The following is a 51,247-nucleotide window of genomic DNA, read 5'->3' as shown; positions in this document are numbered from 1 at the left end:
TTAGAATCAGCCATTTCATCACGCAGCCCATTTCTTCTTATTGGAGAACCATACTAGAAATAAAGATCTGGGCTCTAGGCGTGCTTGTTACTATTGGGATGTCATTTCTTTTAGGTTCTCTTAGCTAACAGAGGAAAACATACATCTGTCTACTAATTCATGTGTCTTAGTTGAGCTATTCTAACAAGACACTATATAGTGGGTAACTTAAACAGAAAATATTTATTTCTCACAATTCTGGAGGCTGGACATCTGAGATCCAGATGCCAGCATGCTCGGTTTTCCCCCCTGGCTTCCAGATAGCCATTTTCTCATTGTATCCTCACATAGTAGAGAGCAAAGAGAGGAAGTAAGTTCCCTCATGTTGTTTCTTATAAGGTACTAATTCCATCACGACAGATCCACCCTCGCTACTTCATTCCCTCCCAAAGGCCCCATCTCCAAATACCATCATATTGAGGGCTAGAGTTTCAACATACGAATTTGGGAAGGGGAGACACAGACAGTCCACTGCACCATGTTTATACACGTATCTGTAAGTATTTCTATCCTTAGCCATCTATTATATGATGTATCACATCTGGCTTTGAAAAAAAAATCACAAGAAGTGCCCCCCAAAAGCAAAAGAAACCCCATATTTCTACCTGTTTTAAAAACTTTCCTGTGGCTCACGGACTGTTTTGAAATATGTTGTTTGATTTCCAAAAATTTTGAATTTTCCACCTATCACAATTCTGCTATTGTCTGACAACTGTATAATTCATATTGTTTTAAATTTGTTGAGCTGTGTTGCCTAACACATGAAGTGACCAATATTGGCAAATATTCCACGCACATTGGAGAAAAATGTATGTTCTGTTGTTGTTGGATGGAGAGGTCTATAAATGTCAATTAGGTCAACTTGATTGATACTGCTGCTCCGGTCATCTATATCCTTTCTGCTTCTCTACCTGGGTGATATATCAGCTGTCAAAGAGGGGTTGAGGTCTCCAAATATAATAGGATATTTGTCGATTTCTCCTTTTAGTTTTATCAGCCCTTTCCCTCATATATTTTGGACTAGCTACAAGTGGCCATTGAACGCTTGTAACATGGATAGTGACACTAAGAAAATGGGCTTTGAATCTTTTTTTCATTTTAAAGAACTTAAATTTTAATTGCCATATGTGTGTAGTAGCTATGATACTGTATAGAACAGGAATGGAATTGTTGGATCTCATGGACACACTATTAATTTTACTAGACTTTGAAACATTCTGGTTGTATATTCTAGGGGAATGGGTAACACTTTGATTGTCAGTGAGCCAACGAAGCAACACAAGCTTTTACATATAAGCTTACATATGTAAAATATCATCACAAAAGCCTAATGTACTCTGAATGATGCAATATAATTAATTAACCTAACACTAGACCAATGAAATACTATAATCTACAGTATTTTGTATGATTAAAAGTATTTTTTGTGTATATTTACTCTTTTCCTTGATGTATATCCCAATCGGAACTGAGTAAGCACAAGTGAGGCCATTTGAAAGATAAGGAAACTGATGTTTAGTCAGGAAAGAAACACATCCAAAGTCACAGAGTGTAAAAATGACGGACCAAAGACTTCATGCAAAGTGTTCACGACTGGTCCAGAAAAGTCTCCATTGAATTCACTGTGCTTCATCAAAGAAAGGTTAAACTTCAGAGCTTTAAGAAAGGAATGGAGCTTTATGTTCATACATTTGAGAGTTGGAGGAATTGAGATTTTTTTCTAACATGTAGTAATGAATGAATAAGGAAAATGAATTGTGATCTCAGAAAATAGATCATGGCTGATGAAGAACACTGGGGTGGAGATAATATTATTCACTGATATTTTCTGTCCCTCTACATTTCCTGTCTCCCACATAGCACTGGGAAGGTCACCATTTAATGAGCTGTGGCCAGAATGACACATGCTTCTCGACCAAAGTATCTCATTGCCACAGGTCCAACTTCTAACTTTTTTTTCCCTACCTCGGCAAAATAAAAAAAACTTTTTGAGATATTATTCTATTTTGCAGAACCCATATCAGTGTGGGTCTAAACAGCCAACTAACAATGAACATGTAAAGTATGCAGTAAATGAACTTCTGATGTGTTAAGCCACCAATATTTCAAAGTAAAGTTTTGTTACAGAGCATACACCTAGCCTGTGATAACATCCAACCAAAAGAATAGTGACAACCAAATTCTTGATGCTATAGATGCTAGTTGCTGTCTTTATGACTTTGAACCACACAGTTGTATTCTCACGCGTGTATATTTATGCCTCAGTGGTCACAGTATGATCTTCTTGCTATCACTGTGGATCCAAAATACAGAAGTATAGCTTCATATTTGTTTACTAGTATCTGTGGGATAACATGAAGGTGTTTCTTCTTTACATTCAAGTTCTTGATAGATTGAAGTTTGAGGCAACAAGTCTTGATAAGGACTTTCAGAAGGTGATTTCCAGCAAAAAAATACAGAAATCTGTAAAGAAGTCAAAGAATAATCCATAAAATAATCTGTGAAGTCTGTAAAATAAGCCATAAAGAATAATATAATCTAAGTCCTCAATGACTTATCTCCAAATATATGCTCTCTTACTCTAGAGATTAATTGTGTGGATTTGGGGCCAGAGGAACTTAATGGCTGCTCTCCAAAAAAGGTAGAGGGTGAGTTCAGTTTCAATCATGACTAAAACTACCCAATGATTCAACAAATGGTGTTGGGAAAACTGGACATCAACATGCAGAAGAATGAACCTGGACCACTTTCGTACACCACACACAAAAATAAATTCAAAATGGATAAAAGACCTAAATATGAGGCATGAAACCATAAAAATCCTGGAGGAGAACACAGGCAGTAACCTCTTTGACATCGTCTGTAGCAATTTGTTTCTAAATATTTCTCCTGAGGCGAGAGAAACAAAAGCAAAAAGAAACTATTGGGACTTTACTAAAATAAAAAGCTTCTGAGTGAAGGAAACAATCAACAAAACTAAAAAGCAATCTATGGAATGGGAGAAGATATTTGCAAACGACATATCTGATAAAGGGTTAGTATCCAAAATCTATAAAGAATTTATCAAACTCAACACTAGAAAAATAAATAATCCAATTAAAAAATGGGAAGAAGTCTTGAATAGGCATTTTTCCAAAGAAGATATCCAGATGGCCAACAGACACATGAAAAGATGCTCAACATCACTGATCATCAGGGAAATGCAAATCAAAACTACAATGAGATATCACCTTACCCCAGTCAGAATGACTAAAATCAACAACACAAGAAACAACAGGTGTTGATGAGGATGGGGAGAAAGAGGAACTCTCCTGCACTGTTGGTGGAAATGCAAACTGGTGCAGTAACTCTGCAAAACAGTATGGAGTTTCCTCAAAAAGTTAAAAATAGAACTACCTTACAATCCAGCAGTTGCACTAGTAGGTATTTACTCACAGGATACAAAAATACGAATTCAAAGGGACACATGCATTCCAATGTTTATAACAGCACTATCTGCAATAGCTAAATTGTGGAAACAGCTCAAGTGTCCACCCACTGATGAATGCATAAAGGAGGTATGGTATATATACCCAATGGAATATTACTCAGCCATAAAAAAGAATGGAATCTTGCCATTTGCAAAAACATGGATGGAGCTGGAGAGTATTTTGCTAAGTGAAATAAGTTAGTCTGAGAAAGACAAATACCATATGATTTCACTCACATGTGGAATTTAAGAAACAAAATGAGCAAGGGAAAAAGAGAGAGAGGCAAACCAAGGAACAGACTCTTAACTATAGAGAACAAACTGAGGGTTACTAGAGGGAAGGTCGAAGGAGGATGGGTGGAATAGTTGATGGGGATTAAGGAATGTACTTGTCATGATGATCACTGAGTGTTGTATGTTAGCAATGAATCACTGTATATTTTAACCTGAAGCTGATATTACACTGTATGTTAATGAACTATAATTTAAATGAAACTTGAAACAAAACCTACCCAATGGTTAATTTTTTCCAGATATTAAGCCAGGTGAGTATCAATCTACTTGGGTTACTAGTATTTAGTTTTGAGGGAGACAAAGGAAACTATAAACATATCCATTAAAATCATTCTTGAACAACAGAAATAGGGAGAGATAGTAGGGCCTTCTTTAATCATTTTGGTATGAAGAATGCCAACCCAGCTAATATTGGGACATTACATGTGATGCATTGCTGATGGGCTGGAAAATAATGAGTTGCTAATAGAACATAAGTTTTTGAGAGTCTGAACATGTTTTGTGTGATTACGCATAGAAACTTTTAAGTATTTTTGTATTTTGTATTTGTGATTTGATGTCTGTCTCTTATCATGAATGATTATTTGATGAGAGAAAATAATATAAGGTTTTATAAATAAAGGATGGTTATTGTGTTTTCATAATTTTTAAATAATGCTTAACCCATAGAGCTGTTGCTGACATTTCCCTTCTTCTCTTAACAATATAACCTGTTTCTAAACTGGAAAATGGAGATAAAATTGGGACTATATTTCCTCGGCTCTCTTGCGGCTAAGTGTGGGAAAATATTTACGTACTAGCCGACAAAATGTGAGAATAAGTAGTAAATCTCACTTTGGAGTCACACACTTAAGAAGAAGGGTATGTATTCTCATTTCCCTTTTCCTTTCTGCTGATTGGGATGTGGATGTCATAGCAGGAGGTCCTTCGTGGATGCAGCGGTGAAAGCCACATTTTGACAATAAAGAATCTACCTTTCCATCCCTGTTTTTGGTGCAACTGTGTTGTCATAGAAGGCAAAAACCTGACTTACAGTAGCCAGAGAATATTTGACATATAAAAGCCATGTATACTAGTAGAGAGTAGATGCAAATACTGAGAAATATCTAAAAGTACCTAAAAAGAGCATACTCTCCAATGTCTACTCTAGCGACGGCCATGAAAATTAGCATACAAAGAGCCAGAGAGGAAAATGGGTAAGTTAATACCTCCCCGAGAAGGGAACTATGACATAACTTAAGCATTTTATGGCTTTTGGGGGACAGGGTGTCTCCATAATTCCTGCCTTAGGACATATTGTAATTGCCATGGATCAGTGATTTCACATTTCTCTTTTTTTAAGTTTTTTTTTTTTCAACGTTTATTTATTTTTGGGACAGAGAGAGACAGAGCATGAACGGGAGAGGGTCAGAGAGAGAGGGAGACTCAGAATCGGAAACAGGCTCCAGGCTCTGAGCCATCAGCCCAGAGCCTGACGCGGGGCTCGAACTCCCGGACCGCAAGATCATGACCTGGCTGAAGTCGGACGCTTAACGACTGCGCCACCCAGGCGCCCCCCACATTTCTCTTTTTATCTCCCGGTTGAAGTTTTATCATTATTTTTGGTCAAGTCCACATTTATATAATGTAAGTAGAAATAGGGCAAATAATTTGTCTTTCAGCCCTCACTGCAACGAACTACTTCTGTTTTTGTTGTAGAGAACTACAAAGATACAGTGACTCCAGAGCAACAAATGGTTTGGATTATTGTCCTGCGTGAGCTGGTGAGTTGTATTTTAGGTGTGGGGAAGAAGGTAGATGTGTCTATTTGGTGCCTATAGAGAAGAATGTGATTGAGAATGTTCCTCATCTTCCTTTAAGAATAGAAATTCTGTATATTTGAGCTAGATTTGAGCCTAAGGGAACTCTGTGGCCTCCATTACAGCTCAGTGTGGTCATGCAACACATGTTGTCCAGTGTAATGTGAGAGAAGAGCCGCATTTTCCTTCAGATCCATGGCTTTACAAGAATAAATATGTCTTCCCCTTCTCTGTGTCTTTTCTCATTGGGTGCTGCACAAGTATTCTATGGTGGGAAGAATATTATGGTGTCATTGCCGTGATTGTGTTATATCCTATGGCAGAAAAAGAAAACAAAACAAAACGTTATCCAGATGAGCCTAATCTAAGTATAGGAGTCTTTCCAAGGCAGAGTGTTCTCTGGATGGTAGAAAAGGAAGTCAGAGTGATTCAAAGCATGAGAACTGTTTGACAAAGAGGAAGCTCTCTGTTACTGAAATGGAGGGAACATCTTGAACAGATCCAAGAGCAGCTTCTAGGAGCTGAGCATGAATGACTCCTGGCCAACAATCCCAGTTCCATAACACAGGCCACTGGATTCTGCCAACAACAGCAGAGAACTATCAGACCATCCCCAGACTTTCCAGGAGTCCAGGCATCCAGTACATGGACTTCAGCCTTATGAGATGACTGGATTCTGAGTAAAGAATCCACTCAGGTCCTCTGGGACTTCTGATCTACCTTTGCCATGCCCGTGGGTCCATCCCATCCATGGCCTTCCTTTCCTGACTGCCTGCCCTGAGGAATTCAGACTTGCTTACCAGCCCTTAGACTCATGTAATCCAGTTGCTTGTGATAATGTTATACGCTTGAAATGAGGGGGATTTCAATACCAGAAACCTTTCCATTTTCTGTCTGAATTAACCCTAATTGACACACAGTTGTGGCAATAATTTCAACACACAAAAAAGAAACAGGTAATGAGGTTGAGAAAAGTATGCTACTAGCTCTGTTACCTATGTCTGTTACCTGTAATAATAAAACATAAAATTCTAACTATATCTGTGTTTCCAGTCAGCTGTGTTGTCAACTTTATATACCTGCAATAATATATTTCATCTCTTTCAGGCTTTTAAATTAGTTATACCTTGATTTTATTATTTTTGGATGATATATACGTTGCGCATTCATCACACTAAAGAGTGTACTTCATATAGTAAATTAATAGATGGATGGATGGATGGATGGATGGACAGATGTTTGAAGTCATGGATAGATACCCATGGGTGAGAGTTTCTGTATGGAATAGAGAATTGCACACTGTGTATTCCAAGTGTGCTCAACACACAGCTAGTAGCTTCCAGGTTGTCCACAGAATCACTTCTAGTTTATGCTTTTGTTCATTTTACCAACGGTGAAAAGAGTCATCGACCACATTGTTTAACGAAATAGTTGAAATCATCCTCTTTCTTCTAAGAATTGTACATACCCAGTGAATATTCCTGTCATCCACATTATAGACGAGCATGGAGAGAGGGAGTGAAATTAAAATTTGCAGACAAGTTAGGATCATCAGGACAATCACAAGTCCCTGTTAAAAGAAAATAAAATGTCATGCATTACCTTCCACTTTGATGATAGTTTAGAAAGTTTTGTCAGAGCCCCACATCAGGCCGTCAAAAGGGGACACATCAGGCCGTCGAAAGGGGACACACGTCAAAATGGTGCAATGAAGTTGGGTCTGAACCCAGAAATCTATGTGCTGTTACAGAAAAGCAAGAGTTAGAGATGATATTAAACATTCTTGAACATACTAATACAAGATGGGAAGTAAAACTTGATGACATTACAGAATTCACAATAACTACTCCACTTTTGATTTTTATTAAAATTATTATTATTATTATTGGTGGTGGTAGGGTGAGTTATTAGTAATATTACTATTGAAGTTATTGTTACTCAGTCATGGAGATCAGAAATGTTGCCAACGCTTGCAAAGCTGACTTTTCTCAATAAACAGGGCAGAAATGGTAAGGGTTCAGATCTCCCCAGTGAAATACTGAAATTTCCCAGTTTTCCACTGGACTCAATTCTAATTAAAACCAGAATGTCTCTGGGGTGCCTGGGTGGCTCAGTTGGTTAGGTGACTGACTTTGGCTCAGGTCATGATCTCACAGTTTGTGAGTTCGAGCCCTGCGTTGGGCTCCGTGCTGACAGCTCAGAGCCTGGAGCCTACTTCGGATTCTGTGTCTCCCCCTCTCTCTACCCCTCCCCTGCTCATGCTTTGTGTCTCTCTGTCTCTCAACAAGAAATAAACATTAAAAAAAATTTTTTTAAAAACCCAGAATGTCTCCTAAATTTGGAACACGCTTTAGGGTAAAAATTAAATAACAGTTGTGAAAATTTTTGTCATTGTCCTCATAAGTAAAATGTGTCTTCCCACACTCCAATGTTCCTGGTTTCTTTTACTGGTTTCTTCCTGATTTCTTTCTCTCCTCTATTTCAGACCATTTGTCTGCATTTCTTTCACATGGCTTTATTGCAAAAAAAAAAAAAAAAAAAAAAAGGATTACGCTCAAATAGTGGCAAGTCAGAATAAACATTCATTCTCCAGGTAGCTTTGGGTAATAACTTATTTTTACAATCCTAGCAGTGATGAATATTATAATAGGAAATAATTTTTAAAAATAAAGGATAAAGTAAAAATTTGCCCAATCTTTGACTCAGATTTTAATATCATTCTAGTTTTTCCAGAAAAGATAAAATTTAGACCACAGAATTGGGGCTCTCTGCCATTGAAAAGAAATAGTTCTTTTCTCTTTCTAATTGTTGCACCTGTAGAGAGGCATTTGGAAGGACTCTGGAAGCAAGATTTTTGTCATGTTCTTGAAATATACCAATGATCAGGTCTCATCTTCATCATGCTCAGATAAGCATTCAGTCTTCTCCGAATTCAGGGGGATAATACTTACAATTGCAATTGATTTGATGGCCAAGCAGAGAGTTTCCTTCTTGCAATCATAGCGGAAATTTTTTGTTAAATTATATGACAGAATACAGATCCCAACAATCGAGACCAATGTGCTAAGAGTGTTAGCACCTATATTCTTCCTCAGCTGGAAAAAAAAAAAAAAGACGTAACTAGCTTATAAGTTAAGGACCAGGGGTTTCTAGACCCTACATGCTGGGGAGAGAATTCTGATTTCATTGACTTATCCATGAGATCTACAGGCATTCATCATCCTTATAGTGCCAATTTGGTTCAATGATAAATCACAATTGCGAGAAGAAGAGTTAGAGAAGATTGATCTTTCATGAACACATACCATGGATAGGATAAAAATATTATGTACATTTTTGTCAGCGTCTCTTATTTTCTCCTCCTATTAGCTCCTCCCTCCTCCTTAGGCTTATGCTCAAGCCTAAGCCACGTTTTTCTCTTTATTTAACGTCACCCCACCCCATTACCATAACGAGGCTTGAATAGCTACATAAATCTTTACTCACTCTTCTTATGGTGACGAGATATGGGGATCAGAATTCTAAAATCCAGGGAGATCCAGCCTGTGTCTAGACATAGGATGGTCACATGATTCATTGGGCCAAAGGGACAGTTACACGATGAAACGTACTACAAAATAATGAATCCCCGGGGTGACTGGGCTTCACGTGGGAAACTCAGAGTGTTATAAGTGCTCATTTTCTCCCTGAATGACGAAGGGGAAGGTTGTTAGCTTACCAGTGACTTTGTTTGGTTCTTGGCAGACACAACAGTCAGAGATCCAGACATGATAAACTGTTTAGAAGACAAGAAAGGTATCTACAGAGCAGTGGCTTCTTCCAAGTCACCTTTCCACCCTGTTGCCAGATGCATATCTTTCTTCATATCTAGTACATCCCCCCTCTACCCCCCACCTGCCAGGGCCATCCCTTCAGAACTCAGAGGAAAGCAGATGATTAAAGTGGGTGCACCACACAATTAAAGTACCATAGTTATAATTTATTCTTCTGACCAGTAAAATTCCCTTAGCTAAATCAGAGAAGTGGACATAAAAACCACAGGGCGAAACGACTTATTCAATGTGGAGAGAACAAAATAAATAAATATAATTCAAAGACACACTTTGGGGTGCAGAAAAGGGAACATGTGAACTCAAATTACATGGCACTTTTCTCAATGTATTTGGCCAAGAAGGGTGATGACTTAAGAAGAGTAACACCTGCTTACCCTTCCCACCCAGCAAATTCTCTAATCCAAATATTATTACATTTCAGAGATACTTCTCCCATGTGTCAAACCCAGGATTTTCTTCTCAGCAAAATGGCAAGATCGTTACTGAATAGCTTCAGGCTGGACAGCAATGAATAGAACTTAAGGGTATTATTATATTAGAATATATATTAAAGTTCAGGTTGGGAGGGGTGCCTGGGTGGCTCAGTCAGTTAAGCATCGGGCTTCAGCTCTGGTCATGATCTCACAGTCAGGTCTTCAAGTTGGAGCCCCCCCCCACGCCCCCATCAGGCTCTGTGCTGACAGCTCAGAGCCTGCAGCCTGCTTCAGATTCTGTGTCTCCTTCTCTCTCTGCCCTTCCCCTGCTCACACACTTTATTTCTCTCTCTCTCTCTCTCTCAAAAATAAAAAAATGTAAAATAAAGTTCAGGTTGAAAGTTAAATCTTAACTAAGTGTCATTGCAAGTACTCTAGAATTGGCAAGATGTCACAAAAATTGTGTGTTGAGTTGATGAATGAATGAATAACGGATTAAATAATAATAATTTGAGATATAAGTGAGATACTCACAGACAATGCCCCCCATAAAGGGAAGCCTGTGTAAATTGAGAAGAAAACAGTTGGGTACATTTCAGAATCAAAAGCAAAAAATCCAATTATCCCATAAAAGATGCATTTCACACCAATCATAATCTGAGCCACCTGGGTAAGAGACAAAACAAACCAAATTACCAACCATTCAAATTAACAAAACAAAAACAATGTCTTAAAGACAATGGTGAGCATTTCTCAGGAGAGAGAGAAGCACTCGGTCCAAACATCATGGTCATCCATTTTCAAGGTTTGAATCCCTTGAATATTATGAAAAGATCTACTAAGAAGAGTCAGTTCCTGGAGAGTCTGCTATTTCTTTTTTCCCAGAGGTCTGCCCATGGGGGTCAACCTTGCTCCAATAAGACATAGTCACTATTAGGCTCATCTAAGAGCTTAGGACTTCTACGGTCTCCTCTTAATGCATCCCTCCCATCCTACTACAAATGTGGTCCTTTGCTTTTAATTGAAGTGTCTTTCTTCCACACCACAGAATGGTTGCACAGATAATAACCTGATGCCTCTATGTCAGGATAATTCGCCAGAATAACCCTCTACCCTCAGGATATGCCCCAGCTTCTGGTTCAAAATTCTTTATAGTGTTTACTTACTTACCCCCAGAGCTTTTAGATTCCCCTTCAGGAATTTCTGCAGCTTGTCGAGTAAATGTTTCAGGGTACCAGGCTTTTCACTCTTTCCTAATGGGGTACTTTGGTTTGGGTTTGGAGGAATGTCCACAGTCTTCCCATCAGAATCCGAAGTTTTGCTCATTCTGTAATAGATGGCATCAGATATGCACTGTCATATGCCCCATACTGTTAATCTTATTATAATGGAAGTAGATACTGGGCTTCTTTTATCTGAAGTCTTTATCGTATGAAGGGAAGGCATTGGCCAAGTGATGCTTATGTGTCCATGCTGCTGACTCTGATATCACTGATGTGGTCAGCCTGGAGAGACATGACAGAGGTTGAGAAATACCAAATCCTATGTAACTGTAAGATAGCCTCCAAGATTTTTTTTTTCTTTTTAACATTGCATGTGGCCACAGACTTGTATAAAAGAACCCCCAATGGGAATGGTGATATATCTATTTAGCCTTATCCCTGGTGGAGTAAAAATCACCTGAGATTTAAACGCAAAGAGTTTTGAATGAAAGACATTTCCCTTTAATTGAATTAAATATATCATGTAACTTATCCAATCCAAGATAATCTTAGGAATGAAAGAGAATAGGAGTGGTATCCATAATTATAGGAGAGACCTGGGGATACACTATGTAAAAGCCACCTTAACTTTGATCACTGTGTGGCAATGAGAGGTGTATTTAGTTGAAACCCTAGGTCTGTCAACATAAAATATAATCATGCTTATGCTTCATAGGTGTGACACTGGAAATGATGTATCCAATTTTCTTAGTATCATCAGAGATGTAACGTTGCATAAATTCTAGTATTATCTTCTCAAGAAGTTAGGGTGTGCTTTGGTACTCGTCAAAAACAATGATGGATTTCCATTGTAGAGCAAACCCAAGAGGGGTTTCCTTCATAAACTAACTCATTTTGAACCTTTTTTTTTTTTTTACCAAATATTCGCTTTTTATTGCTATATCATCATTTACTCTATCAATTTTAGGACTATTTTGTACCATTAGATTAAGTTGGGGAAATAGGGGCAGACTTTGTTCCTTATTACGTTGGTATTTGTGATTCTATCACTCTCCCTATTAGGTTTCAGTTTAGCTTTGCTTACAATTTGTACAATTCCTTCTTATGTTTTCTCCTCCTATTATGCTAATGATATGGAATTAGACCCTTTATATAGTTATTTATGTTTAGATTTCCTGAATCAAAGTGGAAACATAGTTTCTGGCTCTTGAGATCCATGCTCAATGTCTTTAAAAAAAAAAAAAAAAAGAGTTAGTGTATATCAGTTCCAACACTCTTTGAGTGTGTAAATTTCTTTGCAGTATCCATGAAAAGATTAAGATATCATGACATGGAACTCCTATGGGACACTTAAGATTAATCATAAGTATTCGATGTTTCTATTCCCAGTAGTTGCTTTTCATTAAAGAGCTGAAACAGGGAATTTATTTTGTCTGATCACACTGGAAGTGCAAACGAGAGAGATTTTTTTTTTCTATTTCTTTGGTGGATGAATCTCATTCATCAATATTTCATAAATAGGATCTCATCAATCAGTTATTCTATGTTTTTAAAATGTGACCCTTATATCTAAAGATGGTGAATAACTTGCCCAAATTCACAGACATATTTATAGATGTGGGACCAAAGAGCTATGGGTCTGATAAGTAAAAATCTGCTCTTTAGGCGAAGCCTGCCTCAAACTAACACATCCTTTTTTTAGCCTCCCGAAGCCCACACGTAACAGGTTTGAGTGTTTGAGGGAGCCATTGCTCCCAACGTAACTTTTTTGGGGGGGGGGGGGAAACACACTATTGACCCCCCAAAATATCCCCTATCACTCCTCACTGCAAATGTCACTATGTATTCATCCATTCACTCAACAAGTATGTATTTTTTAGATTAAAAATGCTGACCATAATACCGGGCACATTTTTATTCACTAATGCCTTTAATTATATTTTATTGCAGCTATGTGATTATCATCTGTAATATTATATCAAATTGTAAGCCTGTAGTTGAACCTGTTAGTGCTCCTTGAAGCTACCATCCAAACGGTCAGTATTTTGAGTAGGACTTTCACATTTACAGCCGTCCTCTTTCTTTTTTTTTTTTTTTTAATTTTTTTTCAACATTTATTTATTTTTGGGACAGAGAGAGACAGAGCATGAACAGGGGAGGGGCAGAGAGAGAGGGAGACACAGAATTGGAAACAGGCTCCAGGCTCTGAGCCATCAGCCCAGAGCCCGACGCGGGGCTCGAACTCACGGAGCGCGAGATCGTGACCTGGCTGAAGTCGGACGCTTAACCGACTGCGCCACCCAGGCGCCCCAGCCGTCCTCTTTCTAACGAATGCTGCTCTCCACCTCTGTTGCCTACTTAGAGAATGACGTTGCAGTATTTCTTGGTTACTCAACAATACAAAAATTAGCCTTGTTTACCACGATGTCCTCACCTTAAGTATTGACTTCAAAGCCCAATGACCCTTTATGAGTTAATATAGCTTCAGACCTACCTAATCCTCCTCGTTGTGTCTCTACCAGATTAGTTATAAAACTCTCATGATTCTAAGAATATTATTATGAACTTAGCTGACTCACCCATGTCCATTCTTGATGTTCTGAATTTCATTTGCAGATCGTAGACAGAAAAGTTTCTGCGTCACAATTTTAACCAAATTATTCCCCTGTATCTTACATTGGGTCTTCTAGAAAATAGGGCTGGAGACAAACTTCCTTGGTAAGCTAAGGCTTACTATCTACCCGCTGGTGGGTAAAGTTGTTTGCATAATCAGAAAGTCAGAAAGCAGGAATGTAGACAAGATCAGATGTGTCTACGTCACTGAAACTTTCTGCATTATCTTTAAAAATTTCCTAAAATATATGATGTTGAATATCTACCAGTGGAAAGAAAGGAAAAACTGTCTCTGCCTTGAGCCCACATTCTGTTCAGTCTCTGTCAGGTTCCACGGCTTTCCCTCTCAGAACATAGACAAAAGTACTTTCTGGTGCTCTGGATAATGGGGGGAAAAAAAGTTCTACCTACCTAGTGTTGTTCCACCACACAAATGTGGGAGCCTGTCGTCTTCTTAAGCTTATGTGTCTTGTATGTCTATCAAAGACTGTGCCAACATGTAGGGGAGAGAAATCTATGCTCAGATCTCTGTGTTTCCTCATTTGCTATATTTCCACACCTAGAACTCTAGATAAGCAGTTTTGATGTACATCGATAAAATCGATATAAATCATGTTTTGTTGCTCAAAATTAGAAGCATTATCACCGTGGGGTGCCTGGTCAATTAAGTGTCTGACTTTGGCTCTGGTCATGATCTCACAGTTCATGGGTTTGAGCCCCATGTTGGGCTCTGTGCTGACAGCTCAGAGCCTGGAGCCTGCTTCAGATTCTGTGTCTCCCTCTCTCTCCTTCCCTCCCCTCCTCGTGTTCTGTCTCTCTCTCAAAAATAAATAATTTTTTTTACAAGCATTAGCACCGTAATCCTCAATACCAATTTATAGGTTTTTTTTTGCGCTCACTTTCTTCGCATTTCTTTCCATTAATCTGACAAAGACTATATTTGTTCTTTTAACTTACTAAATAAAATTCTTTCCTTTGGAGCAATTTCTAGGAAATTCGTATTTTCAACAAACTTTTCTTGGTCTTTGTGTTAGCACCTTATTAACTCTAACTTCACTAAAATAAAATAAACATAAACATGAGCAAAAACAAAAAATAATTATATTTCCAATGACACTTAAATTTATATCTAGCTAGCTATATCTATCTATCTATCTATCTATCTACCTATCTATCTACCTATCTATCATCTATTTCAATGGCCAGGCTCAAGTATACCAAGCAAAGTATTAATATATAACTGTATTACAGTAACATTACAGTAAAAATCAATAAAAATTATTAAACTTTCTTCAGCTTGACCAAGGGAAAAAGAGAGAAGACAAAAAATATCAATGTAAGGAATAAAAGAAGGGACATCACTGCAGAATCCAGAGATATTCAAAGGATAATAAAGAAATACTGTGAATAAATTTAGGAAGTAAATTTGACATCTTGAAGGAAATGGAATAATTACTTGAAAGACACAAATTATGAACATTGACTCAGTAATCGATGATTTCCTTAGTTTAATATCTATTAAACAATTGAGTGTATAGACAAAAACCATTACAACAACAACAATAACAAAACCAACTCCATCATATATCGCTAATTCTACCAAATATTTAAGGGAAAAAAAGTTGGACGTAATCCCTTCTATGTTACGAGGTCAACATTGCTTCAAAACCATAACAAGACAAAGATATAAGAACTATGTGGCAATAACTCTCAACATAGGTCCAGAAATCCACAGCAAAATGTTATCACATCAAATCCAAAAGTATATCAAAAGATACCACACCACAGCCAACAGGGTTTATTTCAGGAAGGCAACAGGGGTTTAACAAAAAAATCAATGCGTACAATTCATCATATTAACAGAATAAATACAAAAACCCACATGATCTTCTCAATATACAGGAAACGTGTCTGATGAAATTTATTCATGATAAAGAAAAAACTCTCAAAAAACTAGGAAAATATGTGGATTCCCATTATCTGGAAAAAGTCATATACAAAAACCTACAGTTACAACATACCCAGCAGTGAGATCCTGACTACTTATTCCCCAATACTAGTGTATATGTGCTCACCACTCCTGTTCATCATCTACTGGAAGTCATAGCCAGGGTCATATGGCAAGAAAAGAAAGACCTAAAGTTCGGAAAGTAAGAAATGTAAATGTCCCTATTGAAGACATCGTTGTTTATGTAGAAAATCCTACAGAATCTTTTAAAAAATCTAGAACTAGTAAATGAGTATAGCAGACTTTCCTTTCTGTGAAAAAGCATTAAAAGAAGAGATAAGGTTTGCTGTGGATGTTTTTTCTACATTTCTTTTGTTTGTTTCCATAGACTTAGCCTAGTGTTTAAGACAGTGTTAAGTGCCAGTAATATATTGTAGTTGACGAAATGCTATCAGACTGTGGCAACAGCTACGCCAGAATCACACAGTGAGTTGCCAGTTTCTGATCTTATTATAGGCGGTACAGGCAGAATTGCATTAAGCCATCTGCTAGCACTTCCTTAAATTGTGATTAGCCATATATTAAGAGAGGCCACATGTGTCTTTTGACTATAGATTACAAACTGATAGTGTTCCAGGCCTTTCCAAAAAGTCGAAATGTGATGATCACTATTCCCTTGCCACACAGTGTGTGGGTTACTTCAGGCTGAGTCAGGATCCACGACGCAAAGGAGAATAAGGACCTGCAGGGGCTCAATCACTGAAAAAGCAGAACCTGTGTGCAGAAAGTGTGTGTATTTCCCTATTTTCAAACATCAGTCACACTTTACTCATTGGGTTGCTTTTACAGGACCCTGAATTGAAAAGGCCATCACTGACTTCATGATGTATAATCGGAATGGGACAGAGAACACCAAAATGGAAAATAAAGGAAAATTATGGCTACTTCAAGGTTAAAGGATAAAAGCAGGGTTTATTTTAATTCATTTATGTCATAGAAAATTGTACATTTTAGGGAAAGTGTCAGGAAGCACATGATCTACCTAGCTGGCCTAGTGCACAGCTCCCAGTATAGCATTAGCATTATAGTCCAAAGTGAAGGGCTTCTCAGAAATTGTGGGGATCAGCTGTTCTGACACACATCCTCCAAGGCCAGACCAGAATCCCCAAATACCTACAACCTTTCTGGTGTGTTCCTTTTCTTCCTACCGCCAACGGTATGAGACGATGCCAGTGCCAAGGGATCACATACTTCATTGATCATGTCCAAATGGAATCATAATTGAGGATAGAGTAGGGGGTCCCAGCAGAGTCAACATCAGCAAATCTATGACCTTGGATCCCCGCCCCCCAGACACTTAAGGCTCTATTTACTACCTGATTACTGATTTACTTTATTTACTTTTAATGATACAATTAGAGGAAGTCCAGGAATGGTTCAAAAGTTGGTATCTCCAACAACTAAGCATGTTGGAAAGCCACGTCATCATAATAATGATAAAGAGAGGCTACGGCAACTCCACAGTCATTGGAGGATAAGTCGACAACCACCTGTGGAGGAAAAAACAACAACACAGTAGATGGCATTTCATGATATGATATGACATTTCACTTGCCCCTGGTCCTAGTTCTCCTAACGTGCAGACCTTCTTTGGGGCCACTCTTTTTGACATGAACGTCTACGTCCAGCCAAGCAACCTTCCACTAATGCCCGGTCCAATCTTCCTCTTCTTCTTTTTTTTTTTTTTTTTTAAGTTTATTCATTTATCTTGAGAGAGAGAGAGAGAGAGAGAATGAAAATCCCAGGCAAGCTCCGCCCTGTCAGTATCCGTGTCGGGCCAATCTTAACGCTGGCTGCTGTTAGTGGCAAAACAGAGTGTGAGGGGCTCCGAACATGAAAGAGGGGCTTAAGAGTTTTTTACGGTTTGAACGGTTCAGTAAAACTTAAAGAGGTAAATGTACAAATGGTGGAGAATACCCTAAAACACATTCTGAGTCCTCGGGATAACAGAAACTCACTGAGGTCACATCACAGCAGACAGCACTGCATCCAAATGCAGACAGCAACACCGAGACGATGAGTCCCAGGATTATGAGGATCAGTTTCATAATCATAATCCCCTGCAAATTAAAATCATGCGGAGAGACAAGATTAAAGGCCTGAGAAAGAGAGGCCCTGCCGTGGACCCTGCACACTCTCCTTCATAACCCAGGGTAGGAAAATATCCCAGTCTGGCCCCACCTTCAGATAAAATCTGGGCAGAGATACCCGTAATGACTAATTTACAGACTCCCAAATTTGCAAGTTCATTCCTTTATAATTTTCACACAGATGAAGTGAGATCCCGTTATCCACTTTCTTCCTCGACATAACCCACTGATAAAAAGCCTGCTCATTTGCAAACCATGCTTTCTTGAGGTGTCTACAAATTGGAATGTTTTAAGATCCCTTTGTAGCTCATAGTGATTTTGATCATATGATCAGTAGATCAGTGTCGGTTTTGTTGAACGTACTTTCTTGAAAGGATCCTGGACTTTGTCTGTCATTGTGCTGAATGGACTCAACAACTAGATTCCTCTTTACCTTGATGAAGACAGCAATCACAATCATTGGCTGAATTCATTGGCACCCATTCTGGTTTTATCTAAAGTAAGGGTTTTACTTAGCTTCACCTGATGTACTTAGATCCTAACATCACCAATAATGTGTAGTACAGAGATATTTATTCACTCAGGGTCAAGGCCCTGACCATCTTTCTTCAGGTGATTTGTCAGTTTTAATCTATGCCCTATTACCCACTTGTGTTTTTTGTTTTTGTTTTCAAAATTTTCTTAAGCTTATTTTATTATTTATTTTGAGAGAAAGAGCATGAATTGGGGAGGGCCAGAGACAGAGGGAGAGAGAGAGAGAATTCCAAGCAGGCTACACACTGTCAGTGAGGAGCCCAACGTGGGACAGGAACCCACGACCCATAGGATCATGACCTGAGCCAAAGTCAGACACTTCACTGACTGAGCCACCCAGGTGCCACACGCCCCTCCCCCCCTTGCTCCCTTGGGATGAAAATGACATCTGCAAGGAATTTTATATATGTGGATAGATATCAGGAGATATTTTTTCCACTAGGTCTTTCAATACTTACAATTAAGAAATAACGAGCTAAAACTGTTTCTGATAAGAAGTGACTGGAGACTTCCGTTCTGATTGCAAGGATTATTAGCGACACTCCAGCCAATATGGCAGCCAGCGTGTTCGTTCCAAGGCTGCTACAGATCTGAAAGAGAATCAGAAACGGAGTCCCTGTTCTTACCCTCTTGACTCTGGCAAATGATTGTACATATGTATGCATTATATTTAAAATGTAAGTAAAATTGGAATTCATCAAAATTATGCCCAGGGTTGTTACCCACTATTGGATAATTTCTCATCTGAGCCAGACAGAGACAGCATGACCTATGGGGGAATAGGGAAGGAATCATTCTGGAATCTTAACTCAAGGCAAAGAAAAACCTGGGAATCTGAGACAGCTTGATCATTCTGGAAACAAAGGTTGATTTAACATTTTTTTAATGTTTATTCATTAATGAGAGAAAGAGAGCATAAGCAGAGAAAGGGAGGGGCAGAGAGAGTGGGAGGAGCAGAGAGAGAGGGAGACACAGAATCTCCCTGCAGCAGGCTCCAGGCTCTGTCTGAGCTGTCAGCACAGAGCCCAATGAATGCAGGGCTCAAAATCACAAACCTGAGATCATGACCTGAGCTGAAGTTGGATGCTTAACCAACTGGCCTACCTAGGCACCCCAGGAAATGAAGGCTGATTTATGCTATGCCTCTTTTAATTTTCTAAAATTGTAGGTAAACGCACCATTTTTTTTGTTGTTTTCTTTCCAGACGCAATAGACATAATTCCAGATATAATTAACTGTACAAAGATAAAGTTCAATGAGTTAGTCTGTGAATGTATTCTCATTCTATAGTATTTTTTCCTAACACCAAATATTTCTCAATACTTTCTCCTAAATTTTGTGCTGATAGATAACTATTAAGGATTTTATGTAAGTTCTAAGTAATACAGAAATCAAAGTGATTCCAATTTACTTACAAAGATTGGTCCCAAAAGGAAAATGAAGGTATATACCGTGTTCTCTAGGAATAGATGTAGTTTGTGGAATGAAAGAAAGACCTTTACCATGATCCACAGGCAAATATTCATTAGGCCAATCATGATCTGGCTCACCTAGAAAGTGAGAAAGTACCTTCGAGTTAGGAGGAATTTGCTTTACTCTTTGAATTACTTGCCCCGCATTTGGAGGTTGTAAATGACTCAGGACTACTTTCATTTGGGGATTCCATGATCAGTACCTAAGTTTACATTCAGTGTTCCCAAATATAAAACACTTTGGTGATTTGGCTAAATGGTATATGTGGTCCCTTATTTAAAAGTCCCATAGTCCTCTCGATATAGGAATCACTGTGACCACTCCACACTTTTAGGTAATCATGTGGCTTTGGCCCAGAGCGAATTTAGGAGAATGTGAGCCACCTCAGAATCCTTAGATGACCTTCATTGTACTTACCCCAAGAATAACTGGCTCCCCCTTTAGGAAATTCTGCAGATTGCTCTGTGCCTCCTGAGGGAGAGGCATTGGCCCCGACTGGCCCAGGTAGATGGCTGGATCTCTTCGTTGAAGATCCATAGTTGTGTCCCTTGGTACCGTTGTTCTTCACAACCCTGTTGCTCACCCCGCTGGGGGTGTTGAGTCACAACACAAGTGAAGCATGTGTTGGCCAGAAAGATCAGGTAAAAGGATTAGTCTCTTTGATTCCATTCGATAGTTAATGCACATAAATATTTTAAAGTAAAAGACAGGTACGGTGCTAAATGTAAGAAATTAGGACACTTGTAATTTTTTCAGTTCTCAAGGGTGGGAAATCTGACACTTATTAAGTATTTAACGATGTACCTCAGGCGGTTCAGACTGACATACTCTCTATTATATTGAGTTTCAGGAAGGCTGTGTAAGTAACGTACGCTTACATTATAGGAAGCTGAGAATCTTAGCTTGGGTGCATGTGTCTTATAGGTCCTCTGTCTTGAAACAATGTTGGCCATCTCAGCCCTGAAGCTGAAAATACATATCGCCCACTAGTCCTGGTATTCCCGCCCCATGGAGAGACAATATTTGTTACTTTGATTCCTTATTTTGCTGTGCAGAATTCTTTCATTTACACCTCTGTTCCTAGGTAGAATCTGACAGAGATATTTTTTTTTTTTTTTTTTTTTAAATTTTTTTTTTCAACGTTTATTTATTTTTGGGACAGAGAGAGACAGAGCATGAACGGGGGAGGGGCAGAGAGAGAGGGAGACACAGAATCGGAAGCAGGCTCCAGGCTCTGAGCTGTCAGCCCAGAGCCCGACGCGGGGCTCGAACTCACGGACCGCGAGATCGTGACCTGGCTGAAGTCGGACGCTTAACCGATCGCGCCACCCAGGCGCCCCAAATCTGACAGAGATATTATTGCTTGGTCTCTGGGTTCAGGAAGTTCTTTCTGAAGTTTGAGAACAAACGGCATTTGACTCAAGAAGCCACAATGCAGCATGTGTGTTCTTAGACTCCGAGTTTGCTTCCTCTTCCTACCTCTAAGTCACCATACAAACTAGGCACAACTCACAGAAAGTCCGGAAGGGACCATATGGCTCCGCACTGGCATAGCCAGCTAGGTGGCTTGGAGCCGTGTCTGCCTAAGCCCAAATCCTCGCTTTTCCACTCGTGATCTGCTTACAGAAATGCTAAGCAAAAATGCTCACGTTCGGAAGGCTTTCCGTCTCTGACACCAAGAAATCTTTCTTTATTTGAACACAGGGACCATCCTGAGTATAAACAAAAAATAGTATCATCTTTGCTATCTTCATCATGACGGCAATGGATACTCTGTCTTGTGTACAGATCTTTTTGAAATGAGATCATGGGAATCTTGGTATATGGTCCATGCAGCCTCAATTTCACGTCACCTCTAGAATTCACTATAAAAAGTTTTAGCTGCATGGTGTACAGGTATGTTCAAACTTATCAGGAAAATATATTAAAGCAGTAGTGATAAAACCGATATTTCTTCTACCTATCTTTATTAAGTTCTATAAAATCTGATGGTTCTTTTACAGAAATTAATGCCTTTTATTCTTAGGAGATTGACCAAGGGGGAAAAAAAAAACACTATAAAGTTGACTCTTGAATGGCACAGTTTTGAGCCACACAGGTCCACTTAAATATGGATTTTTGCAGTACAGTACTGTAAGTGTATTTTCTATTCCTTATGATTTTCTTAGTAACATTTCCCTTAGTTTACTTTACTGTAAGAATGTAGTACATAGTACATGTAACATAAAATATATTTGTTAATTGACTGTTTATGTTATTGGTAAGGCTTCCATTCAATACTAGGTTTTAAACAGTTGAGTTTGGGGAGATTTTCTACTATTGGGGGGGCATCCTGAATAATTCCTTTCAAATGGAAAATGGATGGGGAAAAGCCATGCACAAAGAAAACTAGTATTTAGGCATTAGATCTGCCTAAGGATCCAAGTGGAAATAGAAGTATTTGTGTTTAATGCAGACCAATAATCTTTTATATAGAATTGTTCCATGATATTCTGACTTTATTCCTACCCTTGTTTCAATGGGTGTTCAATGAACACCGTCTTCTCACACTGATCATCTCTGTTGTTATTACCAACAGAGCATCTATGTTAGGTATGGAAATAAATGTGTATTTTTTCTCACAGCTTGTAACATTATAAATAGTATGATACTGTCTTCACTAATTTGTTTTTTACAAAAGCTTTAATCTTGTTCCTTATTATTAATCATATCTGAAGCAAAAATATCATGTTTCTCTGAACAGACTGTGACTCACTGTTCATGATGGTGAAGTCAACATTTTTAAAAATATTTTTTCAATGATTCCTGATTTACAAAGCAGTCTTTAGAACTGAGTGCCCACTCAATGCCATATACTTCTTCTCAGCAAGAGTAAAGATTATAAAATCATTCCAGATCAAGAATATCTCCTTTTTTGGATCAAAGTTCTTTTATTCACAAAAAATATCAAAAGTAATCATTTGTTTCAAAAAAATTGGATAATGCAGCATGAAAAGAACTAGCTAGCTAGACTTGGGGAACACTGGAAAAGTAGTCTGTGTTGCAAATTCTAGATAGAATATGATTTTTAGACCACTTGTTTTCTCTCTTTTGAAAATGATTACATGGCTGAGATAATTTCAAAGCACAATCTGAAAAGGTTCTATGGGTCTTTAAAATTGTAACATTAAGGAACCCCCAGGTGCCTCAGTTGGTTAAGTGTCTGACTTCAGCTCAAGGTCAGGATCTCATGGTTTGTGAGTTCGATTCCCACATCAGGCTCTGTGCTCTCAGCACAGAACCTGCTTTGGATCCTCTGTCCCCTCTCTCTCTGCCCCTCCCCCTCACATGCCCTTGTGCTCTCTCTCTCAAAAATAAACATTAAAAAAAAAATAAAATTGTACCATTAAGTTTGCTACTAGAAAGTCAAGCATTTTTTTTTTTTATGGGAAAAAAATCCCCTTAGACATTTATGTCCTTCTCAGATAACTAGTGCCCCCTCACAGGCCGATGGAATAGCCACTAAAATAAGAATAAAAGAAAAATACATACCTCTGTCCCCAAACTGCATTGCGTCTTAACTAGATATCCTTACAGGACCTGGAAACATCAGTCCAAAGAGTCAGTCTCAGAGTCTTTCCAAGGAAGTTCCCCAGAGCATCAAGCAGTATATGATCTGTGTTCCTATCAGGCACTATAGGCTGTGGGAATTTGGTATACATAGGTTTTCCTCAACAAGACATAACTCCCTGTTGTATGAAGAGATAATGAAGCCTCACCCTAAAAGGCGTCTTTCTGTGCTGTATTTCTTGCAGATGGGTTTCTCTGATGGGGTAAATTGCATCATGTTGACAGAGATAATCCTTTATCTCTGCTGTTCAGATAGCCACAGTTTTGAGTGCCAAAGCTTTGCACACTCTTTTCTCATTGTGAGGGCAAATCTCAATCCGTATTTACCCACCCCCTCCCAAAGACCTTTCGAAAGAAGCATGGGCTCTCTGTTTGGGACGATATTTTGATTTACAATTAAATCTTAATTTGTCCATAGAAGTCCTCACCTTGGATAAAAAATGTGAGATTTTTCCATAAATATGGGATTTTTACCCTCTTTGCTTCCAGATTATACTTTGTATGTTTGGTTAACAATGATAGTTCTTCTATAGTGACTTTAGCTTTCTTACTCCCATTTCTACTGCCTGACAATCATTATAGGAAAATAGCACACAATATTTATAGAGCCTAAGCCAGGAAACCCAAAGATGGGAGTAATGTGCTATTTGCCCATATCTCTGGAATTATATTATCCAAAAATATAAGGGGGACTTTGCATATTCTATAGCCTTGGCTAAATTATCCTTTAACTTAGAAAGAAAGAAGAAATATGGCATCCTTTCGACTCTATGGTTTCTCTGGGTTCTTACATGGGACTTGCCCATGGGTTCCCATCATGAATGATGGAGAATCTCACTGTTCCTCACCACCACCCCGATTCCTGCAAGGCATAAGCATTTGAGGTAAAGCTTCTAAGGGGAAGAAAAGATGCTCTTTTCCTATCCTTGGGTCTGGCAACAGCTGATAAAAGAGTTAAGTGTCACTGTTCTTGTTAGCTTTTGTTTTGAATCCATCAAGAGGAATGCTCTGCCTTTTCTTCGTGAATTTGCATGCCATTCTTGTGCAGTGGTCATGCTAATCTTCTGTAAATGGTTTCAATTTTAGTACCTGTGCTGCTGAAGTGAGCCCTGCTCTGCCTTTTCTTAACCTGAAGATTTTTCAATATATTCTTAATTTGCTGAAAAGCTCTATTATGAAAGGAGTTTGACCTCTTTCAACAGCTTTTTTTCCACCTATTGTAATGACCATATGGTTTCTCTCCTTTATGCTGTATTCAAAGGTGTAAAACTATCTTATGCACCTGGCATAAACCAGTTTGGTTATGAAGTATCTTTTTTTATTTCTGGGATTAATTTATTAATATTGGTAGGGATATATGGGTCTAAGCTCATGTAAATATATCCATATTTTATTTTCCTATGATATTTTAAATCCTTTTGGGGGGGTGGGAGAGCTGGTTACTGCTTGCCTCAAAAATAACCTCTAAAGTGCCTGCCTTCGGCTAAGGTCACGATCTCATGGTCTGTGGGTTCAAGCCCTACATCGGGCTGTCAGCACAGAATCTGTTTCAGATACTCTATCCTCCCACCCCTCTCTGCCACTCCCCCACTTGTGTGCTCTCTCTCCCTCTGAAAAATAAACATTTTTTAAAAAGCTCTATAGGTTTTCTTCCTCTTCTATTTTCAGAAAGGATTTGTGTAATATTGGTATTATTTCTTCATTGAACGTTTGATAGAATTCAGGAGCAAAGCCATCTCCCCCCAGTCTTCTCTGTGTGACAAGCCTTTCAATTACGAATTCAGTTTCTTTTCATGATACAGATCTATTTGTATTAATCGAGGTTCTCTAGAGAAGCAGAACCAATAGGATGCACTGATATGGCAATGACATTTATTATAAAGACTTGGCATGGGTGATTATGGAAGCTGAGAAGTTCCACAATCGGCCAATTGGAGCCCAGAGAGCCAATGTATAATTTGGGTCCAAGTCCAAAGACCCAGGAAACTGGGGAGCCTACTACAAGGTAAGATGTTAAGGACAGGGTTTATTTTTAATTATTTATAGTTCATTGCTATTTATATTCTGTGGAGAAAGCATCAGAAAAATCACACTCTGGCACAGATGGCCTATTGCATAATTCCAAATAGCATTCACAGTGTGGTCTGAAGTGAATGACTTTCCAGAAATTGTACGGATCAGTGGTCCTGAGACATGCTCTGCAGGAGCAGACCAGTGTCTTAAATCTCCAACAGATTTCTAACAGTCTCTTTCTTCTTGTTAAGAAGGCTCTGACATGATGACAGTCCTGATGGCATAAGCATTGTATACTTAATTTTTTATGTTCAATGGTCATCCACTGATGGAAAGAGCAGGCGACTGTAACAAAGTCAGCTTTAACAAACCTGTGACCCCCATATTTCTGAGGACACTTTAGGCCCTCTTTGCTATGGAGACGTGGATATATTTTCAAGAACACAAACTAGAACAAATCCAAGACTTGCTCATTGAAGAGATAAATGAAACAACTTAAGTGGGTTGGGAAGCCACATCATCATAATCATGATATGGAGATGTTATAGAGGGTCCATGCTCACTGGAGGACAAGTCAACTGCCATCTGTGGAGAAATCAAGACATACAACAGAGGAGCATATGGTATGTCTTTTGCCTGTGGCCTTAGGTCTCCCAATGTCCTGTGGATCCTTCTTAGGGTTACTTTTGTCTTGTTCTGATACAAACACCTACACCTACCTAGACACCTCCTCAATGTGTACCCAGTCTAATCTTATGCACGTGGATCCTAGGGGCAAAACTGAACACGAGGGGCTTCTCACACAGATGTGTAACACGACACGGGGGCTCAGGACTTTAATATGCTTTATATGGCTAACAATGAGGTAAATATAAAAATGGCAGAGAATGTCCCAGAAAACATTCCAAGTCTCTGGACCACAGACCTTCACTGAGATCACATCATAGCGACAGCCCTGGTAACTAGATGCAGAGGCCCCCAGATGGCAAGTTCAAGCACAAAGGGGATGAGCCTTAGAATAATAATCCCCTGCCAATTAAAATCCTGTATAGAAAAAGGTTACGGGGGGCACCTGGGTTGCTCAGTCGGCTGAGTGTCCAACTCTTGATTTCGGCTCAGGTCATGATCTCACAGTTCACGAGTGTGAGCCCCGCATTGGGCTCTGTGCTGATGGCGTGGAGCCTGCTTGGGATTCTCTCTCTCTCCCTCTCTCCCCACCCCTCCCCTGCTCGTGCTCTGTCTTTCAAAATAAATAAATTAAAAAAAAACATTAAAAAGAAGAAAAAGTTTACAGGATTGAGCAAAATGAGTTTTGCCATTGACCATGCTTGCTCTCATTCATAAATGACTGACCTACTCTCATCAGTGATAAAATGTCCCACCCTGACTCCTCTACAGAGCAAACATAAGTGACTATGCAGCATAATTAACCACTATATCATACAGACACTCAAATTTGTAGTTACATTCACACAGTGACATAAGCTTCTGTTATCTGTGTTTTTCCTGACATCACTAACATGAAAGAAAGCCTGTTGATTTGCAAAGATTGCTTTATTGAAGCTTATGTAATTTGGAGTATCTTAACAACCCTTTTGAACTTCATAGTAATCTTGACTATGTCCTCAGTGTATCAGGGCAGCATAGGCTCCATGTGATGTCTGTAAAGAGAATCGTGGGCTTTGTTTATCATCGTTCTGAAAGGAACAAAACATCTAGACTTTTCATTGTTTACCTTCCAGGGACAGGCATCAAATTCACTGAATGAATTCATTGACATTCATTCTGCTCTCGCCTAAAAAAAGGTTTTAGTTAGCCTTACCTGGTACGCATGCCTTCGCATGACCAATAACTTAGAGCACAGAGAAATTTATTCATTCAGGGTCAAGGCCCTGATTTTCTTACTTCAAGTGGCCTTTCAGTGATAATCTGTGCATTTCTGCCACCTGCATTGAGAATACATTCTGGAAGTCATTTTGTGTATGTGGAAAAATACCAGGAAATTATTTCACTGGACCAGGAAATCCTTATAACAATGAGCAAATCATCTAATATGTTTTGCATGTCATAAATGAATCTGCCCAAACTGGCAGCAAAGACTATGAGCCATACTCCTGTTAATATGGCATTCACAGTGTTCATCCTAGGCTGACATATATCTGAAAGAGATTCCGAAAGCACGTTCTTATTGCACATTCTTTAAACTGACAAATGATTACACATGTGTGCCCTACATTTAAAATAGAACTAAGCACCGTGAGTTGAAATTATGAAAAGTTATGGAAGAATTTGCTATCCTCCACTATGGGATTTTTCCTGTATAAGGAAGAAAAGAATTCTAGGGAGTTTGGGGGGAAAGAATCATTCTGGAACCTCAACTCAGTGCAAAGAGACACCTGAGAAGTTGAGACAGCTTGGTCTTTTTGGAAACATAGATTGACCTATTCTGTGACTCTTAATTTTCCAAAACCATAGAGGAACTAGTCATCTTTTTTTTCTTTTTTCTTTTTGTAATTTTCTTTCCCGACATAATAGACAGAGTTCTAGGTATAATTAACTTCATATAAGAATAGAGTGAAGTGAGTCAGTCTATGAATATATCATCTGTAGTCTTCTCTCCTAGCATTGAATGGTTCTTAATTCTCAATAGGCTTCCCCAAATTCTGTGCTCAAAAACAACACCACATGAAACAGATATTAAGAATATGTACATAGTCTAACTGCTAGAAAAATCGAAGTGATTACAAAGATTGGTTCCCCAAGGAAAATGGAGGAATTTTCAATTGCAGGCATAGAGACAGAACACAGAAAAGGAGGCTTTGGCCATAATGCACATGCAAATGATCATCAAGCCAATCATGATTTGGCTCAACCAGCAAATGAGAAAGTGCCTCTGAGTTAGGAGAAATAAACTTTACTCTTTGCAAATTAATTGCCTCCTGTTTGAAGGAGCTCCTATAATTTGGAGAAATTTTTGTGTAAGTGTCTAAATTTTAAATTCAGAGCTCTCAAATCCAGGACATTTTGGAGACTGGACTAAAGGGTAGATGCAGCCTCTTATTGATGACGCCCCCATTGTCCTCTGGATACGGGAATGATTGTGATCACTCCACACTCTTGTCTTAGGTCTTCCTGTAACTTTGACCTACAGCTAATTTAGGGGAACACGAACCACTCCAGAACGACTGGCTCCCCCGTAGGAAATTCTGCAGATTGGTCTGTGCCTCCTGAGGGAAAGGCATTGGCCCCGACTGGTCCTGGTAGGTGTCTGGATTTCCTCCTTGAACATCCATAGTTGTGTCCCCTGATACTATTGTTCTTTACAACCTGGCACTTCCCTTGCTGACAGAGGGTGTGTTGGCCAGGAAGATCAGAGAGAAGGACGAATCTTTATGATTCCATACGCAATTCCCATCCATAAAGCTTCAAAGTAAAACATGGGCACTATGCCAAATGAAAGACATTAGACAATGGAACTGTTTTAAATCTTGAGCAGGAGGGGCGCCTGGGTGGCGCAGTCGGTTAGGCGTCCGACTTCAGCCAGGTCACGATCTCGCGGTCCGGGAGTTCGAGCCCCGCGTCGGGCTCTGGGCTGATGGCTCAGAGCCTGGAGCCTGTTTCCGATTCTGTGTCTCCCTCTCTCTCTGCCCCTCCCCCGTTCATGCTCTGTCTCTCTCTGTCCCAAAAATAAATAAACGTTGAAAAAAAAATTTTTTAAATCTTGAGCAGGAAAGACATGATATTAGTACGTTTAACATTGTGTCTTGGCTACTGAAGAATGTTGTGACCTCTGTCTTATTAACGAGAGTTAGAAAGGCTAGTAAGTAACATAATAAGTAACGTCATATCACTCTGAGAGGAAACAGAAGGTCCTAGCCTGCAAGCTTGCTCCATTTGGATACTTTGTCTTAAAATATGTTGAACCCCATCAATGAGGCTGAAATGAAACGTTAACCATTAGTTTTGGTGTTCCTGCCCCACAGAGATGTTTTTACTGGAGCTCCAACTCCAGTTCTAGAGTGCACTATAAAAATTTTGTGAAGCATGCTATATGAAGAAAATACGTAGAAACAATAAAGGAAAACAGAAATATTTTTTCTGACTCAATTGCATCCTGTAAAACCTATTCATCCTTTTATAGAAATTTAATGCCTTTTTTTTTTTTCCAGGAGAATATCCAAGGGGAAAAAAAAAATCACTGTTGTTATTTTCAATGAGAAGAATAAGTAGGAAAGACAAGGCATAAACACATAGAAGTTAGTATTTAGATGCTGAATTTGTTGTGTTTTGTTTTTTTTTTTACTTTTTTATGTTTATTAATTTTTGAGAGGGAGAGACAGAGCGTGAGCAAAGGAGGTGCTGAGAGACAGGGAGACACAGAATTCGAAGCAGGCTCCAGGCTCTGAGCTGTCAGCACAGAGCCTGATGCAGGGCTTGAACCCACGGACTGGGAGACCATGACCTGAGCTGAAGTCAGCTGCTTAACCAACTGAGCCACCCAGGTGTCCCTAGATACTGAATTTGTAAAAGGACCCAGGTGGCATTGTGTTTAATGCAGGCTAATAATCTGATAAGAATTATCCCATGATTTTCTGGCTTTATTCCAATTCTTAGCAATGACAGTTCCTGCACTCTGTCTTCCCATACTCAAAATGTATTTTGTGTGGCACCTGGGTGTCAGTTGAGCGTCCAACTCTTGATTTCAGCTCAGGTCATGATCCATGAGACTGAGCCACTCGTGGGGCTCTGCATTGACTGTGGAGCCTGCTTGGGATTCTCTCTCTCTCTCTCTCTCTCTCTCTGTGCACTTTTCCCACCATCCCTCGCTAAAATATTTTAAAAAGTGAAAAAAAGACAAAAAATGCATTTGTGTTTATTCTGTGTGTTGTTAGGAAAAAGTGTATTTTTCTTATATCTTCATAATACTATAATTAGCTCAAAAGTTTTGTCACTCCTCTCTTATGTCTCTCTGGACAAATTGTGACTCATTCTTCATGATGACAAAATGGTATTTTACCATTTTTCTTTTGTTGACTCCTGATTGACAAAACACACCCTTTGGAAGCGACAGCCTTTTTGCGCAATATCCTACTTCTCAACAAGAATAAGGAACACTTATGGGGCACCTGGATGGCTCAGTCAGTTGAGCATCTGACTTTGGCTCAGGTCATGATCTCACTGCTCGTGGGCTCAAGCCCCGCCTCGGGCTCTGTGCTGACAGCTCAGAGTCTGGAGCCTGCTTCAGATTGTGTCTCCCTCTCTCTGCCCCTCCCCCATGCATTCTCTGTCTCTGTCTCTCTCTCAAAAATAAATAAACATTAAAAAAAAAAAGAATAATGAACACCTAGAGAATATAATTCTATGCCAAGTACACCTTCTTCATGGATCCCAGTACTTACCGTGATAAACAAAAAAATCCTTATTATTTGTTATGTAAAATTGGATAAAACAGCACCAAGGAAACTAGCTAGCCAGTCTTGGGGATCAAAATACTCCGTGTTGCACATTCTGGACAGAATGTGGGTTTTAGGAGAATTATTTCCTGACCTTCGCAAATGATCCCCACTATTGAGATCATTTCACAGCACAGCTTGGAAGTGCTCTAAGGGCTTATGAAATTGCAACATTAAATTTGCAGCCAGAGAGTTGGGTAATTTTTTTTATGGAAAAAGAAATGCCCTTAGACAATGATGACCTTCTCCAATAATTAGTGCCATTACCTAACAAGTAGCTTTTATAAGATTAATATTCGCCTACATTTTCCTTGCATGGGACAACTCAAGGAAAACTTACATGAGCCATAGGCACCAGCACAGCCTGAGCAAGCCATCTAAGAATCTAAGAGAAAAGCCACCATATGTAAGAAAATAGGAGAAACACATACCTGTGTCCCCAAACATCATTCAATCTTAACTAGATGTTAGTGCAAGACTAGGGAACATCATTTTATGAGAATCTATTTCTAAACCTTTCCCAGGAGGTTCCCTGAACACAGCAAGCAAATGTTTGAGCTGATCCCTCCCAGGTACTTTATTTTTTTTAATGTGTATTTATTTATTTTGAAGGGGGAGGGGTAGAAAGAGAAGGAGAGAGACTCCCAAGCAGGCATGGAGCTCGACATGGGGCTTGAACCCATAACCCTGGGATCACGACCTGAGCCAAAACCAAGAGTTGGATACTTAACCGACTGATCCACCCTGGCACTCCACATAATTGGTTTGTAGTTTATTTATTTTTTAATTTTTAATGTTTATTTGAGAGAGACAGAATGTGAGCGGGGGGGGGGGGGGGTGGGGCAGAGAGAGGGAGACACAATCTGAAGCAGTCTCTAGGCTCTGAGCTGTCAGCACAGAGCCTGATGTGGGGCTCAAACTCACAAGCTGTGAGATCATGACCTGAGCTGAAGTTGGACTCTTAACTGACTGAGCCACCCAGGTGCCCCAGATCTGTAGTTTAAACATACAGTTTTTTTATAGGTCAATTACACATTAGTAGAGTGGTGGTAAGCATCTGAGCTCTTGTTTTTTATTTCTATAAAGGTAAAAAGTGTATGACTTCAAAAAGGAAAATGCTAGATTTTCCCTCCAATTTAGATATATAATTGGGCAGATACATATATTGTCCTTCCCTTGAAGTGTGCCATACGGAATCGAACCCTCACTGTAGTGCTGAGAGTTCAGTGAAGACTATTGCAAAAAAGAGTTGTAGGATGTGTCGTATGGAAGCATTGAGTCACTAAATTCTACACCTGAAACTAACATTACACTGTGTGTTAACTAACTGGAATTTAAATAAAATCTTAAAAAGAAAGAGTGAAAAGATGAAAAGGTTCTGAGGGTCTGATATAAACCATGGCGACTATAATTAATAATAGTGAATTATATACTTGAAATTTGGTAACAGAGTAGATGTTAAGCATTCACACACACACACACACACAGCAACTATGTGGAGTGATAGATGTATAGTTGACTTGATTGTGAAAATCATTTCACCATATATACGTATATCAAATCATCATATGTACACTTTAAAAATACTACAATTTTGTCAATTATACCTCAACAAAGCCAGGTTGGGGGGGAAGACTGAGAAGAAAAGGAACTTTGGGGTGCCTGGGTGGCTCAGTGGGTTAAGTGTCCAACTTCAGCTCAGGTCATGATCTCATGGTTTATGAGTTCGAGCCCCACTTCGGGCTCTGTGCTGACAACTCAGAGCCTGGATCCTGCTTCGAATTCTGTGTCTCCCTCTCTCTCTGCCTCTCCCCCACTCACACTTTGTCTCTCTCTCTCCTTCAAAAATAAATAAACATTAAAACATTTTTAAAAAGAGAAAAAGGAATTTTAAAAATCATATTGAGGAGGCTTTTGTAAGAGAGGCTTGTGCTCTGGTCTCTTTATCCCAAGAAAAATAATCACCATAAATGTTTGATCAAAACAATACGTTACTAGTCTTTTACATTTAAGAAGCTGCCTATGATATTGGTAATGGCTGTAATGTTTAGCCAGACTTATCTCCATGAAAAGAGAATGAGAAATCCTTTATTGATTAGAAGCTCGATTGGTTAGAGATGATCCCAACAATGGCCCGTGATGTAAACCTGTCTCTCACCTGTACTCAAGCCTCTACTGAATTGTAGCTAAACCCTTCAGTCTGTGTTGGTTTAATATGACTGTAATTGGCAGGGGTGGCTGTGACCTAATAGGTCACATGGAACATGCAGCTATATACGGTTAAGTTATGATAAGCACAGGTGTTTCAGGGATGAAATCTTATTATAGCATCATGGTCTATGCTGACTAATACAATAGTAGTCAACAAAGGAGGATCCAAAGAAGGTTTTGGCCTTATCTCGTTTTATTCTTCCAGTTTCCATCTCCATGACTGCAGGTAACAGAAGCATACTCTCACATCGGCACTTGTCTCAGGTGTTATAGTATAACAATGTGTCCTTCCTCTCAAGATTTTGGTAGAAGGAAGGCTGATGCAACAAGCCTTGATAAGGACTTTCGGAAGCCGATTTCAGGAAAGATAATGCAGAAACCTGTGAATAAGCCAAAACATCATTCAGAATAGTTTCACCTAAATCCTCCGAGTTTTATTCCAGTCCTCTTCCTTAAGGTATAACCTGGACTCCAAAGGCTACCCCATGTTACTCTGAGCTGCTGTGATTTAATACATATTCCCCAGGGAGGGCACAGTAGAGGTCAAGGTCAGTCACCACCGACACTGCCAAGTTACCCAGTGTCAGGATGTGTGTGAACGTTTTTCAGCTTATTTCCCTACATCCGTAAGATTTGTAGGAGGTAACGGAAAAAGAAAATTGACTGATATCCAGGGATGACACAAACTAGGGAGAGATAGGAGATCGTTGCCTTCCTTTTCTGTCTCTAATGTGGAAAAAGCAGCCTGGATATTTCTGGGAACCCTAAATATTTACGAAGGCCTAGAAAATTAATCTGCGCCTGTTTTATATATATATGTGTGTGTGTGTGTGTGTGTGTGTGTGTGTATGATTTTTATGTCTGTCTATATATACATGTGTAAAGATTTCATGAGAGAATATGTATAAGATTTTCTGTATGTATGAGGGATGATCATTGTGTTTTCCAAAAATGTATTTGGTACTTTTTTAAAGACACTTGTATGAGGTTAAAGCTACATTTTCTCTTATTTCCTTAAAAAAAATCATTTGCATTTATCTGAGCAAACGGCCACTGATTTGTGACTTTAATTTTAAGGCTGTTTTCATCTCAGTATGGCCAGATTCTAAGACCTGGCCAAGTGGATGTAAGAAAAATTACTGTGAACCACTCTTGACTGGCACACTTAAAATACATGTGTGTGTGCTTCTTTTTTTCTTTTCCTGCTGGCTAGAATGCACGTACAAGGGATGGAACTGAGAGAGCGCTCATGGATACAGACCTGAAATTCACCACTAAAGAGAACAAGGCTGGGGGCGCCTGGGTGGCTCAGTCGGTTGGGCGTCCGACTTCAGCTCAGGTCATGATCTCACCGTCCGAGCGTTCCAGCCCCACGTCCGGCTCTGTGTTGACAGCTCAGAGCCTGGAGCCTGCTTCGGATTCTGTGTCTCCCTCTCTCTCTGTCCCTCCCCACTCACACTCTGTCTTTCTCTCAAAAATAAGTAAACATTAAAAAAAAAAAAAAAAGAGAGAGAGAACAAAGCTGTTCTACCATTCCTGATGGTTTAAAGATATTTTCTTTTCACAAGCTCAAAGGCCTACCTTGCAAAAACTTGGAACTATTTGGCATCTGAAACAATCCCCAGATCCCCTGCACCATCAGAATGTGGGGTGCAAAAATCAAGCAACCCCCAAAGAGGGCAAACTAATAATAATAAAGGGCTATTTAATAAAGAGAAGAAGAGAAAGCCATATCCTTGTTTGGGCTTCTCAACTCCTGCCTAAGCGAATCATAATTCTTATAGATGGGTAACATTAAGGTTATCAATGACTTGTTTTTCAAAGTGGGGATTTGTGTGATTTTTAGTCCTCCTAATCAGCTATTATTTTTGGCTCTGAGTGGAAGCGAGGGCAGATAACAAGACTTGAATTCAGTAGCTTCTTAAGTAACCAGTAAGCAGTACCAGAATTATAGGAGAAAATGGCAAATCACTCAGAAATCCTGTACTTTGAGCCAATTATAACAAATGCGTGAGACTTTGGATTTTCCACCTTGATGATTTTCCAAAGTGAATGGGTGGTGCATTCACTTTGGGGGAGGGAAGCTGAATAGGGCGTTCGGGTGGTCAGCGAACAGAGCGTGATAGGAAATTGTTTGTCTACCAGTTTTCAGTATTATCTGCATCCTCAAATAGCACAACTCGGAGGTTTAAACTACACAAACAACTGCCCAGCCTGTGGCTAAATTATGCAACAGCTTTTGCAATTCGGTGTGGCCATATGGCAAAGATCCGGCTGACAAAGGAAGGCATCAGAGCAGCAACTTCTACAGGGAAAGAGAAGCCACACAACGAAGAAGCTAAAGCTATACCTCCAGATGTGGTCCGCTGACTTCTGAGCTGTTACAGGAAAGGAGAATAAAATTACAACTTTCAGGTACTTTGGAGGTAGTCTGAGTTTCTACAGCACAATACCACGACAGTATAAGTTACCCCTTCGTGGGGTGATGTTCCTAATTATGCTTTGAATTATTCAAGCGGAGGACTTATTTTTGTATCTTTTCCATGCCACATGGTGCAGCCCACCAGTAGATGTTCTGTGTATGATACATACATGAATCAATGAACCAATAAGCTAACAAAAAAATGGAATTACTCAGAGTCAACATGGTTGAAAGTTTCTGATTGTCCTAGGCATTAATCAGTGTGCTGGAAAGTATGGTTAGCATATAAAGAGTGGTTCTCATGGGGCTCCTGGGTGTCTCGGTCGGTTAAGTGTCCAGCTTTTGATCGTGGCTTAGGTTCATGGGTTCATGGGTTCTCACGGTTCATGGGTTCCGAGCCCCAAGTTGAGCTCTGCACTGACAGTGTGGAGCCTGCTTGGGATTCTCTCTCTCCCTACCCCGCTCTCTCTCTCTCTCGAAATAAATAAGTAAACTCTTTTAAAAAATTAAAAGGGGTACCTCAGTGGCTCAGTTGGTTAAGCGACCGACTTTGGCTCAGGTCATGATCTCATGGCTGGTGAGTTTGAGCCCTGCGTCGGGCTCTGTGCTGACAGCTCAGAGCTTGGAGGTCTACTTCCGATTCTGAGCCTCTGCCTCTCTCTGCCCCCCCCCCCCCGACCGCTCACAATCTGTCTTTCTCTCTCTCTTTCTCAAAGATAATTAAACATTAAAAAAATGAAAAAAAAAAAAAAAAAAAAAAAACGAGTGGTTCTCAGAAATTCTACACCACCCGTTTTGTCTTTGTTTCTCTCAAAAATTATGCAAATAATCATAGCCCACATCACTAAATAAAACAATCAGTTGCACCCTCGTTCTCTCAAGAACTGTTACTTACCCAGTCAATTCTCTTGCCATCCACATTGTAGGTAAGCATGGACAGAGCAAGTGTAATTAAAAATTGCAGACAGTTCAGGATCAACAGTATAACCACAAGACCCTGTTAAAGAGAATAAAATTCCGTTGCATTGGATTTTCTTCCCATGGCCCTATGAAAACCCATATCCCAGAGCTTCACCTCAGGCCCATTGTGGGGAGCACCTTAGCATTATATAAAATGGTGATACCAGGTTGAATCAGAATTAAAAAATATATGTGGTGCTTTTGACAAACTGGATTTCAGAAGAAAAAAAGTCACTGTTCCTATGAATTTTAACACAACAGTGACGGCATTAAAAAAATAGCCTTGGTTAATTTCCTTTCCACAGTGATCACTTTATGTTGTTAATATTATAATATTGTTCATTCTCAGCTAGCAGAAAAGATGCAGTGTCTATAGGAGCAAGTCTTTTCAATGGATTTGGGGATTCAAGGAGAAACGGATCCAATCCCCCTCCTGAACCTGGTCTCCTAACCCAAACCAGAAGTCTCCTAGAGGTTAAAGTTTCTTTTATAGTAATTCATCTGAAAGATGGTTGAAATTGTCTACAAGGCCAAGTTGGTACTGGTTCTCATAAATGACGTCAGTCCCTTTTAGCAGATGTGTGGTAATAGGTTATTGTGATGTTTAAAAAATTTTTTTTAATGTTTATTTATTTCAGAAAGAGAGAGAGAGACAGAGAGCAAGCAGGGGAGGGGCAGACAGAGGGAGACACAGAATCCGAAGCAGGCTCCAGGCTCTGAGCTGTCAGCACACAGCCCGATGCGGGGCTTGAACCCACAAACTATGAGATCATGACCTGGGCTGAAGTTGGACACTTAACCAACTGAGCCACCCAGGTGCCCAGTAATTGTGATCTTAACCTGTGTTTTCTTAATGACTAGTGGCATCTTTCCAGGTGCCTATTTGCCGTCTGTGTATCTTTTTTTGAAGTGCCTACTCTACCTTTTTCCCATTTTTTTCAACTTTTATATGGAAATAATGATGGGAAGTTACAGGCAGTTGCTAAGAGAGCACAAGGTGGTCCCATTTTCCCTTATCCACTGTCTCCCTATGGTTATATCATATGTGTCTATGGTGCAGTATCAAACCAGGACATTAACGTCGGAATAATGTGTGTGTGATTCCGTGAGATTTCATGATGTGCATAGATTTGTGTAACCACCACCACAGTTAAGACAGTATTATTCCATCTCCACAGAGATATCCCTCATGCTGCTCTCCTATAGCCACACACACTTCCTTTCCTTCCACCATCGCTAACCCCTGTTAACCACTGATCTGTTCTCTGCCTCTATAATATCGTCATTCTGAGAATACTGTGTAGGTGGAATCATACACTTGGTGATATTTTGAGATTCGGTTTTTCACTCAGCATGATGCTCTTTAGATCCAGAGAAGCTGTTTTGTGAATCATTCACTCCTTCTATTTGCTGAGTAGTATTCTGTTGTGTGTATGTATCATAGCTGAGTCATCATTTATCTGCGGTAAGACCCTAGGTTGTTACCAGTTTTTGTGTGTGACATAAAAAGCTTCTGTGAACAACCAAGCACTGGTTTTGTGTGGAATTCAGTTTTTATTTCTCTGAGACTAATGCCCAGGAGTGAGATTGCTGGGTTGCATGTTAAGTGTATCTTTAGTGTTTTAGGAAATTGACAAACTACTTTCCTGAGGGATATTTTCCAGAGTACCATTTTACATTCTCACCAGCAATGCAGAACACATCCCGTTTCTCTGCATCCTTGACAGCATTCTGTATTGCCACTATTTTTTAAATTATGCATATTGTGTTAGGTAGGTCGTCATACCTTGTAATGCTCTTAATTTATATTTACCTAAAGGGGCGCCTGGGTGGCTCAGTCGGTTAAGCATCCGACTTCGGCTCAGGTCATGATCTCACAGTTCGTGAGTTTGAGCCCCACATCGGGCTCTGTGCTGACAGCTCAGAGCCTGGAGCCTGCTTCGATCCTGTGCCTCCCTCTCTCTCTGCCACCTCCCCCCACCAAACCCGACTTGCACTCTGTCTCTCTCTCTCTCAAAAAGAAATGAGCATTAAAAAACTAAAAAGAAAAAGACTTTCTTTCAATCATTGGTTTTGAGAAATTTCACTATGATGTGCCCTGAAACAGTTGTTTTTTGTTTTCTTTTTTTAAATTTTTTTTCAACGTTTTTTATTTATTTTTGGGACAGAGAGAGACAGAGCATGAACGGGGGAGGGGCAGAGAGAGGGAGACACAGAATCTGAAACAGGCTCCAGGCTCTGAGCCGTCAGCCCAGAGCCCGACGCGGGGCTCGAACTCACGGACCGCGAGATCGTGACCTGGCTGAAGTCGGACGCTTAACCGACTGCGCCACCCAGGCGCCCCTGTTTTTTGTTTTCTTATGCTTTATTCATCTTCTTAGATTCTGTGAGTATACAAGTATTACCAAATTTTGGGAAAGATTCACCCAATTGATTCAAATATTTTTTTTCTGTCCTACATTCGCTTTCTGTGGGGACTCCAGTTACATGTCTCTTCAATAACTTGAAGTTATTTTGTTGGTCACTGATGCTCTTTTAATATTTTCACGTGTACTTTGTGCCTCTGTTTTTTACTTTGGATGGTTTTTAGTATTATTTCCTCAAGTTCATTAGTATTTTATTTTCCTGAATGTTTAATTCTGTCATTAATCCTATCGGCCAGTTTTTCTTCTCAAACATGGTAGTTTTCTTCTCTAGAAGTTTGATGTGGGACTTTAAAACATTTATCTTCCATGTCTGCACGTAACTTGAAAGGATGGAACGCAGAATAAAGTAACTCTTAAGGTCATTGTCTGCTACTTCTAACATCTGTGTCTTTTCTGAGACTGTTTCAATTGATTCACCTTGTTATGGAACATATTATTTTGCTTCTTTGTATGTCTGGTCATTTTTTATTATGTGTGAGACATTGTAATGTTATCTTGTCAGTTACAAGATATTTTTACAGGCTGGCAGATGGAAACAGACTCTATACCTGGCCTTAGGTGAATGTTGGGTACTGTTCCCTCTAATCATTTGGGGTGATCCTTCCTCTGCCCTCAGGTATTTTTTCATGCACATGCACTGATAAGTACTGTAATTAATATTTAAAGGGACCTAGGTATAGATCTGGAATTATCTGTTTGCAGATCTCTCTTCTCAAGTGTGCTCTCCCACAAACTCGAGATGCCTTGGTTTCTCCTGACTCTCAGCTCCCTGCTCTCCTCAAATCAGAGAGTTTTCCTGGTTTTACCTGGATTCTAATTGTATACAGAATGCATATTTACTGTAGAAAATTTGTAGGAACATTAAAATATAAAGCAGACAATAGAAATCACCCCAATCACGGACCAAGAAGTAAATAACGTTGGTACATTTGTTTGCAATTTTTCGCGAAGGTATCAAATTGGCATAAAGGAATTTTGGGTTCCCTGCCCTTGTTCGTATTGAATGCAAATATTTTGTCTCTTGTTAAAACGACATCGGACTTACCTAGAAATTATGGATCCATTCAAATGAAGGAACCTTTTTTAGACTTGTGCCTATAATCTCTTATCTCCTGATCCTGGGCCTCATACGTAGGCAGGCTTTTCAGCATTCAGAAGAAAAATACTTACAGTTACAACTGATGTGACACCAAGACATAAATCTTCCATGTCACAGTTCATGAAGGTGATTTTTACTAAGTTGTGTGAAAGAATGAGAATTCCGATACTCGAAACAACTGTGCTGAGAGTGTTAGCTCTCAGATTTCCTCTCAGCTGCAATACAGAAAAAGTCCATTCACCGAAAACATTCAGGACCCTTAACTTCTGATTTCTTACAGGCCTCCATAAACCTTTCCCAGGAGAGATATTCACAAATAATCCTTAATACCTCTTCTGGGTACTAATTAACTGTGTCGCAGTTAAATTAAATGGAAACCCACAATTGAGCAAAGGAAAGCTGAAGGCAGCTGACAGCGGAATAAAATATGCCACAGGAAAAAGCATCAGTTGTGAGCCTTTATTCTTTCCCTTCCCTGATATGGATGAGCCCAAATAAATGTCTACCCTGTTCAAGCCTCAAGGGATTCATTTCTCTATATCAACATTACTCACGGCCATAAAGTCTATGTCAAATTTTACTCATGGAGATTTGTATTCTGAAAACCCAAGGGAATAGATCTTATCTAAACCTGAGGAGGCTTCTGATTGTATCCAGACCCAGAGTGATCAGATGAATTCGTGGAAAGAAAAGACATTTGTACTTGTCCTCAAAATGGACTGAAAAACAAGGAACTTCTGGCTTATTGGGCCTTCTATAGGATATCAGAGTGTTGCAAGGCCACACACTATCTATAAATGAAATATGAATTAACTGATACATTACCAGAGCTTCGGTTTGCTTCTTTGCAGACACAACTGTCATAGATCCAGAAACGATAAACTGCTCATGAGAGAGAAACGAGCTTATTAGCACTTCTTCCTGTACATTAACTGGCCATGTCTAAAGGGTCAATTACCCTTAGTGTGTATTTTCTTTTCCTATGAAAATCCCTTCAAAACTTTGAGTAGGGCAGATTATTGAACTGCATACAGCGCGTGACTAAATTTTCATGGCTGCCTTCGCCTCCTTATGAAAATAATTGACAATCCTTATCTAAAGGTGAAAATCCTTGTCTAAAGCAGAGGGGATGAAATCAAAGGAATCCAGTGAATGTTTCCATGGAAGGTAGAGAAAAATTTAAAAAGAGAGCTAAATTTATCTTGAGTTTCAGAGAAGGGACTAAGTGCACTCATATCCCATGATTCTCATCTCAGTAGCTTTGGCCAGGAAAAAAGACAAGTTCAAAGGAATAGTTGTTCACTACATGACCATCATCTTCAACACTTCAATATTCTATGCATATTTGAAGAGAACTCTGTGGGTGAACCAGAAATTATCTAATAACCCAACCCAATACAGTCTCCTAAAGGAAACAAGTAGGATTTTACTGTATGGCTGTATGCTACCTAGAATTTAATGAATAATCACCAACACATAGACCTTAAGGCTCCTATGACAATAGAAAGTCTACAATGGCTGAGATTAAATATTGAACCTTAGATCGGCAAGTTTGAAAACTCTGCAACCTTTGCAGGCGGCCAGCGCACAATTTGATGGATGACTGAATGAAGAGTTAATTGACTATCAGTTATTTTAGGTATAAGTCAGATGTACTCACAGGTAAAGCTGCCCATATCGGGAAGCCTATCTGAAATGAGAAGAAACTGGCGTTGGGTGTTGCGTAATGGAGAACTGAAATTCCAATTATCCCATAGATGATGAATTTCACACTAATCATAATCTGAGCCACCTGGATAAAAGACAGAATAGAATAAAATACAGACGTCGGTGAACATTCCAAGAGAGAAGATTTCTGTCTTCAAACACAGAGGCCACCCGTGGATTGGACCGTCACTCGTCACTAAGAAGAGCTCCTAAGTAGAGCTGGGTACCGTGGTATCTGCTCCCTGGCAACAGCTAAAATCACATCACTGTGACAGCTTGCCTGTCTCTTGCCTGGAGTTACCCCTACAGGCATACACCCTGGTGTCCTTCAAGGCCTCCTCCATGGGATTCCCAGCACTCTACTATCTCCCAAGCTACCCAACCCCTCCCACCCCCCCCCCCAAGATTAAACAAAAACCTTCTAGTTTCTCTTCACTAAAACTTGCACCTGGCTGAGGCTCACCTACCCCCAGGAGTTTGAGATGTTTCTTCAGGAATCTCTGCAGCTTGTTTGGTGTGTGTCCTGAGGTGTCAGGTGTTACAGCCTTCCCTAACCGGACACCGTGGTTTTGATTTGAGGAAACATCCACAGCTATCCCACTGGAAGCCACAATTTCTCTCATTCTGTGAAGAAACCAGCCGTTAACAGCATTAGATTCACTATTCACTGCTCACTAGGCACAGTACTCTGTGCTCTTCTGTGAGAAGTATTAGTAGGGAAGTAGACACTCGTGTTTCTGTTTCTGTAGACTTTACAGCTCTTAAAGGACTCTTAGGCCAAGTCATGTTTGTCTACGATTGTAGATCCCAATACCGTGCCCACAGCAGGCCCTTCGTAGCAAAAGTAGGAAAAAGAAAGGAAAAAGAAAATGATGGAGGCTTACAAAAGTCACTTATCAGGTGTCTGGGAAATTTTCTAGGTTATAGAAATATGTCACTCTGTGTCTGGGTTTCAACACGAGTTCTATGTGGATTAGGTGGCAAGATGGCCCAGGAAGAACTGCTCCATGTTGTAGCATGGGCATTGCTTCCTTCTTCTTTTTTTTTTTTTTTTTATGACCATAGAGTATCCCATTGTAAGAATATATTAATTTTGTCTATCTGTCCATCAGTTGATGGGCATTTTGGTTGCTTCCACTTTTGGGCTATTATGAAAAATCCTGCTGTAAACAACGATGTGAAAGTTTTGTGTGTACTTATGTTTTTAATTCTCTCGGGTGTAGACGTGGCGTAGAATGGCTGTGTCATCGGATAATTCTGTGTTTCACTATTTGAGGAACTGTCAAACTGTTTTCTGGGGTGGATCCACCATTTTCCATTCCTACCAGTAGTGTGTGACAGTCCCAGTTTCTCCACATCCTTGCCGACACTGGTTATTGACTGACCTTTTGGTTATAACCATTCTAGTGAATATGAACTGGGACCACATTGTGGCTTTGATTTGCATTTCCCTATAACTAATGATTTTGAGCATCTTTTCGTGTGTTAATGGCATTTGCATATCTTCTTTGGAGAAATGTCTATTCCAATCCTTTGTACATTTAAAAATTGTGTCATTTGTCTTAGTATTGAGTTAAAAGAGTTCCTTATTTTTTTTCCATACAAGTCCCTTATCTCACATATGATTTGCAAATACTTTTTTTCTCATTCTGTGGGTGACTTTTCACTCTCTTGATGGTCTCCTCTGAAGACCAGCATTACTTGTGATGAAGTCCACTTGATCTGTTTCTCTTCTGTGTCTCATGTATTTTCAGTCTCATCTCTAAGAATCCATTGTTAAACCCAAGGTCATGAAGATCGAGACCTTCTAGAGAAAAAAATCTCTTAGATTTTTTTCTAAGAGTCTTTTCTAAGAGTCTAATTTTAGCTTCTAAATTTAGATTTTAATCCATTTTGGGTTAATTTGTGTTTACGGTATAAGCTAAGGGTCCGACTTCATCATTTCGTACATGGATATCCAACAACATTATTTGTCGGAAAGACCTTCTTCCCATATTGAATGGTTTGGGAACTCTTGTCACAGACCAGTTGAGTATAAACAGACAGATGAACTTATTTCCTGACTCTCAATTTTATTCTATTGATCTGTGTATCTATCCTTATGCTGGTACCACCCTGTCCTGATTATTATTGCTTTGTATTGTTGCTCTGAAACTGAAAGTGTGAGTCATCCACTTTGTTCTTTTACAAAAACATCTTGCTATTCTGGGTCCCTTGCAATTCCATATGAATTTTAGAATCAGTGTATCAAGTTTTTACAAAGTAGCCGGCTGGGATTGTAAGAGAGAGAATACTGAATCTCTCTAGGTCACTTGGTGCCTATTGCCTTTGTAAGAGCATTAAATATTCTAATCCATGAACACTGGATTTCTTTTCATTTAGCTACACCTTATTAATTTGAATAATGTTTCTGTAGCATTGAATTTTATGCTTCTTGTACGAAACGCATTCCTAAGTATTTTATTCTTTTGGATGTTTGTAAATAGTGTTGTCTTACTAATTTCATTTTCAGCTTGTTCATTGCAAGTGTATAGAATTACAGGGATGTTTGTATATTGATTTTGTACCCTGTACCTTCCTGAACTAGTTTATTAGTTCTAATAGATTTTGAGTGGAGTCCTTCGGACTTCCTACCTACACAACGATGTTATGTGCCAATAGAGACAGTTTCGCTTCTTCCTTTCTCATTTGAATGCTTCTTATTTTATTTCATTTTCTAATTGCCTAGCTAGAACGTCCAGCATAATGTTGACAACAGGAGTGGTGGCAACAGGAAACCTCATCTTATCCCTACTCTTGGCAAGAAAGCTTCCAATCTTTCGCTGTTAAGTATTGTGTTAGCTGCGGGATTCTTAACCCAGTAAAGGGTTAAGAAAGCTCCCTTTTATTCCTAGTTGTTGAGTGTTTTTATAACGAAAGGGTATGAGATCTTGTCAAATGCTTTTTCTGCATCTGTTGAGATAATCATGTGAAGTTTTTCTTTTTGATGGTGCACTTTTCTAGGTGACGGTGCAGTACATTAATTGATTTTCAGACTTTAAATCTACCTCACATTCCTGGGATACATCCCATGTAGTCATGGTATATCATTCTTTTACAAAAAAAATTTTTTTAACGTTTATTTATTTCTGAGAGACAGAGAGAGTGCAAGCAGGGAAGGGGGCAGAGAGAGAGGGAGACACAGAATCTGAAGCAGGCTCCAGGCTCTGAGCCGTCAGCACAGAGCCCCCCACATGGGGCTGAAGTCATGAAATCATGACCTGAGCCGAAGTCAAATGCTCAACTGACTGAACCACCCAGGCGACCTTATCATTCTTTTATATATTTCAGGATTCAGTTTGCTAGTGATTTGTTGAGGATTTTTGCATCTAGATACCTAAGAGATATTAGTCTGTAGCTTTCCTTTATGGTAATATAGTTTCTTGTCTGGCTATCAGGGGAAGACGGGGCATATAGAATGAATTTGTAGGTGTTCCCTCCTCTTCTACTTTTTTGGAAGAGTTTATGAAAATTTGGTAGTAACTTTTCTTTAAATGCTTGGTAGAATTCACCCATGAGGCCATCTGGGCCTGGGATTTTTCTCTGTGGGCAATCACTTTTATTAAGAAGCCAATCAGTGTCTTTACTCTTTAGGGGCACTCAGATTGCTTTTTCTGGAGTCTTTTCAGTAGTTTGTGTCTTTTAGAAATTCATCCATTTAAGCTAAGAAATCTAATTCATTTACATATAGTTGCTTATAGTATACGGTTATAATCCTTATTTCTGTAGGATCGGTAGCAATGTTCCCTCTTTCCTTTCTAATTTTTAAGACTTCTATCTGTTTTTCTCGTTCAATGTGGCTAAAGATATGTCAATTTTGCTGGTCTTTTCAAAGAGCCAGCTTTTAGTTTCATTGCTTTTTTTGTATTTATTTTTGTTCTGTATTTCATTAATTTCTGCTCTGATATTTCTGCTTGCTTCAAAACAAATTTTTTTAATGTTTATTTTATTTTTGAGAGAAAGAGCATGAGCAGGGGAGGGGCAGAGAGAGAGGGACACACAGAATCCAAAGCAGGCTCCAGGCTCTGAGCTGTCAGCACAGAGCCTGACACGGGGCTTGAACCCACAAACCATGAGATGATGACCTGAGCTGAAGTCAGACACTTAACTGACTGAGCCACCTGGGTGTCCCCTGCTTGCTTTAAGTGTAGTATTATTATTTTTTAATCTCCAGTGTCTTAAGGTGAAGTATTAGGCTATTGATTTTGAGATAGTTCCTCTTTTAAAAAAAAATTTTTTTTAATGTTTATGTATTCTTGAGAGAGAGAGAGAGAGAGAGCATGAGCAGGGAGGGGCAGAGAGAGAGAGAGAGAGAGAGAGACAGAATCCAAAGCAGGCTCCAGGCTCTGAGCTGTCAGCACAGAGCCCGATGTAAGGCTTGAACTCACAAACCCCGAGATGACGACCTGAGCCCAAGTCACACGCTGAAGCCACGGAGCCACCCAGGCACCCCAAGATTGTTCCTCTTTTTTAAATAGGTATTTTCAGGTACCAATTTCCCTCTGAACACTGCTTTAGCTGCATTTTGTAAGTATATGTCATTTATCATGAATGCATTTCCTAATCTCCATTTTGCTTTCTCCCTGACCCCCTGCTTTTTAGGAGTGTGCTACTTAGTGTGTGTGTGTGTGTGTGTGTGTGTGTGTGTGTGTGAGTTTCTCGAATTCCTTTCTATTACTAACCATTAACTTCATTCCTGTGTGGTCAGAAAACATACTCTGTATTATTTCTATCCTTGTAAATATATTGAGGTTTGCTTTATGGCCTAGTTGATAGTCTATTATGGAGACTAATCTATGTTCACTAGAGAAGAAAGCCTTTCTGTTGTTGGATGGAATGTTCTCCATAAGTCTATCAGGTCTGGTTGGTGTATAGCTTGTTCAAGCCTCCTATATCAGTGTTGACCTTGTGCCTAACTGTTCGATCCATTATTGGATTGAGGCATTGAGTCTCTAACAGTGATTGTTGAGTTATCTATTTCTCCCTCAACGTCTGGTTTTGCTACCGATAACACCATAACTTGGTGTTCCGTTGTTAGCTGCGTATGTGTTTGTAATTGTGTCTTCCTGGTGAAACTGACCCCTTTAGCCTTATAAAAAGCCTCTCTTTATCTATGCTAATGTGTTTCTGCTTCTTTGCATGTCTTGTAATTTTTTGCTAGAGAATGGACATTGTAGGTAATATAGTGTAGCATTTCTGGGAATTGTACCCCTCCTCGGCTTGCTATTTTTATTTCTTTGTTTACGTTTATATTCCCTGGCAGGACTATTTTAGTGAGCTTATTTCTCCCCACGCAGTATGAAGCCTCTGATGTTTCTCTCCAGGGAACAGAGCCATGGGTGTGCCCGCAGTCACCCTGGGATGACCTTGGTTTTCTCAGAGCTTGCTTTGAATGTTTCTTTCCCTGCCCTCAAGCAGTGATTAATCTCCACTAATTGCAGGCTGACTGCTCTACTCTTTTCAACAGTGCCCTTTCAGGGCATTTCGAATGACTCCACAAAGGTATGCAATCAAAATCAAGCTCCCTTAAAATCTTTTTAATGTTTATTTATTTTTGACAGAGAGAGAGAGAGAGAGAGAGAGAGAGAGAGCATGAGTGGGGGAGAGGCAGACACAGAATCCAAAGCAGGCTCCAGGCTCCGAGCTGTCAGCACAGAGCCCGATGCGGGACTCGAACTCACAAACTGTGAGATCATGACCTGAGTCAAAGTTGGATGTTTAACTGACTGAGCCACCCAGGTGACCACCCCCCACCCCCGCCACACACACACATCAAGCTCTTTAAAGAGGTAGTTCTAGATGCTCTACATCACTCATCATCAGGGAAATACAAATCAAAACCACAATGAGATACCACCTCACACCTGTCAGAATGCCTAAATTAACAACTCAGGAAACTACAGGTATTGGCCAGGATGCGGAGAGAGGGGAACGTTTTCGCACTGTTGGTGGGAATGCAAACTGGTGCAGCCACTCTGGAAAACAGTATGGAGGTTTCTCAGAAAAATGAAAATAGAACTACCCTATGACCCAAAGGATACAAAAATGCTGATTTGAGGGGGGCATATGCACCCCAATGTTTATAAGCAGCACTATCAACAATATTATGGAAGTGTTATGTCATGGAAAGAACCCAAATGTCTATTGACTGACAAATGGGTAAAGAAGATGTGGTATATATATATAAGGGAATATTACTCATTGATCAAAGACAATGAAATCTTGCCATTTGCAACAACGTGGATAGAACGAGTGTATTATGCTAAGCCAAATCAGTCAGATAGAGATAAATACCATAGGATTTCACTTATATGTGGAATTTAAGAAATGAAACAGATGAACATAGGAAAAGGGAAGGAAAAACAAAAACAGAGAGGGAGGCAAACCTTAAGAGGCTCTTAAAGACAGAGAACAAACTGAGGGTTGCTGGGGGGGGGAGGTGGGTGAGGGGATGGGCTAAATGGGTGATGGGCATTAAGGAAGGTACTTGTCCGGATGGACATTGGGTGTTATAGGTAAGTGATGAATCACTAAATTCTACTCCTGAAACCATTATTACACTATGGGTTAACTAAATTAAAAATAAAAAAAGAAAGAAAAGAGTTCCAAGTCAGTATTTGAAACTTGTTCCGGCCCCAGGCAGGCCTTATTCCATTTTCCCCTGTGAAGCTTGCCAGTGTATGATTTAGCATATATCTCCAGTTAATCTACTGATGTGTTTTCAATTGCCTTTCATTACCATCTACACTGTTTTTGAGAGAACCTTCAGGCTTCACCTTCACACTCTGTTTCAAATGAAGTTGCTTCCTCTACTAGGTATTTACCCAAGGCATACAGGGGTGCTGTTTAGAAGGGGCACATGCACCCCCATGTTTATAGCAGCACTGTCGACAATAGCGAAAGTATGGAAAGAGCCCAAATGTCCATCGACGGATGAATGGATAAAGATGTGGGATATCTATACAATGGAGTATTACTCGGCAATCAAAAAGAATGAAATCTTGCCGTTTGCAACTACGTGGATGGAACTAGAGGGTATGATGCTAACAGAAATTAGTCAGAGAAAGACAAAGATCATCTGACTTCACTCATATGAGGAATTTAAGAGACAAAACAGATGAACATGAGGGAAGGGAAGCAAAAAGAATATGAAAACAGGGAGGGGGACAAAACACAAGAGACTCTTAAATATAGAGAGCAAACAGAGGATTACTGGAGGGGTGGTGGGAGGGGGAGGGGCTAAATGGGTCAGGGGCACTAAGGAATCTACTTCTGAAATCATCGTTGCACCACATGCTAAGTTGGATGTAAGTTAAACAATAAATTAATTAAAAAAAGAAAAATGATGGGGCGCCTGGGTGGCGCAGTCGGTTAAGCGTCCGACTTCAGCCAGGTCACGATCTCGTGGTCTGTGAGTTCGAGCCCCGCGTCAGGCTCTGGGCTGATGGCTCAGAGCCTGGAGCCTGTTTCCGATTCTGTGTCTCCCTCTCTCTCTGCCCCTCCCCCGTTCATGCTCTGTCTCTCTCTGTCCCAAAAATAAATAAACGTTGAAAAAAAAAAAAAATTTAAAAAAAAAAAAAAAAAAGAAAAATGAAAATAGAAAAAAAACGAAGTTGCTTCCTTTGGGGAGTGATTTGGAGACCTCTGTTCCATGGTCTACTACTCCCTACCCCCAGGCAAAAACAAACAAAAGTAAATCATAGCTCTAGTGCTGGGGTGTAGGAATAATGACATACTTCTCTATGAATGACACCACTACTTTAGGAGCCCCGTACTCAGTGGGGTAGGGTAAAAGACCCAGGTCCCCTCAGCTTGCCTCTCACAGTATGGAACCCAACTCATGCGTTGGAGTGGGGCAGTCAGGACCCAGTATTCTCAGCCATTGCTGTGCCCAAGGAAGAGCCTTCATCCTCAAGCAGGGGGTCGAGAAGAAAAGAAGGAGCCTCACGTCTCAGGCACACTCACCTGGAGCTTAGCCTCACAACAGGTAGTGGGGGGCAGGCTGCCAAATGTCAAGGTCCTGCCCCCGGTCGGGAAGATGGCCGTCTGAGTGGGAGCTGGGAGGGGTCACAGAGGGAGCGAGTCTAGATTCAACTACCACAGATTCTTGCTTTCTGTCCCTGTGTTTTCGTTGATTTGTCTTCAGTAAATAGTATTCACTTGCTCTCTGACCATTTGTAGACACATTAAATGCTTCTTAAGAATTCTTACCAGTTTGCCTGAGGAGAGCTCTGTAAACCTCCTCACACTTCCTGCTGGAAGGAGAACCCCTAAACCACTTTTTAAGTACGATTTTACCTCGTTTATGTGTTTTATTGGTCTTGTGTTTATACCGTGGCAATGTTTGTGAAACACTACCAACGCGCCACCCAGCGTCCCTATCTTGTCCATTCCGTACCCCACAGTAATTAAACTAATATTAAAGGATTCAGAGGCTAGTTTTGCCCCCTCTTTCCCCCTGCGTGGGAAAGGATGCTCACATGATCCAAACACGAATTCTCCTCGATTTGAGGTCCAAAAATATGTTACTGGAGGCATCCCACCGTCTTCTGTACACAATTGTGCAAAGCCTATTTCCTACTCGATGAAAGAAAAACTTTCCCCTAATCACCTTTATTACAAACAACACTCCTGCATGGGTCCCCTGGGAAACACAACCAGAGGAAAGCTTATTTACCACAAAGGCAATTCCCTCAGGAAAGCATAAGTGAGGATACAGGGAAGGGAGGCAGGACAGTAGGGAGACGAAATACCACGTAGCCCCTCTCAGAGCTGCCATTTTCCCAGGGAAGCAGACGCCTTGCACCAGAGCCCCACCCCTGCCCGGGCTCTGTTTGTCTCCAGAGTCAGGGTCCTGCCTCCACATCCCGGAATTTACCCAAGAAGCCCCTCAGGTGCCCTTCAGAATCGTGAAGAAGAGTGAAGAGCGGTGCATACCTGGTGTGTTCCAGAACACAGAGGTGGGGGCCTGGCGTCTCCTGAGGTGTTGGCTTCTCTTCCGTGTCTGGCAGAGACTGAGTCATCACGTGGGGGCTCAGATCTCCACTCTGATCTCTGTGAGGCTCCTCGTTGGCTGTGCTCCCACATCCAGTACTCTCCAGATAAGTGGCTGTGATGTGCTGATACTTCTCAAAGTTCACTGCTCAGAATTTGGAGCCTTCTAGCCTGTTCCTTTACTTGCCACCCCTCAGATTCCACGTTCTTCCAGTCTGCTGACTAAAAACTCTATTCATTGCCCCATCATCAATAAGTTAAAATGAGTCCTTCATCGGCAGCCTCAGCCTCAAGTCCATGCCTCATCTGGAGCATCTCCTCAGACACACCTTTGAAGGAGCATTGCCAGTAGTTGTCAGGCTGGTACCACGTCTCCTTTCTCTTGTTCAGAAGGAACTGACAGAAATAAATGTGGGCAGATGGGATTTTAGAAACTTGGTGAAACAGGTTTTGTGCTGAGAACTTTAGGAACATCATCTCCTCAAATCCCTCCAGGAAGACACTGAAGGGCAGTTGACCCTTCAAC

The 51,247-nt window shown here is 39.9% G+C and overlaps 3 protein-coding genes, 1 long non-coding RNA gene and 1 other non-coding gene across 7 annotated transcripts; all 5 read right to left on the bottom strand.

The window, feature by feature from the left end:
- Window positions 1-202: 202 nt before the first annotated feature.
- LOC147576437 (membrane-spanning 4-domains subfamily A member 3-like) lies at window positions 203-14,148 on the bottom strand. 2 transcript variants are annotated; one of them, XM_086677310.1, is made up of 7 exons: window positions 14,095-14,148; window positions 11,018-11,174; window positions 10,382-10,513; window positions 9,320-9,376; window positions 8,553-8,696; window positions 7,070-7,171; window positions 203-2,502 (listed from the first exon to the last, which is right to left on the bottom strand). In XM_086677310.1, the coding sequence occupies exons 2-7, from the start codon at window positions 11,171-11,173 to the stop codon at window positions 2,362-2,364; spliced, it is 732 nt and encodes a 243-aa protein (XP_086533436.1). In that variant the 5' UTR covers window position 11,174; window positions 14,095-14,148; the 3' UTR covers window positions 203-2,361. The 2 variants fall into 2 exon arrangements, with proteins under 2 accessions (XP_086533436.1, XP_086533435.1); XM_086677309.1 differs by lacking the exon at window positions 14,095-14,148 and adding an exon at window positions 13,650-13,835.
- A 1,310-nt stretch (window positions 14,149-15,458) lies between these two features.
- Window positions 15,459-23,931, bottom strand: LOC112852165 (membrane-spanning 4-domains subfamily A member 4D-like). 2 transcript variants are annotated; one of them, XM_086677308.1, is made up of 7 exons: window positions 23,320-23,931; window positions 20,206-20,375; window positions 19,767-19,865; window positions 19,494-19,550; window positions 18,774-18,905; window positions 17,650-17,751; window positions 15,459-17,181 (listed from the first exon to the last, which is right to left on the bottom strand). In XM_086677308.1, the coding sequence occupies exons 2-7, from the start codon at window positions 20,323-20,325 to the stop codon at window positions 17,092-17,094; spliced, it is 600 nt and encodes a 199-aa protein (XP_086533434.1). In that variant the 5' UTR covers window positions 20,326-20,375; window positions 23,320-23,931; the 3' UTR covers window positions 15,459-17,091. The 2 variants fall into 2 exon arrangements, with proteins under 2 accessions (XP_086533434.1, XP_086533433.1); XM_086677307.1 differs by having other exon boundaries at window positions 19,731-19,865; window positions 23,320-23,928.
- Window positions 23,932-24,400: 469 nt separating this feature from the next.
- Window positions 24,401-24,507, bottom strand: LOC112852209 (U6 spliceosomal RNA). Its single transcript, XR_003222843.1, has one exon. It is a non-coding gene; the product is annotated as a U6 spliceosomal RNA (small nuclear RNA).
- A 2,438-nt stretch (window positions 24,508-26,945) lies between these two features.
- On the bottom strand, window positions 26,946-30,690 carry LOC147576436 (uncharacterized). Its single transcript, XR_015240798.1, has 2 exons — window positions 29,147-30,690; window positions 26,946-28,915 (listed from the first exon to the last, which is right to left on the bottom strand). It is a non-coding gene; the product is annotated as an uncharacterized LOC147576436 (long non-coding RNA).
- A 2,559-nt stretch (window positions 30,691-33,249) lies between these two features.
- On the bottom strand, window positions 33,250-50,750 carry LOC112851855 (high affinity immunoglobulin epsilon receptor subunit beta-like). The gene is made up of 7 exons (XM_086679323.1): window positions 50,665-50,750; window positions 42,156-42,312; window positions 41,642-41,773; window positions 40,807-40,863; window positions 40,053-40,196; window positions 36,392-36,493; window positions 33,250-33,454 (listed from the first exon to the last, which is right to left on the bottom strand). Exons 1-7 carry the CDS (start codon window positions 50,748-50,750, stop codon window positions 33,335-33,337), a joined length of 798 nt encoding a protein of 265 aa, XP_086535449.1. The 3' UTR covers window positions 33,250-33,334.
- Window positions 50,751-51,247: the final 497 nt, after the last annotated feature.

This window comes from Puma concolor, chromosome D1 (genome assembly GCF_028749965.1).
Source record: "Puma concolor isolate L17-30 chromosome D1, mPumCon1.1.hap2, whole genome shotgun sequence".
In the NCBI taxonomy this organism is placed as follows: Eukaryota; Metazoa; Chordata; class Mammalia; order Carnivora; family Felidae; genus Puma; species Puma concolor.
This window is presented reverse-complemented; position numbering and strand designations above follow the sequence as displayed.

Bases quoted from the DNA above. Each gene is read 5' to 3' on its own strand.
- LOC147576437 (XM_086677310.1), bottom strand. From the start codon at position 11,173: ATGAGCAAAACTTCGGATTCTGATGGGAAGACTGTGGACATTCCTCCA. The intron at 8,697-9,319 runs GTAAGCTAACAA...TTTTTTTTCCAG, and splicing joins AGAACCAAACAAAGTCACTG to CTGAGGAAGAATATAGGTGC. The intron at 2,503-7,069 runs GTATGTACAATT...ACTTCTTTACAG, and splicing joins ATGACAGGAATATTCACTGG to ATTTCTGTATTTTTTTGCTG.
- LOC112852165 (XM_086677307.1), bottom strand. From the start codon at position 20,325: ATGGATCTTCAACGAAGAGATCCAGCCATCTACCTGGGCCAGTCGGGG. The intron at 19,551-19,730 runs GTAAGTAAATTG...ATCTTTGTACAG, and splicing joins TCCTTTTGGGACCAATCTTT to TTAATTATATCTGGAATTAT. The intron at 18,906-19,493 runs GTGCGTTTACCT...ATTCTCTTTCAG, and splicing joins AGAAAACAACAAAAAAAATG to ATCTGTAGCAGCCTTGGAAC.
- LOC112851855 (XM_086679323.1), bottom strand. From the start codon at position 50,750: ATGACTCAGTCTCTGCCAGACACGGAAGAGAAGCCAACACCTCAGGAG. The intron at 41,774-42,155 runs GTAGGTGAGCCT...TCTTTTATCCAG, and splicing joins AACATCTCAAACTCCTGGGG to GTGGCTCAGATTATGATTAG. The intron at 40,864-41,641 runs GTGAGTACATCT...TCTCATGAGCAG, and splicing joins CGATATGGGCAGCTTTACCT to TTTATCGTTTCTGGATCTAT.